The 69,142-nt window shown below is 46.9% G+C and overlaps 5 protein-coding genes across 5 annotated transcripts in view; all 5 read right to left on the bottom strand.

Annotated features, from left to right (window-relative positions):
• Positions 1-671: 671 nt before the first annotated feature.
• On the bottom strand, positions 672-9,406 carry LOC118728379 (keratin, type II cytoskeletal 2 oral). The gene is made up of 9 exons (XM_045588017.1): positions 8,733-9,406; positions 7,441-7,661; positions 6,112-6,172; positions 5,439-5,534; positions 4,703-4,867; positions 4,468-4,593; positions 3,650-3,870; positions 2,170-2,204; positions 672-1,736 (listed from the first exon to the last, which is right to left on the bottom strand). The coding sequence occupies exons 1-9, from the start codon at positions 9,330-9,332 to the stop codon at positions 1,237-1,239; spliced, it is 2,025 nt and encodes a 674-aa protein (XP_045443973.1). The 5' UTR covers positions 9,333-9,406; the 3' UTR covers positions 672-1,236.
• An 11,465-nt stretch (positions 9,407-20,871) lies between these two features.
• Positions 20,872-39,666, bottom strand: KRT3 (keratin 3). Its single transcript, XM_036454882.2, has 11 exons — positions 39,663-39,666; positions 27,159-27,162; positions 26,175-26,784; positions 25,002-25,222; positions 24,384-24,444; positions 23,857-23,952; positions 23,398-23,562; positions 22,838-22,963; positions 22,295-22,515; positions 21,893-21,927; positions 20,872-21,476 (listed from the first exon to the last, which is right to left on the bottom strand). Exons 3-11 carry the CDS (start codon positions 26,772-26,774, stop codon positions 21,178-21,180), a joined length of 1,824 nt encoding a protein of 607 aa, XP_036310775.1. The 5' UTR covers positions 26,775-26,784; positions 27,159-27,162; positions 39,663-39,666; the 3' UTR covers positions 20,872-21,177.
• KRT4 (keratin 4) lies at positions 36,408-42,974 on the bottom strand. The gene is made up of 9 exons (XM_036454863.2): positions 42,392-42,974; positions 40,535-40,749; positions 39,564-39,624; positions 39,155-39,250; positions 38,492-38,656; positions 38,102-38,227; positions 37,459-37,679; positions 37,166-37,200; positions 36,408-37,056 (listed from the first exon to the last, which is right to left on the bottom strand). Exons 1-9 carry the CDS (start codon positions 42,896-42,898, stop codon positions 36,887-36,889), a joined length of 1,596 nt encoding a protein of 531 aa, XP_036310756.1. The 5' UTR covers positions 42,899-42,974; the 3' UTR covers positions 36,408-36,886.
• A 9,796-nt stretch (positions 42,975-52,770) lies between these two features.
• KRT79 (keratin 79) lies at positions 52,771-61,877 on the bottom strand. Its single transcript, XM_036454848.2, has 9 exons — positions 61,265-61,877; positions 59,166-59,386; positions 58,037-58,097; positions 57,819-57,914; positions 55,538-55,702; positions 55,227-55,352; positions 54,421-54,641; positions 53,736-53,770; positions 52,771-53,464 (listed from the first exon to the last, which is right to left on the bottom strand). Exons 1-9 carry the CDS (start codon positions 61,739-61,741, stop codon positions 53,259-53,261), a joined length of 1,608 nt encoding a protein of 535 aa, XP_036310741.1. The 5' UTR covers positions 61,742-61,877; the 3' UTR covers positions 52,771-53,258.
• A 4,701-nt stretch (positions 61,878-66,578) lies between these two features.
• Positions 66,579-69,142, bottom strand: part of KRT78 (keratin 78) — an 8,183-nt gene continuing 5,619 nt past the window's right edge. Inside the window, exons 7-9 of the mRNA XM_036454874.2 lie at positions 67,326-67,546; positions 67,027-67,061; positions 66,579-66,947 (exon numbers count right to left, since the gene is read on the bottom strand). Of these exons, the coding sequence (XP_036310767.1) occupies positions 66,724-66,947; positions 67,027-67,061; positions 67,326-67,546 (480 nt within the window). The 3' untranslated portion in view covers positions 66,579-66,723. The remainder of the gene's footprint in view (positions 66,948-67,026; positions 67,062-67,325; positions 67,547-69,142) is intronic.

Genomic DNA, 69,142 nt, shown 5'->3' on the forward strand with positions numbered 1-69,142 from the left:
CTCCTACTGTCTCTTCCCTGATGAATGAGTTTGGAAGAAAGAACTGGGCATGCATTGCTCTGCCCCTCCATCTCTTAGGGTCTGGCTGTCCACAACAAGTTTATGTTCTGCTCTCTTATCTATCATGAGGGGTCTGACCCCATAGGGAAGACTCACCAAAGTATAAGCCACATTCTCTCATACCTACTTTGTTGATAATAAAGGCAGTATTGTTCATTTGTTCATTCCTTTGTCTTTTTTAATTGCCTTAGAACCTGGTCAGGGAAAGAGGGTGTTATATATTGACCCCTTCAAATTCCAGGAGCTGTATTTACTGAAAGAAAATTTGTTCTGTGTCTGGCTGGCATAGGAGTGGAGCAAAGAAGCCAAAGTTCCAGTGGAATCTGTTCTCTTAATAATCTACAAAATCCTATTCTTCCAAGGCTAGATCATAGGGCCTTCCCAGAGACATAAGGATGGACTAGAAGCTCTCTTTGGGAGTGGGGAGGGGATGTCCCCACTTACACAACATGAATACTCTTGGGCAGACCTATCACAAGAAGCCCAACCAAATGCGTAAAGGAGAAGCCAAGACAATTTGGTGTCCTTTTCAGTGACCACCATCCACACCTGATTTCCCTCCACTCTTGTTTATTCTGTGACTCCTTGAATGAAAGTAAAGCACCAAAATGTGAAATACAGTGCAGTTTATTGAGAAAAGAAATTCGACATAATCATCACCAGAGGACCCACAGCTAAGGGAATTAAGGAGACAGAGGTAAGTCAAGATATGATGCCCAGATGTGGAGAAGGCACCCTGTGAACCAACAGTCCAGAGATCTTGATCATCCACCCTCTAGCCCTCCTCAGAAAAGTCTGAAACATGTCAAGTTCAGACCATTAACCCCCAGGGAGAAAGGGAGAAAGGGAGATGGGCCAGAGTGGGAATAGGCCAGAGTGGGAATAGGCCAGGCTGGGAAGGTCCACACTGGTTTTAGCTCAAGTGTAGCTGTCCAAAGTCAGGGGCAATTACAGGATCACATTTGGGACATCAACATCTCAGACTAGCATCTGGCCTTCCCTGGCCTGGGAGATGTCTTCAGGATGCAGAAGCCAAAAAGAAGTTCAGCCCCTTCTCCAGGGAATTTGGGGAAAAGCAAGGTTAAGGTTTGCATTTGTTGATGCTAACCAGAGAGTGGGAGTGCTGTTGCAGGCTGAGAGGGAAGCAGGTGTGCATGGAGATTTGGCCCTGGAAGATCACTTGGAGCTCTGTTGGCTTGAACTGGGGGTCTGAGAGAAGCGGATATTGGTGCTGCCTCCACCGCCAGACTTGTAGCCACTGCCTCCAGTGGTCTGTATACCACCAGAGCTGGAGCCAATTTCACTCTGGCTCACAGAGCTGCTGCCTCCACTGCTGAGCCTGCTCCCAGCGCTGCCGCTCTGGTAACCTCCGGTGCTGGTGCCACTGCCACTCTGGTAGCCTCTGGTGCTGGTGCCGCTCTGGTAGCCTCTGGTGCTGGTGCCACTGCCACTCTGGTAGCTCTCAGTGCCACTGCTCTGGAACCCCCCGGTGCTGCCGCCACTAGCGCCACCATAGCCACTGCTGTTTCCACCGCTTATTCCTCTGTGGCCACCACTGCTGCCTCTGCTGCTGCTGTTGCCTCTGTAGCCACCACTGCTGCTGCCACTGAACCCTCCAAAGCCTCCATGGCTTCCACCAGAGCTGCCGCTTTTGCTGGTGACATTGCTGACCACCGCTATAGGAGAACAGGCACTCAATTCAAGCTAATGGGCAAGGCATACATCCCAGCTCCACCCTACTTGGCTGTAGGTGAAAGATACCCAACTTCTCTGGGGCCTCAGTTAGTTGAGAAAGGGAGGAAGGGATGGAGGAAGGGACAGAGGGAGGGAGGGAGGGAGAGGCTGGCCCTTTAGTGCCCTTTTCCAAAAGCAAGAGCCAGCAGTATCCACAGAAATTTCTGGCTTTCCAACCTGAGGAACTCCCCAAGACCTCAAGGGTGTGCCAGTTTACACTAAGTTAAGTGTGTGTGGCCATGGCCTGAGACCTGAGGCACCATTTGGTGACCTGGCCTTCTTTAATGGGTCAGGTTCTCTTGCCTGAAGCTCAGGGAGAATGTTTCTAATTCCTCTTTCTACAACCCAGGAGAAAGTTTTTGAAGGGTTACTTACAAATGCTCACAGCACTCTGACACTCTCCAGACATCCTAAAAAAGGAAATAAGGAGAGGTGGATTATTTCTGCAATGAGCCATTAGCCACACTGCTGAGGGTTCATAACTTTGGGAGCCAGGTACTTTCATTTGCCGAACTAGGGGTCAAGTTCACAGGGGTAGAAAGGTTATTCCAAGCTTGTTTCTATGACCAAATCTCCCCAGGAAATGGGGCTGTTTCAGGGGTTGAGATGTCCAGAAACTCCACCAGCTACCCTCCAGGTCTCATCTTCTTTCCCTTAGTTCCCAAGATTATCTGTTCCCACTTGATTAGCTCATTCTCACCTCACCTCCCCTGCTGGACCTTCTTCCCACCTTGCCCTCCTTCTCCACCCAGCCCTGGATTTTTTTATTTCTGACTTTCCTCTTCCAGGAGAGCTTCCTCAATGAGCCTTCCTGTGGTGGTGATGATAATGGTTGTTCAAGGTGAATAAAATGTGAGAGGAGCTGACACAACACATGAATTTAAAAATACCCTGTGCACACTGCTTGTCTCCCTGTGCCCACTGTTTGTCTCCCTGTGCCTTGTTCTTGTTTGTGGAGTAGGCATGTCCATGTATCTGAGTAGACATGGAATATGTCCACACACCTTGCCAATGTGAGCCCCACTGGTGTCGACCACTCCCTCCTCATTGCACAACTCCCAGTACACAGCTCCATCTTCACTCCCACTCCTCTCCATAGGGACTCATAAGAAATCCTTATGTTTTCTTCTCACACTTGCATTTTGCTTTTCTCCAACAGATTGGGAGCTGCCCAGGGACATGAACTGCCTAGAGCATCTAGTCAACAGAAAGATCTCTCAATTCTTAACACACTTTTGGCATTTGATATCTATTCACTAAGCCCTACCTGCTGCTTGATATTGAGTTAGTTTCCAGAGTATGTATATATATCAGCCACCTCCTTATGTGGAATCAGGATCAGGAGTTGGTGCTTGCAGAACTGTCTATTCTGAGCTGTCATATTTTAACCATTAGCCACATAAAAATATTTAAAGTTATTAAAATTAAATCAGATGTGAAAATAAGTTCCTCAGTTGGACTAGCCATATTTCAAGTGCTCAAAAGGTGAATGGCTATTCTATTATACAGCACAGATAGAAAGCATTTTGATCATCTCAGGAAGTTCCACCAGATAGCCGCTATAACTATTTTATAGTCTCTCAAAGCACTTTTTCTTACACATAGCACATAATAAGGATCAACAAAGGATGTAATACAATATTGATGTTCATGGTAAGTTGAAGAGTTGGATGATGTTGATTAACAAAAAAACAAAAACAAAAAACAAAAATGGTGGTTGAATGCTAAATGATGTCATTCAGATTCCTTACCCTTTGTCTGGGTTGTCCTCTCCATATCATCTTTTCTTCTTTCTTCATTATCAAACATCACTCTAAAATTATATCTGGAGAATGCTGACCTCACCACCCCTCACCTGCACTCCTCGCCCTCCAGCAACTTGCGGTAGGTGGCGATCTCCACATCCAGGGCCAGCTTGACATTCATCAACTCCTGGTATTCACGCAACAGATGGGCCATGTCATCCTTGGCCTTCTGTAGGGCAGCCTTTAAGCCTTCAAGCTTAGCACTGGCGTCTTTGAGGGCCATTTCCCCACGCTGCTCAGCTTCAGCAATGGCTGCCTGAAGGTTGGCATGCTGAGCCAGAGGAAAATAGATCAATTATCATAGAATAATGACCAGGAAACAAACACCTGAACTTCCCTGAGAGGAGGTCTCTTTGCCATCTAGCATCCCTTTGTTGGAGCATGCTCAGAAAACAGAAGTCAGTTTTGCAAGTGATTCATTCATCTCTGGCCCATTGAAATTGACTCATGTCTCATCAAGAAAAGAAACACTGATTTGTTGGCAAAGGTCATAGTAGTCTGATGGGTGGCTCTTTTGGTAAGGCTGTTTAAAAACTCCCTTGCCTAAACATTTCATTTTAGTGATACAAATTAGCCATCAAGGTTATGTGACAAATAGTCATGGAGAGCAGATTCTACTGAGAGCTGAGTGTTTAATGCAAGATTTGTAAAACCAGAATGGGAAACCATCTCTTTCTTCTTAGGGACCATCAGGAAGCCCAGCCTTTAGGAGGAACATCTGGAGAAACAGAATGTCCCAGGGTTGGTGCTATTCCACATGTGACACCATGAAAGGGCAGAGAAAGCATGTGGAAGAGGCACAGTTGTTGATTCTCCTTCTCCCCATGGCCCAGAAGATCTCCAGGATATCCAGTAATCCCAGACCCACCTGTTTCTTGACATTTTCAATCTCAGCCCGCAGCCTCTGGATCATTCTGTTGAGCTCCATGATCTCACTCTTGGTGCTCTTCAGGTCATCCCCGTGTCTGCCAGCTGTGGTCTGCAGCTCTCCAAGCTGACAGAGGAGAAACCAACCAACATGTTTTTGCAAAGTGTGGAAGCATTCTTGATGAAGGTTATCAGGACCTAAAACTAGAGTGTGGAAATAGGGGGAGGGCTCCCACCTTGGTCTGGTACAGGGCCTCAGCCTCGGCCTTGCTCCTCTGGGCTATCTCCTCATACTGGGCCTTGACCTCAGCGATGATGCTGTCCAGGTCCAGGCAGCGGTTGTTGTCCATGGACAGGACCACAGATGTGTCACTCACATGACTCTGCATCTGTGACAGCTCCTGTGGAGAAGATGGATTGTCATCTTCACTAACCCTGGCCCCAAGGAATGTTGGAAATGAAAAAGTTCAAGAATTTTGATCAGCAGGGATATCTCAACAATTGGGCCAAGAGTGGGACAGTTAGAATAGTAATAAGCTTGCATTTTAGGCCTGGTTATAGATGAAAGGATGCCAGACAACAATGCTAGAGGAAAAGGAAATACACAAATATAATTAGGTCAGCCTGAAAGTATCAGTCAGCAGAATTCTGTGTGGGTTTCTATGGGACTGCAACAGGGAAGAGTGTTCTGAAGGAGCTAGCTGTGATACTTATATAGGAGTCAGAGAGAAGATGTAGAGCAAAATGGGAAACTAAAGCTGACAGAGAGGAACCTTGGCCCTTTGGGCCAGGTCTATGCAGGCTGGGGAGCTAAGTTAGCATTTCCTGGGTAGGACAGAGCTAAGTTCTGAGCCCTGACACTGCTTTTGTTTGTGTTCTGCCACTTTACTGTCCCCTAAAGTTACACTTGAGAAGCATGTTTGGGAAGATGCAGGCAGGAAGGCTGTGGAGTTTGGCAAACCAAGGATTCACCATCTCATAGAGGGTCCTCAAGAAGTTGAGCTCATCTGTCAGGCTGTCGACCTTGGCCTGCAGCTCCACCTTGTTCATGTAGGCCCCATCCACATCCTGGGGCAGAGGGAAGGAGGTCAGAAAGCAAAAGCAGACCTCTGCTCCCGTACCTCCCACAGCTCTCTCCTAAGTCTTTATCTCTCCTCTTTGTCCCTCACCCACCACTCCTCCTAATTGTGAATTCTCACCCTCCCCCTTTAAAAAGGAAAAGAAACGGTAGTATTCTTCCTTTAAATTGCTTTGACCAGTCAAATCCCAATGCTATAACAAACTATAAACCACATCAGCCAGGCATGGGATAAGGGTAGAAAAACCATCTTCCTAAATTGAAATAAAGGTATTCTTCTCACTATTCCATCTGTATGATAACTGATTTAAACAAGCGACAAGTATTTTTGGATTGTTACTTTTAATAGCATCCAAGTACATATGTGGGCTGAAAACCTTGATTAATTCTATCCAAAAACTGTTCATTATTATTTGGCATTACTAATCAGCTTATTTCCAAAAATGTAAGGAAAAATGTAAGCCTCACATAAGGCGTAGGGTTGCCATTCCCAGAGCTGGCTCTCCTCTCCCCGTGGTGGCAGTACCCAGAAAGGGAGCCTCGGCCTGCCTGCCCCAACTCACTTACCTTCTTGAGTCCCACAAACTCATTCTCTGCCGCAGTGCGTTTATTGATCTCATCTTCATACCTGGAATGGAAAGAGGCACACACTTAGACAGTGACATTTCAGAAGTTAAAAAATAAAAAAGACAAGTATCTCTAACATTTATGTGGAACCTCCTCACTCAGAGATGAGACCAGCTACATGAGGCCCTGGGCTCACACTTGGTTTAATGCTCTGCTGGCACCATCTTTAAATTCTTAATAATATTTTAGCAAGGGCCCTGCATTTTCATTTTGTGCTGAACCCCCAAATTTATATAGCCAATTCAGTCTAGAGGCCTCTCAGAGCTCTGGCCTCTGCCTTGCCCTCCTCCAAGTCTGGGTGACAGGCTGAAGTGTGGACAGGCGGGTTGGAGGGAGATTTCAAGGAGCCAGTACTTGAGGCTCTGACAGGCATCACAAAAAGCACAATGCGCGTGTGAGGCCTAGAGAGGTATTTACTAAGAGCGGGTGTTTCTGTTTCCCTTTTCATTAATTAGTGTTGTTTCTTATAGGAATTAGGGATAACAATGAACTCATGTCTTCTGAATGCATCAAAGTTACCAGCTTTGTGCCTGTGAAAAATCTCTTGCCAAGAGTTTGGCTTTCATGAAGATTAAAGGCTGGAATGATTCCGGGAGGAAAGAGGTTTCTGGGTGACGAGAATATGAGTTGCCACTGGACACCCCGAGCCCAGCACACAGCCTGTCACAGACGGGTACCCACCAAGTCTGTGCAGTTGAATTGGACTTGGGCTTACCCTAAGCAGGTGGGTCCACCCCCATGGTCCTGACCCCCAAGGATATCTATGAGAGGCCCTGTTTGCCTGCAGAAATGGGGGGTGGACTGGACACACTGAAAGTGCCTTCCACAGTGAGCCTGGACTAACTTCCCAGAATCCCTGGGACCTGTGGGGCACTCAGACTTCTGGGACCTGCCCATACCCACTGATTTTGGATGTCTAGAACCAGAGCACAGGAATGTGCATTTTTACAAACTTCCAAGGGGATTCCTATGTACAGTTAAGTGTGTAGTGCTCTCTATCCTAAAGAGCTTCAAACTCTGGGAGGCTCTCCTGCACATCTAGGCTGGTATAGGAAGGGGCCTGCCTTGAGACTGAAAAATATGTCATAATTAACCTCCTAGAAGCCTCAGTCCCCACCTTCTCACCCTCCTATGTTTGGTCATGCTTCCCTCAATTAACTATCCAAGGTGTTGACTGAGGTGCAGTCAGGAACAGTTAAACTCCCAAAGTGGGGCCAGGCCTCCCTGCTAATCCTCCAGAAGAGGAAAGCTCCCAGTTGGGGCCCTCACCTCTTTTTGAAGTCTTCCACCAGGACCTGCATGTTCTTCATCTCTCCCTCCAAGTTTCCCCTCTCCCCCAGAACCAAGTCCAGCTGCCTGCGCAGGAAGCTGATGTAGGATTCGAAGAAAGGCTCCAGGTTGTTGGGACCCGAGCCGGAGCCCGTGGTCTGCTGCTGGAGCAGATTCCATTTGGTTTCCAAGACCTTGTTCTGCTGTTCCAGGAACCGCACCTGCATCCAAAAGGGTAGAAATATGGAGCATGGACCCAGTTTTTTTTTTTTTAGATGCAATAGTTTCTGGGTTTTTGTTGTTGCTTTGATTATTGGGTTTTTTGTTTTAGTTTGTTTTGGGGGTTGTTGTTTTTTTGTTTTTTGTTTTTTGGAATTTGGGAAAGATGAAGATCTAGAAAAGGGAGAGCTAGAATATTAAGTGCTTACTCTCTACCTATTTTCACATATATTGTCTCATTTCATCCTCATAACTTCCTATAAAGGAGATAGCATTATCCCCATTTTGTAGATAAGGAACCTGAGACTCAAAAAGCTTAACTAGGTTGCCCAAAGTGATGTGGCTACTAAGAGACAAAGTTAAGAGTCAAACCAAGCACTTCTCTAGTTTATTGAGATCCTTCAGAATACAACTAAAGGAAGGCAGTATAAATAAAGTTATTTATTATTAAAAACTTATTCACTTCAATACAGGCAGAGAAAACAGTCAGTGAGGTCTAACTTTTCTCAGGTCATTTTAGATTTTTCTTTAGATTTACAGGTAATCTAGGTTTAACTTCCACTCCCAGGTTCATCCTCCAAACCAAGCACACCCTCCCCTGTCCCAGCATGAACCTTTCAATTTAATAGCAGTTAAAGCACAGCATCATGGAGAAGGTAAGTCAGTTGCCAATATTATCTTGAAAGTACCAAGATTTTTACTAGTGCAAGCTTAATTACCAGCCAGTTTAGATTTTCACAATTGCTTTTTAAGAGTAACTGAAAATTAGCTATTATACTGTCATAGTTAATGCCCTGTTCTTAACAAAAACTAAAAGCAAATCTGGACCCTCACCTCATTTTTTCTGGTTCTAGCCCTAAAGTAAATCAGGAGCCAGAATCCTACTGCATTTCATGCCTGGGAAACCCCAAAGAGTAAGAGAGGTAGGCTCACTGAGTGTTGTAGGGACCAAAGAGAACCATGACAAGAAGCCACACCCCTGTCTTTAAGCCAGGCAGATCCCACTGCATCTTTCTAAACCAACACCTTGGGTGGCCCAAACCCTCTATCACATCCCAGGGCTTTTCCCTCACCTTGTCAATAAAGGAGGCAAACTTGTTGTTGAGGGTCTTGATCTGCTCCCGCTCCTGGGCCTTCACCTGCCCAATCTGAGGGTCAATCTCCACATTGAGGGGCTGCAGAAGGCTCTGGTTGATGGTCACTTCCTGGATTCCCCCAGGAAAGCCACCAGGGCCAAAGCCACCAGGCCCACCAAAGCTACCAGCTCCACCAAAACCACCAGCTCCTCCAAAGCCACCAGCCCCTCCAAAGCCACCAGCCCCTCCAAAGCCACCAGCCCCTCCAAAGCCTCCTCCCATTCCTCTGCCACCACCAAAGCCACCTCCATAGCCACTTCCAAAGCCACTGCCACAGCCGCTACGCCCTCCCCCAAAGCCACCAGTCCGGGAACCACCAGCCACACTGATGGAGATGCTCTTGTTGCCACCCAGGTTGTAGAGGCTGTGACTGCCAAAACCACCTGCCCCGCTCTGGACCCCACAGGCTCCTCCACTGGCTCCCCTTGAACGGGCCACACAGCTCATCCTGCTGCTGCCGCTGGAGACCACAGCAGAGCGTCCGGAGAAGCCTTGGCTCATGCCGCTGAAGGATTTCTTGCAGACTTGTTTGTTCATAGTGAGAGCTTGGAGGTGAGCTAACAATCACTTAGCAACAGCAGAGAGGGATGAAGACAGAGAATGAGGACAACAGAGGAGACTGGCCTTTATATACCAAGCAGTTTGGCTTGGAAGAAGGAGAGGCCAGCAATTAGCTGAGAGTCATCTTGGGTTTGGTTGCCTCCCAGGCAATAAGTTATTTCTAAGTTCCCAACACACCTCAAAAATAATCCTCTGGACCAAAATTACTTTGCTTTCTTAGCTTAATCACCCAAACCTGCCTTGGTTGACAAAAGACAGGAGCTCTCCACCCTCCCTTCATGTGATTTCCTCAAGGGTCTTTGGGAACACAAACAGCATCTGGTCCAGCAGGATGAGTTGACAGCAGAGAATCAAGAGCCTTGACACAGGGAGAGGAGGAGACAACCTCTTCCAGGTGGGCTGAGTGCCTTCCTGCAGTGCCAGAATGCCCCTGCCCAGTGACATGTCATCTGTGATCTGTGCCCACCTCTTCAGAGGAACACCCAGAGGAGGGCTTGGGGTTGGGGGAGGGGGGATGAAAAGTACACCACAGGGTGTACTCCAGCCCCATGTCAGCCAAGGGTATCTGTTTAAACCAGCCTGCCATTTGAGCTAAGTGTTGCTCATGGGAAACAAAAGTGGAGAAAAAATGTCTGACTGATGAGAAAAGTAAGAGCCATATATGAAGCAAACAAGTGTGAGGCTTGGAAAGAAGGAGACATGGACAGTGAGGAGTCTCAGACCAAACCCCTCCACCACCATTCTAGATCAATAGCAGATTATTTCTGGACCAGGAAGCAAGAGAAGAGAGTGTGAGCATCCTTTAGTTGACTGATGAAATCAGCTCAAAGACCCTACTCATCTTAAGATGAGAGTGTGTGCTGTATCAAATCTGGTGACCTTAGGATCTCCTGTCCCCTTCACCACCTGGTCTGAGTTATATGCCCCTCCCTGTTCTCCCACCATACCCTGTACTTTTCCCACCATGGCCCTGATTTAATGTATGCTTATCTGTTCATTTGTCAGTATCCATCTAGGCCCTGAGCTCTTGAAGGAGGAAACTAAATCCTACTCATTCTGAACCTCCAGCTTCTCCCATAGGGTAAACATAACACAAACATGTGGTAACTGGCTGATGACCAGTGTCTAAGAAAATAAATATCTAGACCAAGGTCCCACCCCAGTCTTATGGAATGAAAATCTCTTGCGTGTCTATATTTTTAAAAAGCCCTCCAAGTAATCCTTATGACCAGATAAGTTTGGGCACCCCTGGTCTAGACTATGAGTATTCCATCAAGGCTGGGACGTTGGGGGAGGAGAGAGGAGGTAAAGGACCCTTGGTGGTAGAGTGGGTACACTGGCACATTACTGCTCTAACTTACTACAGCTCAACTGTCCCTATCCTCATGCAATCCACTTCCACACTCAACCATGCCACACATGGCTAGAGCAAATTCTCAGGTGATTATCTACATATAGGGACTTCACGAGGTATGACAGGAGTAGAGCAGAATGATTTCATACTCCCCAGAAATAGGTGGTTGGTATACTCCAGAACTCCAATCAGATCAGCAGCAAGCACTGTCTTTTGGGGATGGTTTCTAGACTGTCTGGGGCAGGGTCTGAAGAACCCCAAGTTAAGCAATTTTAAGTACTCTCTAGCTAATTCTCAATTCTTGGCTCTACAGCTTGTCTAGAGTCAGTTCCATCACTCCAGCTCTTTGACCTGGACAAGTTATTTAACTTTTATGTGTCTTGGTTTCCTCAACTATAAAATGGGGATGATAATAGCATGTACTTTGTGGGGTTGTTATGAGTATTAATCTACCAAATCAATGCTCAGTATTTGGAGACATGGGGGAAGGTAATAACATGTCTGGCATCAGCTACTCTCAAAACAATTTTGCCCCCTTGAGAAACTCATGAATGGATGGTAGGGAAAGGAAGCTGAGTGTGAGTGGAGAGTAAGAAAACCAAGCTGGGAAAGTAGAGAGCAAGACCTCTGCTATGATGGATTTGGGTTGGATGACCTTGGACTGTGATTTAACACACAAGTCTGTTCTGACCTGTCAAATCCCTTCCTACTTACTGGTTGGTGATGAACCTCACAGGATAAATGTGAAAGTCCTTTAAATTTTACAAAAAGGTAGACAAGAGTAAGGTAACTGTGGTCTAACAGAAACCCTGTCATCATGAATGTAAAAAGATTTGGGTTCATACCCCTTGTCTACCTCTCGTTCTGTGATGACCTTAGACAAGGGTCTTGACTTCTTTGAGCCACTCTTTTCTTACTTGTAAAATGAGGATTCTACTCCACTTGCAGGATTTTTTTGATATTTAAATAATTTCCAGCAGCAAATGTTTGGATTTTTTAAAAACACTACTCATCCAGACCATCCAAGAAGGGATTCTGGGTTGGGTTCTTCTTTGAGACATTTACTCCACCCATTAATTGAGTACCAATCTCTCTTATTGAGGTCTTTATGCATAATCTTTAAAATTTCTTTAAAAGTATATTAAATGCCCTCCCTGGGGAAAAGATTGAGCCAGGCTCACTCATCTGAAGCCCCAAGTGAGAGCCCAAAGCAAACAAAGACAAACATTTGTGTTTCTGATGCCCCTCCCCTCCCCTGGCTGCAATGCTGAGGCAGCAGTGGCAGCCTCCTGCATGTGGCTCATCTCTGCCACCCCAGCATACGCTGAAGAAGAGGGACAGACAGAGGTGATGAGCAGATCACAAAAGCACGGTTTGGGTTGGGTTCCCCTAATCCATGTCTCCTGAGTTTGCCAAAGCATCACCTTATTTAGCCGGTTGGGATTGTTTTCTTAGCAGTTGACTGAAACTGCTGGAAATATACAGAGTTAGCATCCTTGGCAGCATTTTTCTTACTCACTGCAGGATCTTTTAGAGCAGTGGCGTCTAAATGGTCTGCCTGCTGTCAACAGTCTGAGTTCTGTGTGAAGGTTGCCAAGTGGCTGTGTGGTCTGGGTCCCTACTTCCTCATCTACAAAATAGGGGCAATTGTCACCAAGCAGAGTTATTTCCTCTCACCTAATTGCTCACTGGTATTCACTTCAGTGAGAATACTTAAGAGTGGCTTGTCATGTAAGTGTGAGTGGAGGTATCATGAGTCAGTGGCCATTATCTGTAGGTCAAAGTAAGCAGACATCCCTCTCCATCTGGAGCCAAGGATGAAGGGGTGAGAGTTACATGCTCCTTTATGCATGTGGATTTGCAGATCCAATTTTCTAGGTCATTATTAATCTGTTCTCAAAAAAAAATGAACAATCATATTGGTTATGCTGTCCCTGGACTAAAAATTCTTATTTTTATCATGTTAAAATAAAAACATATCACAACTAAATAACTTTAACAAATGAACTATAAAAATATAGGCTAACTCCCTTTATAACTAAAGATTGTTAAAAAGTAAGCTAAATCCTTCAGTTACTAAGTCTTAGTTGTTAGCAATAACAATTTATTCTAATTCTGATCTTCTCTACAGACTTGGTTAAAATACTCTTCAACTCACCCTTAATCCTTATCTGGTACTAGATTCTCTCCTTGGGCTTGTCTAGAGAAGAATTCTATGCCCTAAGATTGCTGTGATTAGAAGATTCTGTGGTCACATAAATTTGGGTAATGAAAATTCTATAGCTTTCTCTTAGGGTTTTAATAAAGCTAATTTACATATTAAATGCCCTGAGAAGACCTATAAAAAGGAATCATTTACTTTTATTTAATCAGAGCTTCTCAAACAAACTTAACAATAAAACCATTCTATCTTGACCTCTATTAACATGCAGTTGAATATACTCAGAAAAACACTGGTCCAACTACTATGTTCAGAGTGGGAAAGAATGTGCAGACAGGGCAGTCATTGTGAAGGCATAAGGTCAAGAGATTTGCTTCATCCTAACCAGTTTGGCTCAGTGGATAGAGCATCGGCCTGCAGATTCAAGGGTCCCAGGTTTGAGTCCAGTCAAGGGCATGTACCTTGCTTGGGGCACATACCCAGTAGAAAGTTTTCAGAAGGCAGTTGGTCGATGTTTCTCTCTCATCGATGTTTCTAACTCTATCCCTCTCCCTTCTTTTCTATAAAAAAAAGTCAATAAAATATATTTTTTAAAAGAAGAAGACTTGCTTCATCTCTGTTGAGAAAGCATTTGCCCCAAGTGAGAAAGACAGAGGAAGCTGAGAGCAGATTGAGGCCTGCATGTTCGGATGCAGAAAAGAAGGGCTCTAGGATGCTGGAAAATGAAGGTCCCTAAAGACCAATTCTCCTATCAATGTATACATCTCACCAGGCATGGATCTTGATGGGTCTTTCCAAAAGTCATTGACCTTCCCTCAGGAAGCACTATAGGAAGGGGGACTCATCCATTTTTATTAGTATGCTGGATTTTCTGGAACTCAAATGACAATACCTCCTCCTCTTTTCTTGCAGTTTGGAAGAGTGGAAAACACAGAGTCCTTGGAGTAAGGCCAGTGTTCAAAGCTCAGCCTCTCCACTTTTCAGTTACATGGCCTCCAGGAAGAGTTTTTACCCTCGGGTCTCAGTTTTCTGGTCTGTAAATTGGGATTAGCATAACCTCCTCATCAGGCAGCAGAGGACTACAGGAGGTAGTGTTAGAAAGCCCTTACACAGTGCAGTGATCAACACTTAGCAGCCCTTGTGATAATAATGGCAATGTGAGGTACAAAGCTCTACTAGAAGCTGTCAGTTTGGAGACTGCAGGGGAGGAAAGAATTCTAAGGAGTAGTCCTGTTTAAGGCCAATGCAGCATTGAAGTCTGGTTTCTGCATAAAATTGTAAGGAATCACAGCTTCTGAATTGAGAGTTACATAAAAGCCATTCTCTTCTGCCTGGACACACCAGTTTCCCATTCCAGGCTCGTCAGTAATGCAAGCCATCAATAAATCAAATATTTATTGAGCTACTGCATATTTCCCAGAATTATGGGGATTATGATTTAGTGAACATAATTTCCTCCTTCAAATCCTTGCTTCTTTCACCTATCTGTGAAAAATATGTAAAAATGGCTGACATTGAGTGCCTGCCATTTACCAGGCATTGAATTAGGCTGTTTATTAGTATCATTTCTAATTGTTATAGAAACTGTGCAAGGTTGAAACTTTTATTCTCATTTTACAGATATGGACAAGTTTAGTGAGGTTTATTAAGTTGCCCCACATCGATTTTGCTGACTGAGCTGAGGTTTTAATGAGAGTCACCAACTCCAAATCCTGTCATAAACTCATGCATCATTTTTATCTATGTGGGCTTCTGCAAATCAAAGCACATCATCCGAAAATGAAGAGTTCACTTTGACATTTAAAGGGTCCACCCATAGAATATGGTGGACAGATGTGCCTCAAAGCACATCTTTTAACCTGAAAGAGGTTTAAACCTACGAATTCTTCTTTGGCATCAAAGAGAAACACCTGCCATTATCAAATTATTTTCCTGATCAATCTCTCTGACTTCTTCGCTGGAGACCAGAACTCTCAGGGGTTGATGGTGGCCAACCCACCTTCACAGGGTCTCAGCTGGAGAAACCTCTCCTGCTCATATAGGAACTTCAAGTTTGGTTTCTGGCTCTTCAAGATCCCAGTGAGCTGTTAGTACCATGTGCCAGAGCTGGTACAAGAGGGTATCCAGCAGGCAGAGAAGAAGTCAGCCAGCCCTATTCAGCAGCATAACATAGTAGTTACAGTATTTGGATTCAAGACCCAGATCAGCCACTTCCTTTCTGATGCCAGACATGTTAATGGTATCCTGCCTCTTAGCTCCAGTTTCCTCATCTGGAAAATGAGGATAATTACCACCTGTCTCCTATGGTGACTGTGTGGATTAAATGCAATGACATGCAAAATGTCCAGTACATGACTTGCCCCAGTAAGAACCAAAAAAAAAAAAAATGTTAGTGGTTTATGTTAAATGTCAGGGCAGCAATTGCGTGGAAGTCTTTTCTATCCTTTTCAAATATCTCATTAACTCAGTGATATTCAGAACGTCTAGTATGTGCCAAGCAATGTGTTAGACATTGAGAAACACAAAGATGAAGAAGACACATCAGTCACTTCCATTCTAGTATGGAGAGCAGACACTGAGACTATTAGTTACCTGTACTAATAAAAGAATAATAAGCTAATTAGACTGGGAGACCTTCCAGGAGACCTTCTGGATGTTCTTCTGGACAAAGCCATGGTGGCGGGGCCGAGGGTGGAGGTGGTTAGGGGCCAAGAGGGGAGGGCAGTTGTGGGTGATCAGGCCAGGATGGGATGGCAGTTGTGGGTGATTAGGCCAATGGCAGGGGGTGGGAGGGGAAAGGGAGGTATTTGGGGGTGATCAGGCCAGTGTGGTGCCCAGTTGGGGATGAGCAGGCCAACAGAGGGGGCACAGTTGGGGGTGGGCAGGCCATCAGTGGGGGTCAGTTGGGGGTGATCAGGCCAGTGGGAGGCAGTTGGGATGAGCAGGCCATCAGGGGAGCAGTTGGAGGCAAGCAGGTGAGATGGTTGGGGGGGGGGCAGTTGGGAGTGAGCAGGGGGCAGTTGGTTAGGGGCAATCAGGCAGGCAGGTGAGCAGTTAGGAGCCAGTAGTTCTGGACCAGCAGTCAGACATCATCCCCGGAGAAGTCTCAGATTGGAGAGGGTGCAGGCTGGGCTGAGGGACACCCCCTGTCCCGTCCATGAATTTCATGCACTGGGCCACTAGTTTTAATATAATATAGTGAATGATACAAAGAGGTTAACAGGGGCCAATGGGAATACCAACAGACATTCAGTACCATGTGGAAGGTCCAGGAAAGCTTTCAAGAGGCAATGCCTGAGTGATCGTCAATGAGAAATCAGGGCTAATAAAAAATAGAGAGAAACAAAGATGGCGGCATAGGGTAGACACCCGAATGCAGCCTACCACAACAAATTTCAATTTAGAACTGGAAAACAGGGGAAAGATCATCCTGAAGCACCAGACGGCTGGCTGAGAAGAGGTTCTACCATCTGGGAAGGAGAGAGAAGGCACACTGAACCTCAGGAACTGTGAAGGTGTGGAGAACTGTACGCGCGAAAAGGCGGCCACAGACTTCACTGCCAGCTTGCTTGCGGAGCACAGAGAGGGCGGGCCAAGTTCGCTGCTGGCTTACTCCCTGCGCGCGGAGAGGGCAGACAGCTAATGTGCGGCTGGCTTTCTTATGCGGGAGGAAAACAGAACCACCTGATAGACGGCCCCAGACAGGGAGAGGCCAGACTGTCAGGCAGTGGGCAGAGATCTCTTGGAGGTGTGTGAAGCCATTACTGCGGGACTCAGAAACCAGACCCTCATAGGGAGGGGCTGACTAAAACTTGTCTGCACCACCCAAGACTCTGCCCCATCCAAGCGGAGCACAGAAGCCCCTCTAGTGGCTAGCTTTCTCATTCGCTGTGAATAGGACTCTCGTAGGGAGTGGCAGACAGGAATCTAAAGCTTCTCTGCACCTATACCAAAGAGGTGCCCGTGCCTGCAACCAATCTTCGGAATTCACCAAAGCTTGGCTGTGCCACCCTGAGACTCCGCCCCATCCAAGCAGAATACAGAAACCCTCCTAGCTGAGAGACTTTCTGATCCTCATAGCCAATTGGCTTGGAGATCAACGCTTACCAGTGATACCAAAAACATGCAAGGCTTAACAAGACTGCACACACAACCCACAAAGGGCTATACCAAGACTTTCTACCTCAGATAACTGGGAGGCTGACCCACTGAACCATATAGGACACCTTAGCACACAAAGCCACCTTACCAACTCAGGGAAGCTGTGAAAAGGAAACAGATCACAAACAAAAGAAATGGAGGACAAGAAGCGACTTGATATAGAGTTAAAAACCACACTTAAAAGGTTTTTCAAGAGTTTCCTAGAAAAGGCAGATAAATGAGATCTATGAGGATATGAAAAGGGATCAACTAGAAATAAAGAATACATTGTCTGAAATAAAAAATATTATACAGAGTCCTAAAAGCAGAATGGAAGATCACAAGAATCAAGTCAAAGGTTTGGAACACAAAAAGCCAGAGGACACTCCTCCACAGAAGCAAGAAGGCAAGAGAATCCAGAAAATTGAAGATAATGTAAGAAACCTCTGGGACAATTTCAAACGAACCAACATCAGAATTATGGGGGTCCCAGAAGAAGAGAGAGAGCAAGATACTGAAAACATATTGACAGAAAACTTCCCCCACCTGGGAAAGAAATAGACTTACAAGTCCAGGAAGCGCACAGAACCCCAAACAAAAGGAATCCAAAGAGGACCACACCAAGACACATCATAATTAAAATTTCAAGAGCAAAAGACAAAGAGAGAATGTTAAAAGCAGCAAGAGAAAAGCAGGTAGTTACCTATAAAGGAGCACCCATACGATTTTCAACTGATTTCTCAACAGAAACCATGCAGGCCAGACGGGAATGGCAAGAAATATTCAAGGTGATGAACAGCCAAAAATACTCTACCCAGCAAAGCTATCTCTCAGAATCGAAGACCAGATAAAGAGCTTCACAAGTAAAAAAAAGCTAAAGGAGTTCATCACCGCCAAACCAGAATTATATGAATTGCTGAAAGGGGTTCTTTAGGAAGAGGAAGAAGATATAAATAAAAATTATGATCAACAAATACGTAACTATCAACAAGTGAAACTAAAATCCAAGGGAATTTAAAAAATCTGATGAACAATATTAACTGGTGAATATAATATTATAGAATCAGAGGTATGGAAGGGGAGTGAACTGACAATTCTCGGGGAAAAGGGGAGTGGCGGGTGCGGGAAGAGACTGAACAAAAACTGTGCACCTATGGATGAGAACAATGGGGGGTGTGGAAAAGCAGAGGGTGGGGTGGGAACCTGGTGGAGGGGAGCAATAGAGGGGGCGGGGGAAATGAGGAACATTTGTAATAATATGAACAATAAAGATTTACAAAAAAAATAAAATAAAATAAAAACTGAAGGTAGAATAAGTATTCCTGGCCAGGGGAATGGTTTATCAAAGGCAGAGAGGCATCAACCAGCCAGGTTCACACCAGTTTTGCAGACTCAGGTCTTGAAAGTACTACCATAAGGCCACATATTTACCTGCCTTGTTTCCTATGTTTTTGCCCAGAATAAAAGGGCATTTCCATTTTAAAACAAACAAACTTCTAAATATGTATACATCCCTCAAATTCAGAATGTCTCCATCACTGTTGATGCTTGCTCTGGCCAGTACTGTAGTCTGCATCCCAGAAAGAAATAGCCTGAATCTTAAAACACATCTAGGTCTCCTTAACATCAAAGAATGGGTGAACAGGAAGATGCTGTTTTCAGTGTCCTTCCCAAATGGGGGATGGTGATCAAGGGGGGAGTAGGCAGAGAGGAATGAATGGGGTAGAAATAGGGGGATATAAGTTGTGCCCTCTGTGTCATCACAAGAAGATGTATCATTCCACACCCAAGCTCGAGAGATGTGGAACAAAGCAGAGAGAGGCAAAAGGCCAATGGCCCCAAATCCCAAACTACGGCCCAGGCATACTAGTCAGTATTATTCAACAACCTCTATGAGCTTGCCCTGTTGGGGATTGGGGGGAGACATGCTTTATAGGATATGACAAGAATGGATAACATAGCACCAACTTGTGCCCTACTCAAAGAATGAAAAGTTTAGACAAGTATAAGAAAGCAAACCCAAGCCCAGCAACTAAAGAGCACTTGAAAGATTGACATACAAAGAAATTCTGTAAATGCTGAGGTGAAAGGAAGAGAGAGCACTCAGAACTAGGTAAAGTTCCCTGGAGTGTTTCAGCCTGAATTAGAAATGATCAGGGTTGGGCTGAGAATATCCAGCCAAACATGAAATTAATTCCTTCAGTCTCAGGTTCTGGAATCAAGGTCACCAGCCTGACCATTCTTCTGGCCTGATACCTCCTCCTAGAAATAGCCCTCTCCATGGTGCCATTCCTCCTGAGCCAGGCTACCTCTGGCAAGTCTCTCCTTTGAGAAGTTACATAGATTTCCCCCTGTCACTAGAGAGATACTTAAGTAGTGGGGGAAGGGAGGGAGGACTCACTCATAAACCCCCACAGAATGAACAGGGCCAGTGGGCATTGGATAGAGGACATGGAGGAGCAGCAAAAGCGAGTCTGAATGTGTGCCTTGAGATGGTAAGCATTTCTACTTTATCGCCTGTGTGTTCTGTGGGTCCCCAGGCAACCGGCCATGCAAGAAGGGCAGCAACTCAGCCTCAGAAACAGTGTGGGGAGGTGAAAGGAGCTCTTGACTTGGATACATGGGTGTGCCTAAGACTCACACCATCAGATGCTTGAAGAGCCTAAGCAAGCTGCTCCACCTTTCGGATCCTCAGTCTTCTTGTTCACACATGAAGTTTTTTGCTTACTTGTGCCTGAGTTCCTTCCAGCCTTGACCTTCGACTGCACTCCCATGGCTGACTATCACTGCATCAGGGCTTCCTGGTGCAGGGCAGACACCAAGAGTTCCCATAGCTGGGGCACACACCTGGGGGCCCAGAGTGCATGTCGACAGTGCTTGGGTGCAGGATGTTTTTCGAGGGCGGTTAATAGTCGTTTGCCAGGAAGAGGGTTGGGAGGTCTTTGGAAAATGCTGGGTTAAAGATAGCTAACAAGTATTCTTTGCTACAAGACTTCTCAGAACTCTAATATGGGCTCCAACTAGGGAAGATTTAATGGACAGGAAACCTTTTTTACAGAGCTCCCAACAGACGGGGGTTCTGTGGGTCAGACTTTGAGATAGCTGACTCTCCAGTAGGACATGATCTCACTCATCTAGGGGAAATGATGAACACCATAGACTGATGAACAAGAACAGACCCAGAGATAAGGAGCCATGGATCAGACTGTTGGACCTCAAAAGGAGGGTGGGGATAAAAGGGAGAGATCAACCAAAGGACTTATGTGCACACATATGAGCCCAACCAATGGTCAAGGACAATAGGGGGTGGGGGCATGAGGGGAGGGTTGGGGGAATGGAATGGGGATTGAGGACAAATATGTGATACCTTAATCAATAAATAAATTAATAATAATAATAACAATAATAATAATAAAAAGAAATCCTTGCAACCTGAAATTCTAGCACCTCATCCTTTCCTGGGTGCACTTTTGAGGGAAAGTTTTCAGGATGTTGACTAAAATGGGGACAGCACCAAAGAAAGAAATCCACTGTCCCCAAGTCCCTTAGCAATTCAAGGTTCTCTTAGGTTCTTCACAATGAGAGAAAGCAAGGATGGTATGGATGTCTGCATAATACAACCTTCCCCCTTGAACTGTGAAGCCACAGGGCCTCCTGGAGTGTGCACCTGCCCTTTCCCCCTGCTCAAAGAATGAATGAGTCAGATATTGCCCATTTACATCCCATGTAATGGACAGTGGGGACCAACTGCCTTGGTTGGTGCATACAGCCCACCCTGGGATAAGATGGAGAAGTCAGTCCAGGGGGTGAAAAGGCCTCCAGAGAGGACTCAGAGGCCTGAAGTGAAACACAATGCACTTTATTGGTGACAGAACAGATGGGTAGAGGAGCCTGTGTGTTAGACACATCAGAACTGTGGGGACCATTCCACCAAGGGAGGGGACCCCAAGGGCAACAGAAGGTGACAGCTAAGGCCACACCTGGACAATCGTATGCACAGGCTGGAGCCAGAGAGAGCCTGAGATTCCCTTGGCTGCAGTTGGCCAGGGATCTGGATGGAGGAGCAAGAGGCCCCAGTCTTCTAAATCCAAAGAGCAGCTGTCTGTCGTAGGGGAGGAGCTGATGGAGGCTAGAGGTGCTCTAGTGATGGTTCCCATTCTCATTATTTACTTGGAGCGGTGCTGAGAAGACTGGGAGGACTTGACGCTGCCACCCCGGTTGCTGCCAGAGCTGAAACCTCCGCTGACCCCACAGCGACTCCCGGAGCCAGAGCCAAAGCTGCTGCCTCCTCCAAAGCCACTGCTTCCGCCAAATCCACTGGTTCCACCGAATCCACTGCCACCTCCAACGCCACTGCTTCCGCCAAATCCACTGCCTGCTCCCCCGCCTACACGGAAGCCACCGCCAAAACCACCTCCGTAACCACCCGTGGAGGCTGAGGTAGTGTTGCTGCTGCTGACCACAGCTGCAGGGGAGAGGACAGTACAGGGATCAGCGCCCAGAACACTATTATAATTAATGATCTGCTGGGCCCAAAATGATTGATCATTGTAATACACTCTAATGTCATAAGATGTTCAGCCCCATAGCTTTAAAACATCATGCGTTGTCCTGTGGTTCCTTCCACATTCGATCAACTCTTGACTCCCTTAGAGATTAATCATAATTTCTCCTCCTATTAACAGGCTCCCTATTAGTTATTCCCCATGCTGCAGACCTGTTAATAGTGCCTTGGACCCAGAACAGTAACAAAGTCTTATCTGTTTCCCCTTCCACCATCTCCAACTTCCATAGAAATATTTTAATTAGTTGCTACTGCCCTGTATTATTACTAATATTTCAACATCAGCTCCCATTATCAGGGTTACTTTGGCTACTTACAGATGCTGACAGCATTCTGACACTCTCCAGACATCCTGTATGAAAAAGCAAGAGAAAATGTCATCATCGCAAAGCAAATTTCCAATAAGCCCATGAATGAAGGTGTTGAATAACACAACCGGAACTGAATTCGGAAGCCTAGCAGATCTGTCCCCTTTTTCTACCTTTCTATGAGCCACAACAAAGAGACCCTATACACATTGGTTACATATGTGCTTTGACTAACAATGGTGAGAGTGGCCTAGTAATCACAGGTGCTTCTCTGCAAGGCCTGTGGAAGGTGGGGGGTTGGGGTGGTCAGGGCCTCTCTCTACACAGCAGGCTTTCATCCCCATATACTTGTTCACTTATCTAGCCCTCAGCATGTGACTTGGGTCAGTGAAGTTGGAATTGGAGACTCACCTGCACTCCTCGCCTTCTAGCAGCTTGCGGTAGGTGGCAATCTCCACATCCAGGGCCAGCTTGACATTCATCAGCTCCTGGTAGTCACGCAGCAGCCGGGCCATGTCATCCTTGGCCTGCTGTAGGGCAGCCTGCAGCTCTTGAAGCTTGGCATTGGCATCCTTGAGAGCCATTTCCCCACGCTGCTCAGCTTCTGAGATTGCTGCCTGAAGGTTGGCATTCTGGGAAAGGAGGAGGTAGGAGAAGTGATGGGCCCAGTAGGAGTGTCCCAGGCTCTCTGAGTCTTACAATAGATTATCCTAGAGCAAATGTCTTAAAGTCAGGCAACATCATCCCTTCGCTAGCACTTGTATCTTGTCTTCATCCCTGAAGATATTTCTCTTGTGGATTACCAGCCATCTAGACTGGCTTGGTATTTGAACTCACTAGAAGCCGATGCTGCCTGAGATGAACCCATAAGTCCATTTCAGACTGTGAATCCTGATATTCTAGCCCCCACCCCTCACCAGTAATCCCAGGCACTAGCATTTATCACCATCCCACCTGCTTCTTGGCGTTCTCAATCTCAGCCCGCAGCCTCTGGATCATCCTGTTGAGCTCCATGATCTCACTCTTGGTGCTCTTCAGATCATCCCCATGTCTGCCAGCTGTGGTCTGCAGCTCTCCCAACTGGAGAACAGAAGGGAAAATAAGGTGTTCATGCAGTTTTGCCTGATTTGTTTCTCTATTTCTAAACCTACCCAACCTTGAGGTGCTTCGTAAGCATTTGTTAAAATGACATTGAGTCATGTTTCAGCAGGGACAACTCGGAGGCAGCAGAGAAAAGAACATCTGGTTTGTCATGAAAGAAGGTTCTTGTATCCTGCAGTCCTTGAGCAAGCTAGAGTCAGACCCATATGTCATGGCAGGGGACAGTGGAACCACCTCCTCCAGGGGAAGCACTTTCTAAAAGCTAAACAACCAACCATTACAGGGATGTCTTCAGAGAGTAGAACCAAGAGAGGTCTACCCAGGGACACTGGGGACTCATCACCCAGCAGCCCCACAGGCCTCAGATTCCCTGAGACCTTCAATGGATCCTCTGAAAGGTGCTCAGCTCCCACCTTGGTCTGGTACAGGGCCTCAGCCTCAGCCTTGCTCCTCTGGGCGATCTCCTCATACTGGGCCTTGACTTCAGCAATGATGCTGTCCAGGTCCAGGCAGCGGTTATTGTCCATGGACAGAACCACAGAAGTGTCACTGACGTGGCTCTGCATCTGGGACAGCTCCTGCCAACACGAAGAGATATGTTCACTCTCAGGCCTCTACCACAAGCACACAGAGGCTCAGAGAGACTCTTGATTAACAATCCCATTCACTGACTCAGCTCTGAATGTACATCAGTCCTACCATGTCCCCTAGCCCCTCAGAAAACCCTATGTCTGCAGCCCATCCTGCAGAACCCCAACAAGGGACTTATTTCTAAGCTCAGTCTTTTCAGACCTTAATATTAAATTTCTGAGCCTCAAATCTGAAATATCTCACCCACCTTCTCTCTCCCTCTTAGTAATAAATAGCTTTACCATATCATAGAGGGTCCTTAGGAAGTTGATCTCGTCAATTAAGGCATCCACCTTGGCCTGAAGCTCTACCTTGTTCATGTAGGTGGCATCCACATCCTGAGAAAGAAAGAAGCAAGGAGGCCTTATTTTCCCAAGGACCAAACAACAAACCATGATCACAGCATGAAAGAGTTAGGAGGACTAAGGCTGGTGATTTATTGGTCCTTGTCTGAGGCTGGTCTCCACATAACAAAATGATTCACATCTCACTGTGGAGGTTTAAGTTCAACCCTATTAAAAAATAAATAAATAAATAAATAAATAAATAAATAAATAAATAAATAAATAAATAAAAACACTAAAAATAAATGAACTGACTCACTAAGGAATCTTTCCAGACTAAGATGAACCTGGTTTCTTTTTTTCTTTTTTTTCTTCTCCAATTGCCTAAACTTGATGGCTCTGTACCAATGGAGTAAGGAGATTTTCTCCAAAGCAGCCAGAAATCTGCACCTACAAGCCCCAGGAACCTCACACGTAACCCTTACCTTCTTTAGGGTCACAAATTCATTCTCAGCAGCTGTACGCTTATTGATTTCATCCTCATATCTGTAGGAGTTAAAAAGAAATAACTGAGTTTGGGTTTTGAGGTAGTCATAAACACCACTATTCTCTTTCAAACTCTGAAAGCTCATCTCTTCCAGCCCTCTGTTCCTCTCCCAACCCTCTTAGATGAACATATCCTCCTTACTACCTCCCTATTAGTTAATAGAGCCAATCATTCCAATTTTTCCAGACATACTATCCCAGTTTTAGCACTGTAAGTCCCTTGTCCTGGGAAAACCAGGATGGTTGGTCAACACACCATGAGTTGTCCCAGCATCCTCCAGATCCTAGAACCAGGATCTTCCCCAACCTCGCTCCTGAAGAAGTTCTCTCTCAACTCTACACTCATCCTGCTTGCCACAATTTTATTTGTAAAAGACTACCCTTAAAGAAGGAAGGTGAGGAGTGAACCTAATGAACCAAGCTATCCTCTGACAATAAGGAGAGGAAAAGAGATTAAGTGACACCACTGCCCAGCAGACAGGAGGAATGCAGTAAGGGCTGGGACTCTGTAACAGGTTGTCTCATGGCATCTTCCCACTCCTGCTCCTGTCACTCACTTCTTCTTGAAGTCCTCCACCAGGTCCTGCATGTTCCTTAGCTCTGAGTCCAGGCGGCCTCTCTCGCCCAGGATGCTGTCCAGGTAGCTTCGCAGGGAGCTGATATAATTCTCAAAAAGGGGTTCAAGATTATTGGTGCCTGTGATGGAATTGGTGCCCTGCTGTTGGAGCAGGTTCCACTTGGTCTCCAGGACCTTGTTCTGTTGCTCCAGGAACCGTACCTGCAATGCATTGAGGAAAACATCAGGCAAAGGATCAGAGGGACCTTGGCTCAGGTAAGACAGGTGTCTGTATCTGCCCATATCCCAGCACAAAGGCCTAGAAAAGACATGAAGATAGGTTTCTACTGTGGCTGGAGAAGATATGGTCAGACAATTCTATCAGTCAGACGACTAAGGATGCAGCATGGTTTGGAAAATTACAGGAGGAAAGATGGACAGGGAAACTGAAATGAGCTCTGCCTGGACACAGAAGTAAAGATGACCCTTCAGTGTTCCCAGGGATGTCGTGACTATCATAACTTCCAAAAATACACTGCACTCTGCAAAACTGCACTTAAACCTTGCAGAGTCTTTTCCACCTAAGGCTCCAATGACACTCCAGTTTTCAAAGGATGTGAGTCACTGAGAACTGATACTGATTGAAATGCCATACCCATCATGACAGGAGAGCAATAGCTTGTGTGAGCTATCCTAGCCTGGAAGTCACTGACCATCCCTCTCTTTCTAAAAGATTGATTAGGGGTGCGAATTAGGTTCCCAGCTTCTCTGCAGAGACTAAGGTTCCATGTAAACCTCTTTCATCCTTTTTCTTGGGCACCCACCTCCATTGTCTAGCACAGAGACATAGAGGGAACAGGTCTCCTGCAAAGCCTCAGAGGGCAGCCTATGTTTGTAAAGCTCCCAGTTCTGTGTCAGACTTTTCCTTTCCATGAGCAGAGTCAGACAAGTAGGACTTGGGTTTGTCTGGGTCCAAATAGACGACCACTATCTTTTCTACTCATATCTTCATGTGGATAAACTTATTGGCCCTAAACATGTTCACAGACCCTGGAATGCTGCCTAACCTTACCCTCTCAGCCTCACCCTCCCAGAATTTATCTTAAACCCTGTGTCTAAAGGTCAAATTCAAAGTTCTCAGCCTAGAAATGGGGTCCAGTCAGAGCTTCATCACCTTGTCGATAAAGGAGGCAAACTTGTTGTTGAGGGTCTTGATCTGCTCCCGCTCCTGGGCCTTCACCTGCCCAATCTGAGGGTCAATCTCCACATTGAGGGGCTGCAGAAGGCTCTGGTTGACAGTCACTTCCTGGATTCCCCCAGGAAAGCCACCAGGGCCAAAGCCACCAGGCCCACCAAAGCCACCAGCTCCACCAAAACCACCAGCTCCACCAAAGCCACCAGCCCCTCCAAAGCCACCAGCCCCTCCAAAGCCACCAGCCCCTCCAAAGCCTCCTCCCATTCCTCTGCCACCACCAAAGCCACCTCCATAGCCACCTCCAAAGCCACTGCCACAGCCGCTACGCCCTCCCCCAAAGCCACCAGTCCGGGAACCACCAGCCACACTGATGGAGATGCTCTTGTTGCCACCCAGGTTGTAGAGGCTGTGACTGCCAAAGCCACCTGCCCCACTCCGGACCCCACAGGCTCCTCCACTGGCTCCCCCTGAACGGGCCACACAGCTCATCCTGCTGCTGCCGCTGGAGACCACAGCAGAGCGTCCGGAGAAACCCTGGCTCCCGCCGCTGAAAGATTTCTTGCAGACTTGTCTGTTCATGGTGAGATGTCTTGGTGAAAGAAGAGTTCCAAAGTGCAGCAGGGAAGCCTAGAGTCAGAGGAAGAGGGAAGGACACTGAAGACTCTCTGCAGATTAAATCCCTTTATATACATCTAAGAGGTTGCTGGGCTCACATGAACAAGAGATAATTAGTCTCAAATAGTCATGGGTTGGGTTTGCCTCCAAGGCAATAAGTTTGTTCCAGGATGCTAAAACACACCTTGAAAATAATCTGAAATGGTAAAAGTGCTAAGGTGGCAGGCTTATCTGGAAGGCGGTGGTGTCTGGCATTGCCCCATGCTTGGGCCTGGCCACCGCCTAGCTTTGTCTGACAGGATCCAGAGGCACGCTCATCCTCATCAGGTGCCCTTAGCCCTACCAGACTGGACTCAGCTCTGGAAGAGAAGGCGTGAAAGGTGGGTTGGGGAGGTTCTGGAGAAAATATCTTAATAGAAGGGATGATACATTCCACTCCATCATCAGTATATGGCCACTGAGTGCCCATTGTGTGCCCAGCTCTATGCTGGATTTGGGGATGATGTGGTGATCTCTCTGTCTCCCTTCCTGGAAACAAAGCCCAGAACCATCACAAATCTGCCTTCCAGTTCCCCCTCTGTCCCAACCTATAGTTGGGGAGGCAGCAGCATGTGGGTTCACAACTCTTTAGAGAAAAAGGGCAGTTAATGCCTAAGCGCTTTGATGAGTCATTAGCAAAATTCAACATGCAAAAATTTTATTTGTTTATTTGTTCATTTGTTTTGAAGCCTTCCCAGAGAAACTACACACTATTCCACATGTTGGGGTATCCCTAAGGCTTCCTTTCTTGCTCCCCCAACCCCATTTTTGGCGCTTCTCTGGTTTCAGTTCAAGTCCCAAAGAACTGAAAATTCAAACATCAGTTCTAGCATCACTTCAACAAATTTAACAGATTATCTAACTCAAGCCAGCTACTGGAGACTCGGTCATGAATAAGGAATGCAGGGCCTCTGTAGGACCGTTCTCTGGTGGAGTGGCCTCACTGTCTAGATTCACTCACCAGCCTCAGAAGGGCAGACCTGGCAGAGCTGGCAGCACCACCATAGGTCTCCAACTCCAAAAGCCTGAGAATCTGCCAGCGTGGTGTTTTTCAGAGGCTTAGCGACTGGGCTTGGCTTGTACAAGAAAAAAGCCTTCCTGCAGCCGCTTGTCTCTCCAGGACAGGTCTCTTTTCTTTCTGTCTGCTCTGCACAAGGCCCTGCCAAGGGTGTGGCCTGTATGGCCTTGGCAGGAGGCTCAGCAGAATGGGCAGAAAGGAGGAAAGAACGAGGGATTCTTCAATGCTCACAGGGAAGGGCTGGAGATGGCCCAAAGGCAGAGGAAGGGAAGTGCTCTTCAATGGCCTGGTTCTCCCACCTGTCCTTCTCTCCCTCATTTGTTACCCCTAGGCTATAGAACATTCTAGCCCAAGCATGTCAAACTTGCGGTGGTGGGCCACATGCCACATAAACGAGGCATGAGGACCAACGGTGAGTTTGACATGTTTGTTTTCCCAAAATAAGGCCATAAACTTTCCAGGAGTTTATGGTCTTCTTAACATACTGGATCCCTTGTTTTGTAGCAAGGTGCTTTGCCAGTAATAAATGTTCATAGAGGTTAATTGAATGCATCAATCAATTGGTGAACTAATGAATGAATCCCACCTTTATACTGAATTACAACCAAATAAAACTGGTCAAAAGCTAGTCCAAATCCCATTACACGAGGTAGCTCAAGCTCATTGAAACCATCTGAACAGGAGGAATCCAGACCTCTCAAATTTGGAGTTCAGATTTAAGAAACATACATGCAAAATGGATGTCACCACCGCTCCAGTGGGAAAAATGTGATGACACACAGGATCAAGAATCAGTCAATCACAGAATCAACTTGAAGTTGAGTAGGCATTTGAAATCACTTAATCGTTCCCATAATCTTTCCCATGCCTAGTACCGAGGTTCCCTCCCTAGCATGTCTAACTTACAGCCCTGATCTCCCATGGCTGCTGTCCAAGACTTAATGGCATATGAAATTAGCCCAAGGCCACACACAGACACCCTCCTTGACTTTGCTTCCTCAAAGGAACCAGAGTTTAAAGAATGAACCAAACCCAGAGCTAGACCAATCCCTCTCCATTACTAACCATGACCAAGGCTTTTAAAATTCTCTGTACATCAGCATCATTAACCATTAAAGATGGCCAATCATCTCTATCCCTCTGGGTCTCATAGGAACATAACAGGATGAACAAAACCTCTGTCAGGTGTTTAAATAAACATATAAAAATTTAACCTTATTTCTCTCTTAATATTTAAGAGTATGCACTTTAGAGTCAAATAGATCTAGTTTTTCAATTCATTTATTTTTAACTGAGGTATAATTGACATACATTATATTAGTTTTGGGTATACATAGACCCAGTTTTTAAATCTCAGCTTTGTTACTACATGTACATGAGCAAGAGCAAGTTCATTAACTCTCTGTGCTTTTGTTTCCTCATATAAAATTATTAATGGTACCTCTCTCATAGAGTCACTGTCATGCCTAGGCAGTACCTAGCACATTAAGTGTTCAATCAGTGTTCACTATTATTTTTAACTATTTTGGTTTTCAAGTCACACAAAATTTCATCTTTCATACCTGTCAAAACAATTCATTCAATAAAATGATGCTTCCATTTTCAGATAATGCCCCACTTCTGTCATGTAGGCATGACAATGGGTATTATTTCATAGAGAGTGGTCTGTGTAGACCTGAGCAGATATCTGAACGCATGAAGGAGCAAGGCATGCAGACATATGAGCAAAGGGTGTCCTGGAAAAGGAAGCCACAAGTGCAAAGGCCCTGAGACAGAAGCATGAAAAGTGTTTGAGGAGCAGTGTGGGGCCAGGTCAGCTGAAGCAAATGGGAAAGGAGGATAGGCATCAGAGATGAGGTCTGAGGCAGCTGAGAGGCAAATCACACAAGGCTCTGAGATGCTGAATAAGGCTGTGTTTTACTCTGAGAAGTGAAGCCTTTGAAGGGTTTTAGCAAAGGTGAGACAAGAGCTGACTTTTTAATTTTCTTTAATATATTTTATTGATATTTTACAGAGAGGAAGAGAGAGGGATAGATAGATAGAGAGTTAGAAACATCGATGAGAGAGAATCATCGATCAGCTGCCTCTTGCACATCTCCCACTGGGAATGTGCCCGCAACCCAGGTACATGCCCTTGACCAGAATCGAACCCCGGACCTATCAGTTGGCAGGCCGACGTTCTACCCACTGAACCAAACTGGTTTCGGCAAGAGCTGATTTTTTAAAAGTTGAGTCTAGAGACAAAGCTTGTGCACAGCTTCATACAAGAGATGGGATGCAGAAGTGTCCACTCAAGTCCTGTTTTCCCAAAAGGAACGGAGAACAGGGCTCAGTGTCCTAACCTGCATGGTAGAGTCCAATCCACAAAAAAACAAAAACAAAAAACAGGGACCTGGTTTCTTCTCACACAGCAATACTCAGTCACAGTCTTAGTTCCTGGACAGTGCTGTGAGGCCAGGAGGAAACCCCTCTGCATGCTCAGCCAAGTTCAAGTATCCTCACTTGAACTGGTGTTGACCAGAGAGCTGACTACAGGGCCATTGCATTCTGGAAGCCCTAGGGTTTATCCCTCTCTGCTTTGTTATCTTTTACTAAACAGACATTTACAGGGGCTCTCTCCTGCTAGTCTCTTTCCCTCATTCTACACCAGGAGTCTTATTGAACCTTTATGTAAAAACGAGGGGCCCAGTGCAAGAAATCCATGCATGGGTGGGGTCCCTAGGCCTGGCTGACAATGAGGGCCTATCTGGGCCGCCTCGCCTGAGGGAGGGACCAGGAAGGTTGGCTGGCAGTGGGAGGTTAGCTATGGGAATGCACTGACCACCAGGGGGCAGCTCCTGCATTGAGCATCTGCCCCCTGGTGGTCAGTGCACATCAGAGCAACTGGTCAACCAGTCATTCTGGTCCTTCCTTTCATTCCATCAAACAATCTCAGGCTTTTATATAGAGAGATGCCTGATAACCAACTAATTGTCCTGGTTAGGATGGGATGGGGTGGAATGGGGTTGGAAATAGGAGTAAGTTGCTGAAATACTGAGCCCCCACTCAGACTCATGGTAGGACCCCTTCTTTTCTGTAGCTGGGTTCAGGCCTCTCACCATTCTGCCTTGCACACAGCTCCTGGGAGCCCAGGCTAATGTCCACCAGCCTGTGACACACAGGGTCAGGGATTCTTTGCTCCTGCAACAAAGGCCTCAAGAACTTTTCCTGGCTAGTACTGGTAATTAGAATGCTATTTCTTTTAATATTGTGTATTTTTTCTAATTCCCTGTTTTCCTGAGAGGAACATCTCAATAGTAACTTCAATATTATATATTGGATAAATTTTTTTTAATATTTTTTATTGATTTCAGAGAGGGAGGGACAGGGAGAGAGACAGAAACATCAATGATGGGAGAGAATCGTTGAATGACTGCCATCTGCACACGTCCCCACTGGAGATCAAGCCGGCTACCAGGGCCTGTGCCCTGATGATTCTGCCAGAAATCAAACTGTGATCTCCTGGTTCGTGGGTCAATACTCAACCACTGAGCCATGCCAGCCAGGCTTGGATAATTTTTTAAAAGAATGTTTTGATCCTCAGATGTCTGTAGATTTCTTTCCATATGAACTGGGGTTTTTTGTATAGAGTACATTTTTAAAAGTAAAATAGATAGATAGATGATAGATAGATAGATAGATAGATAGATAGATAGATAGATAGATAGATAGAACTAGCTGCTGTGTGGACGTTTGATCACAGGAGTCAGGGGAGAATGTGTGGAGACTACACCACCTTCCTTATCTTCTAGGACAAACACTTGCCTTCCAGTTTCAAGCAACTCACTTCCACTTCCTGCTGTAAGAAGAAACAGCAGCCACAGGGCACTGCAGAAAAGATAAACAAGGAAACAAAACAGAAGGTGAAGCTTGCCCAGAGGAAGCCTTTATTTATTTAAGTTTCCTCTGTGGCCAGGAGCTCACCCCATCGTTGTGCTGAATCCTATCTGTCTGTTGTGCCTCCTCAAGCCAGTGATTGTAGTAGCAGAAAGTTCATCTTTTCCTCATTGCGAGGTTTAATGACAGGGAGTTATTAAATAAGTCACTTGAGACAAAAGGTAAGGGGGGGGAGAATTAGGTGATCATTTGATCTCGGGAAGAGAACGTTAAGAGGAAATATACATTAATTTTACTGTGCAATGGTTTGAAAAGCAAAGATCTCACTCCCTCCACTGGAGAATCTAAGGGATTCCACTTGGACTTAAAGCAGAGGGTGTGGTCATGGTAGAAAATAAGATGACCATGAGATACTGTGTAAGTAATCTAGGGAGATTTAGAGACAGCGATTCACAGCTCCTCGCCCATGGAAGGTAGGCAACAATTATTGAAGGGTTGTATGTCATTCTGAGGGAGATGATTCTTCCAGACCAAAAAAATGGCAATATATCTCCTAGTCCCTGAGAACATCTCTCATAGTAAACAAGAAAGGAACAGAGTAAAGCAGCTGCAAGACTCAGCATTACTGCTCCATAGAAGAGGAGTGAGGTGCAGGGGCAGTTCCCAGATATGAGTCCAAAGCCCATCATGGACCTAAAGGCCACATCCTGAAAGCAGGTGACCCCGAGTCCCCTCTTCATCTCTTTCAGAGCTTGTTCTCTCACACATGCTTTGTCCTCAGCTTATTCAGTCTTGGCACTTGAAGCCCAGCCCCAAATGAATGGTCTTCCAAGTGTGTCCTAGCCCTCTTCAGCCTCCCCTCCCACCACTTCCTGCTCTTTGTCTTGAGGGATGCTAAGTTCCTTTGGGTTCATAGATATACTGTGCTAGGCCATACTTCCCTGCCTTTACTCTGGTATTCATGCTGTCTAGGGCACCCTTCTCCCCTGCACACCTGCATCTCTCACCTCAACTCCAAGTCTATGCCTCTTTCATCTGGATGACTCCCTCTCAGGCTTCAAGATTTATCAGAGGTGTTGCCTCTCCAGAGAACCTTCCTTGAATCCCTAGGCAAAAGTAAATGCTTCTCCCTTGGTGTGACAGAGCTTCAGTATTTATATCTACCATCACTCTCTTTCCTGAAGGTAGGCAAAATCTATATTTAATGTCTGCTTCCCCAGTGCTCCCCATACCCATGCACACATGCTATGTAATAAAGATATAATATGCAAATTAACCCTCACACCCTCACAAGATGGCTACCTATGACCAGGTCAACAGAGGGTTTGTGAGGGACCATCAAATGACTGAATAGCAGGCTGTGTGGGGCAACCAGATTGGCAGGAGGGGCCAGTTGGGAGCAACCAAGCTAGTGGGGGGGGGGCAGTAAGAGGCGACTAGACTGGTGGGAGGGGCAGTTAGGGGTGACCAGGACGGCTGAAGGGGGCAGTTAGGGTTGATCAGGCTGGCACCCAGAGGCAGTGAGGGGTGATCAGGCTAACGGGGGGGGGGGGGGGGGGGGTGACAGTTAGGGGTGACCAAGCAGGCAGGCAGGTAAACAATTAGAAGCCAGTGATCCAGGATTGCGTGGTCCCAGATTGGAGAAGATGCAGGCTAGGCTGAGGGGACCGCACCCCCATGCCCAAATTTTGTGCACCAGGCCTCTAGTATTCACATAGAACTATGTCCTCCTCAAGGGTGAGGACTCCAGTGTGATGCTTGTTGAGCTGAAACTTTTGGTGGATTTGCAGACAAGGGAACTCCCATTCTTACGAAGGAAACACTACAGATACCTCACAGGGAAGGAAGAGTGATCAGAATGAGGCCTGAAGAGGCCTGTGGGTGGCTGAGCAACAGGGTGAGTCAAAAAGGCGGAGCCACTCAGGGAAGCTTCCTAGAAAAAAAGGACTTCCCCTTAGAGGAAATTAGAAGCCTGTTTTCAGTAATATTGAATATAGCCTGGCCGGTGTGGCCCAGTGGTTGAGCGTTGACCTATGAATCAGGAGGTCATGGTTCAATTCCCAGTCAGGGCATATGCCCGGATTGTGGGCTCAATCCCCAGTTTGGAGTGTGCAGGAGGTCCAGGTTTGATCCCCATTGTAGAGTGTGCAGGAGGTAGCTGATCAATGATTCTCTCTCATCATTGATGTTTTTCTCTCTTTCCCTCTCCCTTCCTCTCTGAAATCAATAAAAATATTTTAAAATAATAATAATCATATTGAATGTAAACTATAATTGAAAAATAAAATAGAATCCTGCTCTCTGTCACATCACTTTTCTCCACCTCTAGCACCCAGGCTTACGTGTCCTTAATGCCACCTCCTGCATGAAGCCCCCTTTGTTCTGGGCTGGCCCCCTAGTATCATGCCTTGGAGGGTCACAAAGAGAGAACAACTCCCTCAGTTATTTCCTCAGGTAGCTAGACCCTGACCATCCACCCAAGAAATAAAAATGGACATATTCCAAGGTTTTAGAATCCAAAACCTGGGTCCCAACAGCAAGCTAAACCAAAATCCCACAGTAGGACAACACTAATAAACTCCTCTTTGCTATCACCTTCTGGTTTTACTAACAGCAAGAGAGGGACAATTTACTGAAACTGAGAGGGTGGGACCCAGATCAGAGGGTTTTGGTAAAGGCAGAGGGACCTATGCAAATGTGATCATTGCTTGGGAGCTCAGAGCCTAAGCCAAACCAAGGATGAGGTTTCAGCCATGATTAGAAGTTAAGAGCTTGAAGAGCAGGAGTCAGGGTAGATGAATCAAATAAATTGAGTTAAAGATTTCCCAACTCACATTATGATGTGATAAGTGATTTAACTATACATCTAGGTAAAGCATTGGCGGGAGAGAGGTGGGGAAGGGCCAGGGAATGGGGAGTGGGGGGCAGAGAGCTCCCAAGGGGCAGGTAATGTCTCTATAGTTCCCCTGAACACAAAGAGCTGGCCAGAATTCAATTTAAGGGGTCTTAGGGAAAGGAGGCACCAATTATCTCAAATATGGATTTTCTCCCCAAATAATTCCCTTCAATTAGCCACCCAGCTTCAAATCCATGGCTCATGACCAGGATCCACTGCCTTGGACTGTTCTGGAAATAGAGAACAACATGAATGTTATTTCTCTTTTTTGTAAGATAGGAATCTTCTTCTATAAATAAATAAAAAACACTCACATAGCCACATACCTACAAATATAAAACCTAGACCAGCAGTGGCACCAGGGTGGTTTCTCTCATTCTACGCTTGCTCAGAGGACATGACTAATTCATTAATCTGCCCAACAGCTACCACCACCACCACCCCTGACCTCTCAGTGCGTTCCATCACAACCTGCAACTTCCTGGTGGGTGAACTTGAGAACCTTCTCCCTTTGTTCCAATCCCTGACTCCTCCCCTCATAGGCACCCCAGAAACTCAGAAAAGAGCCAGTTCAGCATTTTTCCAGGAGAGGGGTGCAGTGGTGGGAAGAAGTCAAAGACTTCTTGTTCTGACACTTGGGGTGAACCCCTGAGACAATGGGGAGATTAGGGCAGGGTTTTTGAAGAACCAAGAAGTCCTGCCCAGGGAGTGGCTGCTCCTGGCAAAAGGCTTCAGCCCAGGGAGCCCAGATTAACTCTTTGCTGCTCCACCCCTGCTGCCCTGAGCCTACCTCCAGGTCTGTGTGAAGACCCCTTGAGCAAGGACTGGCCCTGAGCAAACTGTGTGCCTTCTATGTGCACACAATCAGGGACCCTTGGGCACTACGCTGGAGGGATTGGAGTCTGAATGAACACCCCAAAAGTCAAAGGTGTGAGGCACCAATTGGGTAGCCAAGGAAATGAGTGTCAGACTGCACATAGTCTTTCTCTAGTGAAGGGAAGATTATGCTGCTCCAGGTATCCTGGAATTGGTCCAGTATAGAAACAGGGTGTCCACAAAGGCAATGCCCAAACCTTCACCTCTGAGTGCCCTGACCCCCATTCTTCCTTTTACCAACAGGAATCTCCCAGGGTTGGCCCCTCAGGCAGCTTCACCCTCTATTGCTCACTTCCCTGACTCTTGCATCATTACACAGTCGCCTGAGAAGCTGGGGAAGTGGGCATATCACAAAAGCTTGGTGAAGAGGACAAGCTTTCATTCCTCCATCCAACAACCATGACCATGTTGATTCTTAGAACAAGTTTCTGAAAGCCTTGCTGGTCTGGTGAGATTTAGGCCCACACATGGAATTTTGTAACTAGGGAGGCCTTGCTAGGTAGACTCTGGGTATAAATATCCAATTATTCCATATTCAATAGAGACTCCTGATGGCTTTTCTTGGTACCATTCCTACACCCCACACCTCCAAGACTTGGACCCCTTCCCTCCAGGTTCACTGCTGGCTCAGTACTGAGATGGCCTGACCCTCATTCCTTACAATGGTTTATCTTCGTATAATTGTTGATTGTTTTGAGTTTATGTCTCTATTCCAGATGCAGCCTTCAGGCTCCACACACTTCTCCCTCAATAATCTGAGTATTTTTTAAAAAAGACCTGAAAAATTAACTGATGACCTTGATCTACACAGACAGAGCCCTCAAGCCTCAACTTCCTTCACTTTCACCTGAATTCAGACGACTTCTTCCTAATGAAGAACAATTGCTCAGAGTGAATGACAAAAGCATTTTATTGAAAATTCACCCATAGATGGATAGAAGGAAGGAGAAGAGTTAGATGGGACACTGAGTGGTTCTTGTCCTGACCTTGCAGGGTCAGTTGCTGCCAAGTGATAGAGAAGGAGTTGGTCCTGATGTAGAGAGATATCTGGGATCTGGTAGGAGATGGCACTGGGCTGGGAGGGCACGAATATGATCCCAATTATTCTGAAGATGAAGCGTGTAGTTTTGTTCTCCTCTGTCCATGTGGGTGAAGAGTCAGCTGACAACCTTCCCATTACAGGTAAGTCACCAAGTCCACATTGAGAAGAAATTACCAAACTCCAAAAGGGCAGAGTCCACACTCCGGCACTGAGATGACACTGGTGAGATGAGTCCCAGAAAGGTAGCGTGGAGGCGGAGGTGAAGGAAGCACAGAGACACCAAGACTGGGCCCAGCTGGGCTCAGGAAGCTGCAGGCATCTCATCTCCTCTATCGGTGGGATCTCTTGGTCAAGGTGGTGGAAGAGATGATCTTGCTGGAACCACCAAACCCATAGCCACTTCCAGAGCCAGAGCCAAAGCCTCCGCCCAGGCCAAATCCAGAGCAGCTTCCTATTCCTCCACCAATGCCTCCTGCGCTGACAGCACCACCAACCACAGCTGTGGAATAGAAGCAAAGGACATGGTTATTCCAACAGTATGGGCAACCAAGAATTGCAGCTCAAACCAGGGTAAACCAATGGGCTTGGCAGGGACCGAAGGTACTTACAGATGCTCACAGCATTCTGGCATTCTCCAGACATTCTGTGGGAGAGATAAAGAGCAGTGAGTCACAGCAGAGCCTATAGCCACACTTCATTCAATAACCAGGTGTCGAGCACCTTTCCCATTGTTAAGCAGACAAACATAAGGCCTGGCTATGAACCTGTTATCTAATAGTGTACTTGCTTATAATGCACCAGAGCAGCATTGAAGCAGGTGGCCCCACAGAAGTGCCCCGGACCTGCCATGACCCCAGATCTCTCAATTCCCCATGTTCCTGCCCTGCTTTCCTCCCCTCACCTGCACTCCTCGCCCTCCAGCAGCTTGCGGTAGGTGGCGATCTCAATGTCCAGGGCCAGCTTCACACTCATGAGCTCCTGATACTCCCGCAGCATCCGGGTTAGCTCCTCCTTGGCCTTCTTCAGAGCAGTCTCCAGCTCTGTGCGCTTGCTGAAGGCATCTTTCAGGGCCAGCTCCCCACGCTGCTCAGCATCAGCCACGGAGGCCTGCAGAGTCTGACACTGTAGACAAGGGCATGAGACAGACAATCGTCAGTATCCTGCTGTCAAGAAATGTACATCTGTCCCCTCTCCTGCTTGCTGGACTTAACATGTCAGTGTTTGTCTGTCCTTCTCCCCACCTTCCCTGATGCACCTTCTTATACATTTCATCCACTCCACCAGGGCCCACCAATGCTCCCACCAAACTGGTTAAAGAGCAAAACCCAATGAAAAAGAGCCAAGAAAACTAATTTCCTGGGGATGCATGTCATGTTAACTAAGATACTGCTGAAAAGATCTGGGTATGACTTATGTAAAGAACTACAAATCCCCTGCAGACAAGCTCAGGATTTTCTGGCCTGTATGCCTTACCTTCTTATCTCCTGTGGAGACATCTGTTAGGCCCCAACCCTGTACTACAGCTAGAAGGAAGTGACACTTGCCTGCTTTTTGACGTTCTCAATCTCAGACCGCAGCCTCTGGATCATCCTGTTGAGCTCTGCAATCTCACTCTTGGTGTTCTTCAGATTGTCACCATATTGGTCAACTGAGGTCTGGAGCTGCTGGAACTAAGACCCAAGAGACACAGGGAACCAGGGGTTAGAGGTGTCTGAGTAGGGTCTATTCTCAAGTCATCCCAGCAAGAATTGCCACAAGTAGAAGGAATAAAACAAAAATGTCACATTTTTGTTTTATTCAAAACAAATCAGACCTCAAAGAATCAGTTCATTTCTGACTTCTCTTGGATTCAAGCTGATAATCATCTGCTCACAGACATCAAAAGCAAAGCCCCAGAAGCCACTCCAAACTTCTGAGAAAGCTTCAGGACCCACCTTGCTCTGGTACAGGGCCTCAGCCTCAGCCTTGCTCTTCTGAGCGATCTCCTCATATTGGGCCTTGACTTCAGCGATGATGCTGTCCAGGTCCAGGCAGCGGTTGTTGTCCATGGAAAGGACCACGGAAGTGTCACTGACATGGGTCTGCATCTGGGACAGCTCCTACAGGGAAAATGTCTCACATTAAGCCACCTGGAGAGTCTTCCCTTATCTGAGACCAGAAATCTGCTGTCGTCACAGAAATGGCCATGCCACAGGCTCAGATGGAAGCAGAGTTAACATTCCCAATGGGGTGGGGGGGGGGGCAATTTCAATGTATAAATCAAATGGTTGTGGCATTTCAAGATAGGAAAGTAATGTTTGTAGTCCTTACTGCTCCCCAAGGACTATCATAAAGAAAATGGAACAAATGCGTTTCACTAGAGAAATGCTAAATGGCAATAAATTCTATCCCATGCAATCTTTAGATCTAATCACCTCTTCTAAGACATCTGGTTTTGAGAACCTCTCACATCACCCCTTTCTATCCAAGACCTTGTTGAGAACCCACCCCCTTGAAGTAAAGAATTAGAGTCCTTTCAAAGAACTGTGAATTCCAACCAACTGCCTCATAGATGGAGGATTCCCTTCCCTGAATAGAAGGGTCAATGGAGTCCTCACCGCAGCATAGAGGGCCCTCAGGAAGTTGATCTCATCATTAAGGGCATCCATCTTAGCCTCCAACTCCACCTTGGTCATGTAGGCAGCATCCACATCCTACAGAGGAAGAGTGGGGAGAAGAGACGCGCTGCAGTAATTATAATCGGGGGCAGCAGATATTAGGTGACACAGAAAGGCTTCTCAGTACCAGGTGAGGTAGTGAGGAACTAAGCCATTAAACATATTCTGCCCCGAAAGCCTCCTGCAGATATGGATGTTAATTATCTAAACAGGGTTTTTTCCCAGCCTTAATTTCTTAGGACCCTGTTCAGGTAAATCTGGATAGTATCAAATGTGGTGGAGATGAGGCAGAGAAAGACCAACCCCACCAAAGACCACTCCCAAGGGAAAGGTGACCTTTATCCCCTACCTTCTTAAGCACCACAAAGTCATTCTCAGCAGCTGTGCGCTTGTTGATCTCCTCTTCATACCTGGGATGGAGATAGAAAGGAAAAGACAGATGCACCACAGTGAGCTAGTGTTTCTCAGCAACCTGCTACTCCTTTCAAACATCTGTTTGGAAATATCCAGCTAATTGGCTACATTTCCCCATGTTCATACAAATATTCATTCAACCTACATTTATTGAATAATGACCAGGCATGATGTACCAGACTAGACCCCGTTTTATTCAGAGAAGTGAAAACCAAACTTTAAGAAGACTGTTTTCAAGAGATAAGATATGAAGGAGGGGGGAGGGGAAACAGCAATGATTTGCTTGATCTTATTTCCCTAGAAGTCATCTTTGTTTCATGTGATAGTTAACTGAGGGAGAATGTTGGTATCTTCTCAGCTGCATCCCATAATGAGTCAGCATTATAATAAGAGCTACTATGCATTGAATGTTCATTATATGTCCATTGCTACCTGCTTTCTTTTCCTCTTTTAATTTTATTTAATTCTCAACATATAAGGTAGGGCTATTATCCCCATTTAAATATGAAGAAACTAAGGTTCAGAGAGGTTAAGAAGCTTACTCAAGATTATACAGCCAGTGAAAGACTCAGTATTTAATCCAAATCCAGCTGTCTCTACAACCTATAATCTTTTTATCATGGTATTGTATTTTCCATCTGTTTGATTTCTAATCTTCTTTGTATATGGCAAGTCCAGCTCTTTGAATGTATCATTCATTTTATATTTGGGCAATTTAGGATTACTAGGCCTTACCCCATTAAAATGTAACTGTGGCAAAACAGGGGAGCAGACTAGAGGACCTGCTTGACACCTTTGGGATATCTTCAGAGCCTAGGTTTCTAAATGACTGAAGAGGAGCCCAGGAAGCCTGGGACATAGCTGGGCAGACTTGTGAGTTGGCATCCCCCTTTCTTCCCCACGTACTTGGTCTTAAAGTCCTCCACACTGTCCTGCATGGTCTTCAGCTCAGACTGCAGGCGTCCTTTGTCATTGACCAAGGAATCCAGCTGCTTCCTAAGGGCACTGAGGTAGGCCTCAAAGAAGGGATCCAGGTTTTTGGTGGATGTGGTGGTTGTCTGCTGCTGGAGGAGGTTCCACTTGGTTTCCAGGACCTTATTCTGTTGCTCTAAGAATCGCACCTGTGTTTCAAAAAGGTATAGAATGAGGGCCTGAAGATTTGACAGGAGAGTTGGCCATGGCCAACGCCAACCCCTTCAATCCAAGTCAACCAGGGGGCCCAAGAGCCATTCAAGTAGGGCCATCATGTTGCAACTTCAGGAACCACACACTGGGTCAGTGGGGTGGATCCCCACTTGTGAGCTCCTGGCAACCAATGGGCCATGTGGGTTGTGAAGAACAGAGCATAGACAGAGCAGCAGAGCTTGACCATGCAGCAAGAAACAACTTCCTGTACAGGTATCCAGGGGCCCTGGGATGAATTACTAAGAACACTGACCTCTATTAAATAATAAAATAAAGTAAAATAAAGTAAAGTAAAATTAAGAAATACACCCCTAGTCTGAGTGATTGCATTCAAAGTGACTCAGGACCATAGCAAAGGAATGATAAATTCATTGCAGATTTTTTTAAAAATCACTTACTCATAAATGCACTTGGTATGTTCCTGTGAACTTGTGTACAGCTGAGTATACTTAACTAAGATCAAGGCCCTAGACATATTCTGAGTCTCAGCTAGATTCAGTTCTGCAAGACTTCCCAGAACTTTCCCTTTTTCTATGAAAAGATCTAGCCAGATAAATCAAGGTAGCAGCTTAGCATGGCATTTCCACTTTATGTGCTTAGAATTTAAATAAAAACAGGTAATGGCAACTGATCACAATTTGAACCAAAAAGGTTAGATGAAACAAGCACCAAACCTTTGGTCTTGAAATATCTATGTGCCCTAGGATTGCAAAAAAAAAAAAAAAAAAAAAAAAAAAAAAAAGCCTCTTTAAGCTACTATTGGTTTATTCAAACTAGCAAGAAGAGCAAACAATCCCATTCAATCTACTCCAAGATTGTTCATTCTTGCCTCATACAGTTAAACAGACTTAGTCTTTGAAGCATGGAGACCCAGGGCATCCTTGACTGAGGGTGCTACCTGTATCCATTCATTCATTGGTCATTGGATGCCTCAGCTCTCTGAGGCTAATCTGCTTGCTATCATCCATCACACTTGACTATAATTGAGTTTGAGGACTTGAATCCCTAACCTTGTATGGAAAAGGAAGTTGGACTACTAAAAGACCAGGAGAGATCCATCCTCTTCATCTCTTTAAACAGACCCAGATAAGCAATTTTGCCCAGATTCAGGAGGGGAACTAGATTCTGCCACTAAAGTAAGCCTCTTTTTTATTTGACAAACCAGCCTGGTTTCCTTCTGTTACAACAGAAGTGCCAACAGTTAAATTATTACATCAACTATAATAAATTGTTAGCTAATTATTAAATTATTAACTGTGTTATTTTAAAACCAAAATCTGAGAAAAAGCAGGGTAACAATGAACCTGCTTAATCACTGGGGCAACTGGACCCAGAAAAGTTGAATGATTTTCCACGTATCACATGGCACATCTAGAAAACTCCAAATATTGAACTACTTTGACAGCCCACCCAGCAGGAAACAAGAAACTCAGAACACTAACCGCCCGCCCCCTTCAACAGCTGGAAAATGGAGGTCCAGGTAGTTCAGTGGTTTTCCCATGGCAGGCTCAGGTCTGAGATGCTGGGACTCTAGCAACCCTGGTTTCTGCCACCTTATGTGGCCAAGAGGATGCTCACCTTGTCGATGAAGGAGGCAAACTTGTTGTTGAGGGTCTTGATCTGCTCTCGCTCCTCAGTTCGGACCTTCTGGATCTCGGGGTCGATCTCCACATGGAGTGGGGTCAGCAGGCTCTGGTTGATGGTGACCTCCTGAATCCCCCCAGCAGGGCAGACAGGGAAGCCAGAACCACCCCGTCCACCAAATGAGCCCCCAAATCCACCACCAAAGCTGCCAGCACCGAAACCAGCACCAAAGCTGCCAGCCCCAAAACCTCCCCCAACACCAAAACCTCCTCCAGCCCCAAAGCCACCACTTTGCCGGCATCCGGCCATGCTCATGGAGATGCTCTTGTTTCCCCCGAGGTTGTAGAGGCTCCTGCTGCCAAAGCCCCCAGAGGAGCTACGGCCTGCACCCCCAGACATGGAAGCCGAGCTGAAAGCAACCCGCTTGACCCCACCTACGACAGCCGAGCTACCGCTAAAGCCCTGGGATCCGCCTCGGACACCCTGCTGTCTGGAGATCATGGCTGGAGAGAGGAGAGTGAGCTCTGAGTTGTCAGAGAGAAGCAAGAGGGGCCAGGCCAGTGAATGCCGCAGCTCTAGCCTGGGTCTCTTATATGTGCTGGAGCAGAAGGGCTTGGTTGCAGGGGCATAAAGGAAAAATCTGAAACATTTCTGGGCTTGGCCTTTGGCACCAGCCCAACCTTCTCACACTTGCTGAGCATGTCACTAAACACACCTACAGAAGTCAATCGGAGGGCACAGGTAACTGGATTCCAACACACTCCCCTCCAGGAGAACCTGAACGGGTGCCTCAGGGCCTCCTGCATCAGAGGCCTTGCCTGGCCCCACCTTCCAGGTCCCCCACCCACTTCCCTTCCATCTCACCAGCTGCCAGTGGCCTCCCTGTTCCAGACAAGACAACCCCTTGCCTGTTTTCTCAAGCCACAGAATTTGGAACCTGAGGGCCTGGGTTCAAGTACACAACCTGGCTTACCAGCTCTGCAAACCTCTCTCTGCAAGTCACTCTCTGAAACTCATTTGCTTCACCTGTAAATTAGAAATGTTGCTTGGTAAACTGTCAGAAGCTGCACATATTTTTGTTGTTGTTGTTGTTATTATTATTATTATTATTATTATTATTATTCCTCCATGTGCACTTAGCCCCATGTACACATGGCAAGGGGGAAATCTGTTTTATAGCCTATAGCCTTCCGAACCTAGGTTAAGACAGCTCTGTTCTGTTTGCTGTCCAGACATGTGCTTGCCTCCACCAGGACAGAGCCTGTTGTAGTTTCTCATAATTAGTCCCAGTTCAAAAGTGTTTGTAGCTTTTTTGGTGCTGGAGACCCCTTTGGCAGAATGATGAAACATGACCTCCTTCTTAAAGCAGTGTTTCTAAATACAAAAAAAAAACAACTTTTAAGCCCTAACTTAAATTTTTCCCCACTGAGTGCAACAAGCAGCCCTATGTTCAAATCCCACCTGTTGCCACTAACTAGGTGTGCAGTCGTGAGCAGGTCAACTAACCCTCTGAACCACTTCAACCCATCCTCTCATTCATAAAATGGGAAACCTGCCTCGTAGATAATAAGACAACATACTTATAGTGCCTGGCACTTAGTAGGTCAGTAAGCATTCCTTCTTTTCCTGCCTGGGTTTCGCCATTGCCACTCATGAGGAGACATTAGCTAGGTCTGTACCGCTCTCCTCTTCTCAATTCCTCATGACACTGCTAGTCCAAATCTAGGGAGCAGCAGTGATCAGGGCCTGGATATTTCCCCCAGACCTGAGCTGACTTTGACTGAATGAAAGCTGATTACAGCAAAAATGCACAGCTCCTTTCATGCGAAGAGAGAGAGCAGGACCCGAGGGGTGAGAAGAGGTGGGTCAAGGGATCCAGGCTTTGGGGACAGGAGTGCAGGGAAGGCTGGACTGGCTGGGAAATCTCTCCCCTCTGCCAGCCTCTCCTCTTCTCACTCCCACTCTCCCCACCTCTTGCCTCTACCTCTGATTTGCACCCTCTCTCTGGCCCACCTACCCCAGCCTTTGCCCAGGTGGCCTCTGAGTGAATGAAGAGTGGGCGGAAGAGCTGTGGCAGTGAAGACAGGAAGCAGGGCCCCATCCGAGGTCTGTGGGAGAAAGCCCAAGGGATGGTCCATCCACCTGTAGTAAGTGAGCATTCTAGAGCCAGGACCATCTCCTATAAGGGATGGGGTTGAACATTCCTCATCCCTTTAATGAGTATTTAGTGAGTGTCAACATTGTGCCAGGCACTGTGTGGGATACTTTATGAACAGGTGACTATTTAATCTTTCTCAAGCACTATGTCGTCAATATTTTTAGCCCTGTCTTCAAATTATGGCCTGGAAGCCCAAGGCAGGTAAAGGAGCCCCAGGGTCACACAAGAGCATGTGTGGAGCCAGGACTTGGACCCACATTAGTCTGGTCCCAAAATCTCTGCATTCCCTGGCCTCTCTCCCATACCATCCTGATGATATGAAGTCAGTTTGTCTGATGTATGCAGCAGCCAATCCAGAATTGAGCAATGAACAAACCTAATTGAACAGATTGATCAGGCCAAGGGCCTCTAAGGGCCCAGCATCAAAGAGTCTACTGATTTCTACCCTGACTGATGGTAAAGAAGGTAGAGCCACTTCAGGTCTCTGGGGCTGCTGCTGCAGGAGCAGAGGAGACCTGGTGCTACCCCTTGGAGCTGAGTCTGATTGTCTGGTTTCCTGCTCTAAGAAGAGGTAGGAAGGTCATCAGAATCATAGCCTGAGAGAGGGCCCAGGGGCTCAGACCCCTCGCTACCTCATCTGGATCTTTGCTCTTCTGTCTCACGGCTCTATTCTCCTGGCTGTCCCTGGAGGATTGTCAAGGACATTTATAAGCTAACAGGGGTGGGGAACCATCTTTCTGCCAAAAGTCATGTGAGTATTTATAACATCATTCACAGGCCATACAAAATTATCAACTTAAAAATTAGCCTGCTGTATTTGGTCAAATGTTTAATTAACTCACCCCTAATATCTTGGAAGGGCCAGACCAAATGATTTTTTAGGCCTTTTACGGTTTTCTTGGGCCAGACATTCCCCACTCCTGGCTAAGAGGAAGAGTTGCGTCTGCAAAGATAAGGCCTTAAGACATGTCGCTTGTGTCGCTTAGTCTGTGGCAGTGACACTCCATCATTAGGAGAAATGATGTGTGTTGTACCTAGAGTTGTATCTACTCATGTCTAGTGCCCCAAACAAAAAGCAGCAGTCAGGAAGGGATTTGGGGGGAAATAATATATAATATACAACCAATCTTATTTTGTGTTTGTGGGGAACCCAAACCATGAGCAAAGATTGAGGTATTTCCCATGAAGATAACTCTAAATTGAGTTATACATCATCTCTTAAATAAAAAGTAAGATGAGGAAAAAGCCACAGTGGTTTTCAGGTAAAAGGAACTCTTATTTATTTTTTTTTTAATAATTCTTTATTGTTGAAAGTGTTACATATGACTCTTTTTCCCCTCATTGACTCCCTCCAGCCCACCCCGATCCCCGCCCCATTGTCTGTGTCCATGGGTCATACATACTGGTATATGCATACAGAGTCCTTGGTTGATTACCTCCCACCCACCCACTCTCTCCCACCTTCCCTCCAAGATTCCACACTCTGTTCCATGTTTCCACAGTTTTTTTTCCAAGTATTCATCAGTTTATTTTGTTACTTAGATTCCACATATGAGTGAGATCATGTGATACTTGTCTTTCCCTGACTTGCTTATTTCACTTAGCTTGATATTCTCCAGGTCACTCTATGCTGTCTCAAAAGGTAAGAGATTCTTCTTTTTTACTGCTGCATAGTAGTCCATGGTATAAATGTACTACGGCTTTTTTCTTGCTTTTTTCTTTTTTTTTATTTCTTTATTGATTAAGGTATCACATATTTGTCCTCAAACCCCCATTCCAATCCCCCACCCCTCCCTACTCATGCCCCAAACCCCTCTATTGTCCTTGACCACTGGTTAGGCTCATATGTATGCATGTAAGTCCTTTGGTTGATCTCTCCTTTTTATCCCCACCTTCTCTTTGAGGTCCAACAGTCTGGCCCATGGCTCCTTTATCCATTTATCTACTTGTGGGCATTTAGGCTGTTTCCATAGCTTAGCTATTATAAATTGTGCTGCTATGAACATAGGGGTGCATACATTCTTTCTGATTTGTGCTTTGGGTTTCTTAGGATATATTCCTAGCAGTGGCATCAGTGGATCAAATGGCAGTTCCATATTTAATTTTTTGAGGAAACTCCATACTGTTTTCCATAATGACATAATGACGATACCAGTCTGTGTTCTAGGGTTCCCTTTTCTCTACATTCTCACCAGTACTTTTCATTTGTTGATTTGTTGATGGTAGCCATTCTGACAAGTGTGAGGTGATAACCTCACTGTCATTTTAATTTGCAACTCTGATGATCACTGACTTTGAGCATTTTTTCATGTGTCTCTTGGCCATATGAATGTCCTCTTTGGAGAAGTGTCTATTTAGGTCCTTTGCCCATTTTTTTTTATTGGATTGTCATTCTTCTGTTAAGTTACATAAATTCCTTACATGTTTTGGGGGTTAACCCTTTATTAGATGTGTCATTGCCAAATATGTTCTCCTGTACAGTAGGCTCCCATTTCATTTTTTGATGGTTTCTTTTGCTGTGCAGAAGCTTTTTGTTTTAATGTAAGGATTCCCATTTAAAACTGCCACTGTGTACTGGACACTGGGTGCTTTTCTTATTACACTTCCATTCCTCACAACCATGCAAAAGAGGTGTTGCTGTGCTCAGTTTAGGGCTACGGACATTGAGACTCAGAAAGGTTGCATATTGTGCCTGAGAACACACAGCTAGGAAGTGGTGGCAGTCGGAGGCCAATCCTGTCTAACTTCAAGCTTGTAACCTTGACCTCTACACCACAATGCTTATATCGGTGACTGTCTCTCACAGAGACTTTGGGGAGGGAGATTATATTGCAACTTATACAGACCCATCACTTATGGCCCATCAGGGCAGCAGCTGGGTCTTGGGCAGCACACTGCATTTTCCACAGAGGTATCTCTGCTCCTTCTGTCCTTGCTCTTGTCACGTGATTGATTGTTTGGTTTATGTGGACCTGATCTTACAAGTATTCAATAAGGTATGACACTGTCTGGAGGGGCCATTCTGTGTCCTCCAATTAACTTAATCCAAATTAACTTAATTACAAATCTTATAATAAACCCAAACCAAACAGGAAGGAAGTTCTAGTCTAGAGCTATATTCTGTAGCATTATTATTAAATCAGAATTGCCAAAGTTCCCTAAGTCCTAAAACTATAGCATGAGAAACCTAAGTTAGATCAAAGGAAGAGCTTCTTATAGAAGGAGCATTTACCCTAGAGTGAGAGAGGTAAAGAGAGTTTACTTCCCTGAGAACGGGAGAGATGCCTCCTGCTACCTGGGCCAGAGGCAAGGCGTTGGGCTACATGACTCTACCTGGCAGCAACGGCTGAAAGCTGGTCCCCACCCCACCCCCACCGTGTCTGCTATTGTCCTCCATGACCCTTCCTCATCTGGCAACTAATCCAAACCCTGTCAAGAGGGATGAGCAGCTGACAGGGGTGTGGAGCAGGGGCAGGCGGGTATGTTTGCTCACGACTCTCGGTGAGGGAGGCAAGCCTCGCTTTCAGCCCTGGGATTATGGGAATCCTGAAGTCTTTCACTCTCAGCCCCAAACCTGATGTGTGGTGTTGCAAAGCACCCCACCCACCCTGGCCAGGCCTGGGCCCTCACCGGTTTGGTCACCATCACCTGGCCTTGGCCTTGGCAGCCCCACTGTGTCTGAGTCACTCTGTGTGGAGCCACAGCCAACTTGGGGATCAGATACCACAGCGAAGACCTAGTCAGCATTTTGGGAAGAAACCAGTGAGGATAATGGGAGGGTGGGGACTCCTTAGCATCAGGAAATGGGGGTAAGGGGGGGGAGGGGGGAGTCTATGCACAGGGTCCATCCCCCTTCCCAGGGGTAGAGAGCTGCCTCTCCTGTCATCCACAATGAGCATGTGCAAGCAGGGGCTACTCAACATGTTTTGCAGCAAAGTCATTCTTGCCCTCAAAAATGCCTAGTCCCACTTGTAAGACAGATACACGGACAGATGCTCTACTTGGTGCACAGGAGGGCTCTGTGAGCCATCTACAACCCCTGAAAGCACCCTTCTTTACTAAGTTGAGGGACAGTTCCTTCTATACCTAGTTTGTTGCAAGTTTTTATCATGAACAGATGTTGAATTTTGTCAATTTCTTTTCTGTGTCTATTGAGATTATAATGTTCTTTTTCTTTCATTTTTATTAATATGATGTATCATATTTACTGATTTGTGTTTATTGAATCAACCTGCATCTCAGAAAGAAATCCCACTTGAGCTTGGTGTATGGTCCTTTTAACATGTTGCTGAATTTGGTTTGCTAGTATTTTCTTGAGAATTTTTGCCTCAATATTCATCAGAATACTGACCTGTAGTTTTTCTTTTTGGGAGATTTTTTATTACTGATTCAATCTCCTTTGTAATAATAGGTCTGTTCAGATTTTCTATTTCTTCCTGATTCAGTCTTGGTAGGTTGTGTGTTTCTAGGAATTTATCCATTTCTTCTAGGTTGTCCAGTTTGTTGTCACACACTATTCATAGTAGCCTCTTATGCTCTTTTGTGCTTCTGTGGTATCAGTGGTAATGTCTCCTCTTTTCCTTATAATATTGTTGATTTGGGCCTCTTTCTTTTTTTTTCTTTTTTTTTTCTTTTTTGTTAAGTCTATCTAAATATTGTCATTTTTATTCTTTTCAAAGAACCAACTCTTAGTTTTGTTAACCTTTTCTATTGCTTTTCTATTCTCTATTTAACTTATTTTTGTTCTAATCTTTATTATTTATTTCCTTCTGCTAAATTTTTACTTAGTTTATTCTTTTTGTAGTCCCTTGTGGTGTAAAGTTAGGTTGTTTATTTGCAATCTTTCTATTTTCTTGATGCACGTGTTTATAACTAGGAACTTTCCTCTTAGAATTGCTTTTTTGCATCTCATAGGTTTTGATGTGTGTGTTTCCATTTCATTTGTCTCAAGAAACTCCAGTTTTCCCCTTAATTTCTTTTCTGGTGCATTGGTTGTTCAAGAGAGTGCTATTTAGTTTTCATGCATTCATGAACTTTCCAATTTCCCTTCTATTATTGATTTCTAATTTTGAACTATTATGGTCAGCATACATATGCAGTATGATTTCAATCTTCTTAAATTTGCTAAAACTTGTTTTGTGGCCTAACATATGATCTATCCTAGAAAATGTTTCATGTACCATTGAGAAGAATGTGTATTCTGCTGTTGACAGAAAAATGTGAATTTTTATTGATGACTAGAAGAAAAAACTTCTAAGAGAAAGATGATGACTCCAAGATGATGAGCTGGGAAACCAGAATCCAGGGAGAAGGAAAGCAAAGAGAAGCAATTCTTGTTTAGTTCTTCATAAGCCAGGGGCTTTACACATGTTCTCATCACACCTGCTTTTACAAAGGAGGAAACTGGCACTGAGAGAGGTTAAGTAACTAACACAAGGTCACACTGCTAGTAAGTGGCAGAGTTGGGATTTAAACCCAAATCTATATAGTTCTGAAGCTCAAGATCTCTCCACTAAACAATCATGCTACCTACCCCCTCAGAGTTGGCGAAGGACTCAATAGCATCAGGGGAGGGGCTGGGTGATAGGTTGCTGCTCAGTACCTGGGTCCTGCCTTGAGCAACTTACATATTCCCTCCAGCCTTCTTCTTTTAAAAAAAAAATAATAAATCTTTATTGTTAAGATTATTACAGGTGTTCCTCTCTCCCCCGCTCCTCCTCCATAGCTTCCCTCCACCTGATTCCCAAGTCCACCCTATCCCTTATCCCTGCCACTGTCTTCATCCATAGGTGTAAGATTTTTGTCCAATCTCTTCCCACATCCCTTAGGCTTCCTTCCCCCCTGAGAATTGTTAGTTCAATCCCTTTCTATGTCCCTGATTCTATTATAATCACCAGTCCATTGTCTTCTTCAGATTTTTTATTCACTTGATTTTTAGATTCACTTGTTGGTAGGTATGTATTTTATGTCTTTTTGTTGTTCATAATTTTTACCTTTAGCTTTTTCTTCTTCCTCCTCTTCTTAAAGAATACCCTTCAGCATTTCCTGTAATCCTGGTTTGATGGTGATGAACCCCTTTAACTTTTTCTTGTCTATGAAGCTCTTTATCTGACCTTCAATTCTGAATGATAGCTTTGCTGGTTAGAGTAATCTTGGTTGTAGGTTCTTGCTGTTCATCATTTTGAATATTTCTTGCCACTCCCTTCTGGACTGCATAGTTTCTGTTGAGAAATCAGCTGACAATTCTATGGGTACTCCCTTGTAGGTAACTAGCTGTTTTTCTCTTGCTGCTTGTAAGATTCTTTCTTTGTCTTTTGCCCTTGGCACTTTAATTATGATGTGTCTTGATGTCATCCTCTTTGGATTCCTCTTGTTTGGGGTTCTGTGCGCTTCCTGAACTTGTAAGTATTTCTTTTACCATGGAAGGGAAAATTTTCTGTCATTATTTCTTTCAATAGGTCTTCAATATCCTGCTTGCTCTCTCCTTGCACCCCAAAAATCCAGATGTTGGTACGTACACTTTAAGCTATCCTGTAGCCCCTTACACTATCCTCACACTTTTGGATTATTCTTTCTTTCTGCCCCTCTAGTTGGGTGATTTTTTCTTCCTTATATTCCAGATCTTTGGTTTGATTCTTGAGGTACATTGATCTATAGTCAAGTTTCTGTATATTCTTTATTTCAGACATTGTGTGCTTAATTTCTGACTGGTCCTCTTCCTTTTTTTTTTTTTTTTTTTTTTTTTGTATTCTCATTAAGGTCCTTGAAGGTCTCACAAAGCTTCTCGGAGGTCTCATAAAGTTTCTCAAAGGTTTTTAGAAGATTCTTGAGTAGTCTTATAAATGTGATTCTGAACTCTGTGTCATCCAGTAGTTTACTTTCCTCCATCTCTCCCATTCATGACATGTTTCTAGGTTTCCTCATTTTGGCTGCCTCCCTGTGTTTATGGAGTGGCTTTGTGTGATAAGTGACCTATAGGGGCCAGTAGTTCAGCTTCCCCAATCACCTGAGGTGGTCGCTTTTGGTATATCCCTTTGTGGGCTGAGTGCAAAGTCTTGGTGTAATTAAGCCTTGATTGCTGTTGATACACTGGGAGGAATTGACCTCCAGGCCAATTGTCTGTGAGGATCTGCTGTGTCTATAAAGGAAGAACTGCTGCGCTGGAGACACGCTTTGTTTCAGTAAGGCTTTGGTGCTCACTAAGTTCGTCTCCCGAATATGTCATTTATGGGTGTGAGTGGTTGAAATTGACTATTTGGAACACTGGCTACTAGGAACATCTCCAATGGGATGCAGTTCAGCTACTATCTGAGGCCACCCTGTAGGAGCTACTGCAAGAACTACAGTTTTCTCCTGTTTGCCAGGGACTTGGTGGTTTTGTTGCTGAAGCTGCAGTTTATATCATTAAGCTGCCACAATACAGGCCATTTATATGCAAAAGCAGCTGTGTGGTACCTGGGCAGGTCTGTAGAATGTGTGGGCGGGGCATCAGGGTGGGGCCTCAAGGCGGGGCAGAGCTTCAGGGTGGGGCGGGGTCTCAGGACATCACTAGGTTGGGATGTGGCTAACAGCGATGGCTGCGGACAGCCTTCCCTGCCCTTCCATGTTTCCAAGTCCCCGCTTCCCTGCTATCCAGTGCAGTAAAAAATGATTGCTGCACGCACCTCTGCAAGATAGTCACCCTACTTTCGGACCTGATGGCCCATAGACCAGCTTCTCCCCGTAGGCATCTGGGTCCCCCACGTGAACTCAGAAACTGGATTTCAAAGTGATCGGGAGCTTGTTTCCCTTCAGGTTGAAAAAAAAGCCACGAGCCCAGTGGCCCTCCCCCAGCCCAATTCATGTGCCTCTGTACTTAGGCTCCTCAGCTTTTCAGCGCTTGCACTCCTTTCTCTTTCAGCCAGCCTTCCTGTGGTTTTGGGTGATAGATGTCCTTTATATTAGTTTTAATTTTTAAATTGTTGTGCAAGGCGGCAGACCAGTTGTTTACCTATACCGCCATCTTGGTTTCTTCTACCCCTCCAGCCTTCTATGAGCTCTACAAGGGAGAGAGAATGAGCCAAAGCCAAGAGTGCTGATAGCATTGCGCTTGTGCGCTTTCAGATGACTGGAGAATAGTGAGCATGTGGTTATTGCTGCCTCAATCATTGTAGAGTTAATCAATTGACAATTTCAACTCCCCAGACAGGACAGACTAGAGCCACAGACAATAAGCTAGCTGAAGTTGCCATTTATTGAGATACATCACAGGCACAGACAGTGAAGGGGGCTGTGGGTAGATTCATGGAGTGAGTGGGTTTGGTGGGAGACTGGGGAGGTTGAAGGGTATTTGGGGACCACTCCTGGCTTCCCTTCCTCCTCCCCTAGCCTTTCCTAAGCTCAGACCAGATGTTCAGAGGTGTGAAAATCAAGATGGCCTGGGAAATTCAGTCTCCTCTCAGTGGTCAAATGGTAACCCCAAATCACCCAAAAACATCACTCAAGCTGGTGGCCTTAACCTCGCCTTCTATCCCATCCAGAACAAAGGAGAAACCTGGGTAGAGTTGAGCCCTTCCCAAAATGCAGATCACATGCATAGTGTGACATGCAAATACACTGAATCTGTGGTCTTTGGGCTGTTCCTAAGGAGGCAGGTGGGGAGAGCAGAGGTAGGTAAGTGGTGTGGGGAAAAGACTACAGGGCCCAGCTTGCAAGGTTCAGCAGCTAATACCTCCGGCTGGATGTCTTGACTGTGGTGGTCTTCCTCAGGATGGAGGTGCCCCCAGAAACGGGACCTCCCTTGACGGTGCCGTAGCCTATATTGGTGCTGAAACCACCCTTGCTGGCACCTCCACTCCCGCCCAGAGAGATGCCACCCCCAAAGCCGGCTGCACCACCTCCGCACACAGTGGTAGAGTTGCCAGTCATCGCTGCAAAGCAAAAGATTTGGATGAGAAAGAGCAACCATGCTGAGAGAGGGCCAGGGACTTTCAGAAATCAGTGAGGGGCAGGAACAAAATTAGGCAGTGAAGCCATAAGAAATGGATGGAGAGCTGGGGCAGGAAGTTCATTTTCTGGGGACCCATTAAACCTGTCTCCAGTGGCTCAAATGGAGGGGATGTGTGCTTTTGGCCAAGGACAGATTGAGTGGACTGAGCAGAGGACAGGGGCCGGCCTGGGGCAGGGCAGCAAAATACTCACAAATGCTGACAGCACTGGGACATTCTCCAGACATCCTGGGGGAAACAGAAATGCCAGGAAAAGGGTCAGCAGTTCTGGAAGCCTGAGCAAAAGCCCTCTCCTCCCTCTATCTGCCTTTTCAGTGATTCGATTCAGGTGGACAACTCTCAGAAACCAAGACCAGGAGATATGAGAAGAGTGTGCATGTGGTCATCTGGACCTGGGACCCTTCTGCAGGTGCTAAAGCCAGTATAGCAGAGAAGAGCCCAACAGACCATGCCACCACCTTCTCAAACCTCCCCATGGAGGCCAGGGTCAGCATCCCTGCTCTGAGGGAGGAAAGACAAAGCCCAAACAGAACTGCCTAGTTTCTGGCTAAAGTGACTGACTCTACATCTCAGGCCTTCCCCAAAGACAGAGAAAATGGATCTTTTTCAAAGCTTCCACTGATGATAGAATCTAGTGTTGGAAGAAGAGGTCTCACTCCTCTTAGCCTACCAACCACCATAAGGATTACTGAGGGGATGTGCAGCAGAGGCAGCAAATACAAGTGGAGTGTCTCCCTCAGGTGATGAGTTGGGAGCTCCCTAGTTCCTCCCTTATCTATGGGCCCCAGCAGAGCCAACTACACAGTCCCCTCAACCCCTCCCCTCCCCAACAAGGCAGGGCTGGGAAGCCCTCAGAATCAGGCAGGAGGGATCACCACCTGCTCTCCTCGCTCTCCAGCAGCTTGCGGTAGGTGGCGATCTCCACGTCCAGGGCAAGCTTGACGTTCATGAGGGCCTGGTAGTCACGCAGCAGCCGAGCCAGGTCTTCCTTGGCCTGATGCAGAGCCGAATCCAGGTCCCCAAGCTTCTTCTGAGCATCCTTTAATGCCAAACCCCCACGCTGCTCTGCGTCTGCGATGGCAGTCTGCAGTTGCTGGCACTGCCCAGGGAATGAGAGGTGTTGAGGATTTTCTTCAAGGTTATCATACCCATCTCTCTGCCCTTAAGCCAGGCATCCTCATCCCCCACCTGCTCCCACCACAACCAACTGGAAAAGAAGAAAATTAAAAGTATTCATCTGAAAGAGGAGATGCTATTACACAAATAGGATCATGTAAGACCAGTGCCCCAAAAGAGATAAAATAAATAATACAACCAGATGCTTCACTCTGATCTAGGTATGAGCCCAAACTTTTCAGCCATACCCTAGATGGACTCAGCAGTTATGATCTGGACCCTTGAATCCTGGGTTTCTCTGATCTCCTGGAGATGGGGTCAATCTCCTTAAAGGAGTTCATCCCACCTCCTCTACCACTAATATGCTATGACCTTGGATAATCCCTTTCTGCCTCTGGGCTTCAGTTTCCTCTCTCATATAATGAGTGTGTTGATCTTGATGGTTCTGCATTTGTGCCCCGTCCATGAGGAGAAGAGCAGATCTCACATCTCAGAATGACAGTAAGAAGGCCACTCCACCTCCACCAATACCTGAGCCAGGCCCTCAGACCCCCAACCAGAGGTTTACCTGCTTCTTGGCTGCATCTGCCTCACTCTGCAGCCTCTGGACAGTGCGGGTGAGTTCAGCAATTTCATTCTTGGTGTCCCGCAGATTGTCCCCATGCTTCCCAGCCGTCACCTGCAACTCCTCATACTAAAAGACAAAGAAGTGGCAGTGAGCTGTCAGATAGCTCCAGACCCACATGGGTAACCACTGGCCCACCCTCATAGCTGGAGGTGTCTGACCACAGACCTACAAGGAGCCCAGTGGCCCAGGCCTCTCCCAGTGGAGGAAGGTCCAATCCCAGCTCACATATTTAAGCCAGCCATTCTCCTCACCTGGGTCTGGTACCAGGCCTCAGCCTCAGCCCTGCTCCTCTGGGCAATCAGCTCATACTGGGCCTTCACCTCAGCAATGATGCTGTCCAGGTCAAGTTTACGGTTATTGTCCATGGAGAGGATGACATTGGTGTCAGAAACATTGGTCTGCACTTGGCTCAGTTCCTGCCGAAACAAAATTAGCTGCCACCAGGCCCTCAGGAAATAGCCAAAGGATGAAAGACAGGGATCCAAGTGGCATCAGGCCAGGCTACAACTGCAAGAATGGCCTCAGTCTCTCCAACTGTGAAATGGAGCTCTAATTTTAGTAAACAACATTTATCTTTGTGGATTTGTAGGTTCCCATGAGTGAATGGAGGCGGTCTTGTCAGAACCATGGGACAAAAAGTTCAGGCTTTCCAAAGAAATGGAGCCAATGCAAGTAGAGGGGAAAGAGCCTTATGGATCAAAAGGCATGTGCCTTCTTAGACACCAGGGAGCCTGAAGGAAAGAGTGGGTAGAGAGTAAGATGAGGCTAAAGTGATGGCACTGGAGCAGGGCCTGGAACCCAAGGGATGTTCCCAGACCAGAGGGAGGTCATAAGGCTCCTTCCCTGCCCCGTAAGACATTGGTGGTTGCCAGAAATTGGTGGTTGGATCTCCAGATTTCCCTAAAATCTGGCTGTGGAAAACAGACTATAAAATCCATTACCAAGTGCCACAGTGGCAATCACAGTTGATTTGCCCACGAGGCAAAAAGAAAATGATTTCTCTGGCCTTCATTCTTACCCAACCCCCACCCTCAAAAGAAGGTGCAGACAGACAATGAGGAACTTTGACAGAAAGTGACACCAGCTTGGTCCCCAGTTCACCTTCCCTGTCCACCTCTTCACCTTATTCTCCAACACACTCAATGCCCTTCCTAGTGGGAAGGCACCACTGAAGATCTAGTCCTGAGACTAGGACTCTGTCTCACAATGACCTGCAACAATAAGACCAGGATTCTCACTCGGTCTTCCTTAATTTGATCATCAATAATTTGTACTGAAATATCATCAAACAACTAAATTGAAAGTTTATCAAGCCTGCAGATAACCTAAAGCTGATGCATCACTAATATATCCAATTGGGCATCTCCAATACATGGAGAGGAAAATCCAGTTTCAATGTGCCCACAATGACCTGCAACAATGGGATAAAACCTCAATAACATTTCACAAGAAAAAGGGGGAATCATTAGCTCTTGCATTCAGTTTAAAAAATTCAGCTTCCCAAATACAGGAAGCTGGAGGACAGTGGTTGCCTGTCTCCCCTGAAAGCATTGATGTGGAAAAAATCCAGGAAGATTTTAAGGGAGCAAACATGGTGAGATGGTTTTTTAAAGAACACATAAGTTAGTACAATATTAGGTTGCATAAATAGAAGTCTGTGTCTGTAGCCTCCCTCCCTCTGTTTTCTGAATTTTGGATTCAGAACCTTCTTTCCTAAATTTCTGCACATACCACAGATTTCAATTCCCTAATCATCCTGACCTCTAAAGGGTTGTCATATGAAAAAATGTCACAGGGAAGGTAATTAGATATGTGCAGCCATGAGCAGAATCGGGGTTTATCAAGAGCAGAAGCCATGAGAAGACAATTCAAGTCAGCTTTCTAACAAAGTTGTTCTGAAATGGAAATGCCTGGCCCAAAATAAATATATATAGAAGTGGAGTCTACATGATCCCATCAGGGAAATTAGAGAAAGTGCTTTAAAATGAGTGGAAGGCTTACCTTGAGGTCCCTACATTCTAGAATGAACTCATGTTAAGTTCAACCCTCTCACCCAAGTCTTCAAATTCCCTTTGTTTCCTGGAACCACACCACCCACACCTCATCTCCTGCTCCAATCTGGAATGTCAGTCCCCATCTCAGCTCTGCCAATCTCTGCTCCTCCATCCCTTGCTCTACTACAAATTGGGCAAGAAAGGGGACATAGTATAACACAGTAGCAAGAGTCAGAGTTTGAAGTTAGAGAACTAGATTTTAATTCCAGCACTGCCTCTAACTAGCTATGTGACCATAAGCAAGTTGCTCTGAACCTCAGTGTCCCTGACTATACAATGGAGACAATAGTACCTACAGAGTTGTTGAGCGCTTAGCCCAGTACCTGGCCCATTTAAGCACTTAATAAATGGAAGCTAGTATTAGTCAAAGGTCCAGGTTTATCTTCTATCAACTAAATGGCACTGGTGAATTCAGATCAGTCCTCTGGAGGGATCCCCCGTGCTGTATGTAACGATTCCTGTCCACTGGCCAGCTCACCATTTCATAGAGAGTATTCAGGAAATCGAGCTCCTCGGTCAAGGTGCCCACTTTGCCGTGTAGATCCATCCGGCCCATGTATGCAGCATCCACATCCTAGGGATGAGGGAGAGAACAGGGTAGATGGCTCAGTCCCCAGGCTCAGTCCTCTCTCCGCATCAGCCAGCAGTCTGGCAGCCAAGGGACCACCCTCCCCCACTCCCTGTCACCCTGCTCACCTTCTTGAGCACCACAAACTCGTTCTCGGCAGCAGTGCGCTTGTTGATTTCATCTTCATACCTGTTACACAGACAAGATTCAGTCCAGGCTTACCCATGATGTACCTTTTAAGATACTGGACCCTCTTGGCTTTAAGGAAGCCTTGATGGGTCCCCTACTGGCCAAGAACACCTTTGGGAAGCAGTTCTTCAGCCAACCGGTGAAGAAACGGGATGCAGACTTTATTCCTCCTTGTGTCTGTTGAGGAAATGGCACAGAATTTGTGCGATACTACCCCAGTTAAGAGAAGTCATATCTTTGTATCAGAGCCCTTAGGAGGCTTTATAGGAACAGGTGGTGATGTGTCAACAGGATGGCATTTCAAACAACTAACTTCTCTCCAAATGCTTTTGCTGAGACTTTAAGGTTTCCAACAACTCAGGTCAAATTGTTGGAAAATTTATGAAAAAGTAGGCCTTAAAATTATAAATATACATATTGACCATTCATAAGATGTGAGCCTTGTCCACGTTGGTGGTATAGTGGTGAGCATAGCTGCCTTCCATAACATGTGAGCCTTATTTAGATCTCAATTCAAACAAACTGTACTTTTAAATACTATTACTGTAATGGGACAATTAGAAAATCAAAATTAACTGACTATTTGATGAAATTGAGGAATTACTGTTTTAAAAGTTTTAGGTGTGATTATGGCATTGTGTTTATGTTTGCTAACTCCAGCCATGAAGATGAACTATATGAACATATCCAGTAAAAAAAAAAAATTGTGAATTAAATTATATGATGGCTGGAATTTGCTTAAGACAATAAGGGAGGAAAGAAAGTAAGTAGGGATATAGATGAAGCAAGATTGGCTGTTGATAATTATTAAAGCAGGGTATTGAGAACATATAAGTTCATTACACTATGCTCCCCACCTTATAATAAAGACTTTTCAAAATTATTGACAAGTGTGACAATTCTCCAGGAGACTATGGGTCCGGTGTCTGAGCACCGAGGGAAGCAGCTCTGTCTGTGTATCTCCCACGTAGGCCCCAGGATCCTGCAGATGAGATGGTTCTCTCTGTGGAGATTTCCATATGCCCCCGCCCCTCCCCACATCATCCCAGCCTTCCCAACCCTCCTTACTTGTTCTTGAAGTCCTCGACGAGATCCTGCACGTTCCTGAACTCCAAGTCCAGCCTGCCCCGCTCGTTCAGGAGGTTGTCCAGTTGCCTGCGCAGGCTGCCCAGGTAGGTCTCAAACAGGGGCTCCAGGTTGTTCCTGGTGATGCCCTTGTTCTGGCCCTGCTCCTGTAGCAGTGCCCACTTGGTCTCCAACACCTTATTCTGCTGCTCCAGGAATCGCACCTGAGCCAGAGCAAGAAGAGTGGTGGGCTGGCACCATCCCCTTTCCCCAGGAGGGACTGAGGATGAGGCTCCTCACCACCATCTGTCCACAACCAAGACATCACAGGGGCAGTGCAGGCCCACACCTTGCTGGAGGGAGGAGTTCCTGAGGGAGCAGTCTTTGCTGGAAAAGATGGTCCTGATGACAAGGGCTCTAAAGAGTTAATAAGCATGCAAGCCCCAGCTCAGACATTTATTACTTAGAGACAGTCAAGTCACTCTTCTCTGGGTTTCCCTTCCTCATTTGTCCTGGATAAATTGGATTAGATCAATGTTTTTTTAACCCAATTCTACATCAAAATCAACTGTTAAAAATATGAGTGTGCTCTAGCTGGTTTGGCTCAGTGGATAGAGTGTCAGCCTGCCGACTGAAGGGTTCTGGGTTCAATTCCAGTCAAGGGCACATGCCCAGGTTGTGGGCTTGGTCCCCAGTGCAAGAGGCAGCCAACCGATGATTCTCACTCATCACTGATGTTTCTATCTCTCTCTCCCTCTCCCTTCCTCTCTGAAATCAATAAAAAATATTTTTAAATATAAATGCATATATATGTGTGTATATACATATAGACAACTATATATGTATATATTTATGATTATATATACACACACATTAAAAATGAGAAAAAGCTAATGTGACAAAAACATTTTAATTGATAAATCTGGCTGAGAGTATAAAAGAAAATGTTGTACTCTTCCTGCAACTTTTCTGTAAATGAGACTTTAAAAAAAAAAATTTAAATAGCAGTGCCCAGTCCTATCTCTAAAGACTCAGAAGGGGGCTCATGGCAAGGGTTTAACAGGCCCCAGGGGGGTTCTCTGCAGAGCTAGGGTTCTCAGACACCAGACACAAACAACCTCTTGGCCCCCAGCTCTCAGACCATGATTCTGAGAGCCTGAAAGGGGTTTCTGCTTCGTTAGCCTCTGGGATAGTCCTATAGAAGAGCCAAAAGTCACTAGGGCAGAAGGTGAGGAAGGTGGGTGGAATGGCTTGCTTCACTCTCTGATCTCCAGTCTCTCCAGGTCCCACGCCCACAGCACCACAGGCCCACAGTCATGTGGCCTGGGAGCACCATGCGGCAGGTGCACCTGCCATAAGCAGTAGGAGCCCTTTTAGTGCCAACCTCTGCCTCCAGGTACCTGTATGATCCTGGGAAAATTACATGACCTCTCTAAACCTGTTTTCTTTTCTTAAAAATGGACACAATGTTACCTTCTGTGGTTCCTCATGGGACACTGAGGGTCTCACATGAGAAAGGAACATGAATGTCCTTTGGTAACCCACAAATTGCTGAACCCAGGTACAGTCATCCACCAGGATTTTTCCCATCATGGTCCTGGAGGCTCGGGCTGGAGATGGACACGACCAGCAAAACAGACCTGGAAATGCCAGCGAACAGGACAAGAGCCTCCCAGTCCACCTGGATGCCAGGGAGGGAATCAGGACACTTCTAACCTGGGACAGATCAAACTCCATGCCCCCAGTCATGGAGTTTGGAGAAACAAAAGGGGGCTTTCCCCTAGGACAACCTTTCCTGCGGTCACAGTTAATACTCTGACACAACAACCTTAGCTCACAAAGGCTGCAGCCATCAGGGTGGGCTTGGCCGATAGGCCGCATGAGTAGACCCGATATTCACTTGAACAATTACAGTAAAAGCCTGAGGATTGTCTCCAGCCATCCAGGTCTGGACATCCCAGGCTCAGGCTAGGACTCCAAAAGTCATCCCAACGACCCCACCCAAAGGCACATGAGCTACAGCGGCCTCCATCCAGCCCACCTTTCTGAGAGGCCCTGGCCCTCCTGCAGAACCCTCCCTGCCTCCTTTCCCCTTGGCCCACCTTGTCGATGAAGGAGGCAAACTTGTTGTTGAGGGTCTTGATCTGCTCCCGCTCCTGGGTGCGCACCCGCTGGATCTCCGGGTCAATCTCCACGTTGAGTGGGGTCAGCAGGCTCTGGTTGACAGTGACCTCCTGGATGCCACCAGGAGGACAGACGGGCCCGAATGTCTGCCTTCCAGCCCCCAGGCTCATGAAGGCCCCACCGCCATGGCCAAAGCCGCCTAGGGCCCGCCCTGAGGAGGCCCCTCCAGCCATACTGACGGAGATGCTCTTGCTGCCCCCCAAGTTATAGAGGCTCCGGCTGCCAAAGCCGCCTGTGCTCGGGCCACAGCGGGCCCCACCACCACTGCCACTGCTCCGGGACATGGTGACAGAGCTGAAGCTGGTGTGGGCCCTGGGCCCACCCCCTCCACTGGCAGAGTTGGAGCTGAAGCCCTCTTTGGTGGTGTACGTCCGCCGAGCCATTGAGGACCTCATGGCTGTCAGAGGGGCTAGAGCACAGGCTGAGAGCTGGGAGGGAGTGTGGTGAGCTGCTGGGCCACTGATGCGCTTTTTATCTTTTCCCAGCTGGGCCGGCTCCTCACCTCCACAGATGCTCCTGCCCCATTGCCCCAGGAGGAGAGGGAGGGGCCCCGTGGGCTGGGGCGGGAGAGTTCCTTCTCCCCCAGCCGGAAGGAGGGGCTGCTTCCAGTTATCACCGGTGCCCCAGAGCTGAGGTTGAGCAGAGACTGTCTGGGGCAGGATGCCACCCCCTGGGGCTCCCCTGCCTTGGAACAGGATGATAGGGGCTCCCACAGCCACCTCCACCGTGCGGTGGCTGGTTTGGTCTCCTCCCACCCAGCCCTGGTGGCCGCTATCAATGGGGCTCTGTTCTGTGGGGTTTATCCCAGGCTCCTGTTGTAAGCCAAGGCCCCAGGGCCCAGGCTGAGCAGGTGGTGAATGAAGGTGCATTGGGCAATGGGTTGTGGAGAGAGCGCCCAGCCCTGCTGCAGTCCCACCTCCCAGCCCACGGCCTCATTGCCCCCTGGCAGGTCTGGGTGGGGGGCACAGGTGATGGAATGAGCGTGGGACAATCTGTTTCCTTATCATACACCACAGGCTGGGTGCTGCATGGAGATTCTGTGCTGGGCAAAGTGGTTGGGAGGGCAGGAAGATTCCTGCCCAACCACAATGCCTGCGCACTTCAGGAAATAGAAAGGCCTGGCTCCACAGTCAGTGCCCAGAAAGCTGGGAAGGTGATGGGGGCAAAGTGAAACAGTGGACTATCATCTGAGACCCCCCGACCCTCTGCTTTACATCAGAGCCTCCCAGAAGGGTACAGCCACTCTGCAGGGAGCTGGAGCAGGTGGAGGACACATCCCATCTGGCTGGACATAGGTACAGATCCAAGAAGTCTGTATTCAGCAAAAGCCCCACAAGGTCCATGGAGCACTCCAGCATTCCCATCTTCCCAGTCCAGAAGGAGCCCCATGCTTAATTCAGAGGGAGCCAGGGGGAGGGAGGTCCTTAAATCCCTTCACACAGTCCCCTCCTCGTTTCACCAACTCAGGCTACTGGGACCAACAGCCACAGGGAAGCTTGGAAAAGCTAGTCAAATGCTAGGCAGAGTACTGAGGGGCTGACTTTAGAGACTGTCTCTTCTCACCTACTTAGGGGTGAGTGGGATGGGCCCAGAAAGGAGAGAGACTTGCCTGAGGGAAGGAGAAAGATTGCACTGGCTGGGCTCCTCACACAGCTGCCAGGGCTAGAGCTGGGACTCTCACCAGTCTGTGTTCCCAGGATCCCAGAGGACATGGGACCACCCCCAAGGGAGGCAGGAGGAGAGCAGGCCATGTCTCCCAGCGTCAGGAAGTTGAATATTCTCCCATGAACAGTAAGACATGGGCCATTGACAGATCCAGTCCCTTAATTTTCCTCCCTGCTTGGAGCTAGGGTAACAGGCATATGGGGAAGGAATTGGGAAGGGGGAGATGAATCCCCACTGAGCTGGGTGTCCTCTGGCAACTCTTGACTTCTCTGGGCCTCCTTGCCTCTGAGCAGGGCTGTGAGCAGGGCCAGCCAGGGAAGTCCTTTCCAAAAGCACCTGCCTGTGATTGCAGAACCCGGCTGTCATTTCCCTAACCTTTGTCTCCTGCCCCTGAGGCTGTTATCACTTTCTCAGCCTCCCTTATCTCTCCCTAATGGGGGTGTGGGAGGCAAAGACAGTTGTGAGTGGGGCCTCCCTCCCTGGGGAAAGGAGTGATGTCAGCTGTCTGAGTCAGGAGCAGCCCTGATGGTGGGAGTAGAGTGGGCTGCAAACACACATTCCACCCTGCACAGCCACACATATTTACCTGGTGCTCTGTGCCAGGCTTTGTGTTGGGAGCTGATGACAGACACACAGGCAACCCAGGGCCTGCTCTCGCAGTTACTTCCTGCGTAGCCTACCTCCTACCCAGCAGGACATCTCACCAGTCCCATCCCAGACAGTGTGGGAGCCACTGTGCCTCCTCCTATCCTGCCCCTCCGCTTTCGTGCAGGCCATCCAAGCTCATACCTTCTCCGTGGCCCAAGGAGCAGTTTCCTCCCCCTGCTGCCACTCACTCTGAGAGCATCCATCACCTGTCTAGGGACCCTCCCTGTGACAAGACAAGAGGCAATGGAATGAATGAAGTGGGACAACTGGGCACCCAACATGGGTCAGGCTGGGTGCTGAGCAATGGAAAAGATACAGGGGTGAAGAAAATACAGTCTCCACCCTTGAGGAGCCCCCTACAAAGGTAGAACTTTCTGTGGTTATATAGGCAATCCTTAATTGAGCACACACCTTAGGGCAGACAGGAGCCTATACGCTTTCCATGTAATAACACCTTTCGTCTCCATCCTGAGTATGCTCCCTTTGCCTCTTTCCAGATCCACTCACCTGCCCTAAATCCACTCACCAATCTCCCTGACCCTGGTAGGCTGCTCTCTTGTTCTCTGGCTTCCAGCTGGATTGGCCAAAGGGAGACTCCATGGGGAGGTCTGGGAGGGAGAGAGGACCAGTATTTCCTCCCCCTCCCTCCCTGTTTCTGCACCAGATGTCTCCTTCCACGTGATCTCTCCACAGTTCCCCAACTCTATCACCTAGTTGCTGCTTCTCCCTCCTGTGTCTCCAGCTCTCCACAGGATATCCACCTGGCCCTGATTTTCCCAGGACCATCTCGCATTAGCACCGACAGTCCCACGTCCCAGAAAACCTCTCGGCCTGGAAAACCAGATGGTAGCTTCCCCAGCTCTGGGGTAGCAATGGCTTCCCAGTGCTGCCAGCCTCTGACCTCTGCATCCTATGCTTTTTCCCATAGCCACACCCACACCTCTGTAAATAATCCTTTCATTAAAGCCTATTTAACTGAACTATTTTGGGTGAATTTGTTTGCTCTTGGGATCCTGAATGTTACCATCCCCACACTGCCCTGTTAGTATTATTAATGTCTTGTCACAGATGAGGAAACTGAAGGGAGAGGTTAAGTAACTTGGTCAAAGTTCCACCACTAGTAAATGGCAGAGCTGGGATCCAAGCTCCAGAGCCTCACGCTCACCCACTCATATCTCCCTCACAGAGGGCTGACAAGCCTCTTTCTTGGATACTTTTGATGGAGAGACCCATGGATCTGAAAAAAACAGCTGACCTCTCTCTATTAGTCTGGGACCTCTGGCAGGCTGGAGTTGACCCAGGTGGAGAGGGAGAAGATGGGAGGACAGTGCAAGAGCCAACACAACTGCTGAGGTAGCACCTGGCCCTGATGTCCATTCTCCTGGCTTCCTGCAAAAGAGGGAAGGAGGAGAAGCTTCCAGTCTCATGCTCAGACAGGCCCATGGGTGGGATAGAGCCAAGAGGTAAGAGGGATGGGCCATAGTTCCAGTCCCAAGTCCCCATAAGAGCCCCAGCACAAGCTGAGCTGCTGAGCCAGGAGAAAAGCCTGACCAGAGGTCCCAGGCTAATGGAGAAGCTGAGTCCTAGACCAGAACAGATAGAAACAGAGCCCAGGATAGCAGCCAGGCTGTGCTGGGAACAGGAAGAATCTGGTGGATTCAGACACAGGGAGTCGGGAAGGTTTACAGGAAGAGAAAAGTCTGGTTCAAACTTGGGCAAAAGGAGAAACAATGATGAAGGGGACTGTCTTGAGTCAGAAATGGAGCCTATTCTGGAGGCTTAATGAGGGAACAAGCTACAAGAGATGCTAAAACATCAGTGGAAATGGAGGGTACACCAGGGAGTATACTGAGGGGCTGGAAGGAAGCCTCTGATAAGCTGATTGGGATAAGAAGTGAGATGATCATAGGATATAACCTAAACAAGCCTAAATATTTCACAGATTGCCTTCTGTGGAGAATGGGCTGGGCAATGGCACACCTTCTTTTTTGCTGGTTGCACAAGCCTGGAGGCCTAGCTGAATTGCTGGAAGGAGTGACAGAGATGATGCACGTTGCCACAGGGGACCTTTGACCCTGCCCTTCAGCCTCTCCTCAAAATGCCCTTGGATCACATACTGAAGGCTGTGGCTCAGCATCACTGCTGAATTATTAACCTGACTGGGGCACCCCTGTCCAGGAGGAAGGCAGGATTAAAGCTCAGAGAAGAAAGGTGAGGGTGAGGTGACAAGACCCAGCCTGGCCACCTTAGATAGAGCTGGAGCCAGGGCATCAGGAGGAAGGGATTAGAAGAAGGGACAAGACACAAAAAGGCCTGACCACCCAGGATGGTGTCTGGATTAGCCACAGGAGGCTGGCCTCTGGCCCTGGAGCCAAGGGCTCTGAGAAGGAAAACCTGGTTCTCATGGGTGGGAGGGGTTATGCTGGACACATGAGAAGCAGATATCTTCAGACCCACTAGGAGTGAGGATGGTTTGGTCTTGCTTGCCAGAGTAGCCCCAGTCTTGGAACTGTGGCTCAAGTGTGGTTTGTACCCAATACAATTTGTGGGAGGGAATGGAACGGTAAAGAAAGGAAGGAAAACTCATCCCCAGAGAGAACTGGGGCTGCTTCATTTCACAGAAAAACTAGAGAACTGGAGGCTCAGAGGCAGATGAGTAGCACAAGGTCAGGTGCCTCTTGGTGAAGCCTCTAGGGTCTGATCAGTGGCCCTCAGACCTTTCCCCTCCCCTCAAAGGACAATACTTGGATAGGATGCAGACTGGCCAAGCCAAACCCAGAGTTTTCCTAGCTCAGCTTGGAGACCATGGAAGAGAGAAGAGAATGAGGCTCGGTAGCTGGAGGATGGAGCAGTATGCACTGGGCAGATACCAGACAAATTAGACAAATCACTAGGCAGGACCAGGCCAGCACTCAGAAAAGCAGGTATACATGACTTTATTAATTTTTGCAGCATCCCCTATGGGCAGTGGACACACAATTGGCCATGCAGGGATGGGATGACGGGGTGGGGGTAGGGCTGAGAATGTTCAGGAAGGCAGGAAAGCAAGAGGCTGGCACTGCACTCAGTATGTGATGGATGTCTTGAGACTTGATTCGACAGTCTTCTTCAGGATGGTGCGACAGCTGGAGCCAGAGCCAGAGCTGGACACAGAGCAGGACCCCATCACAGGGCCCTGTCCAGAGCCCAGGATGATGTTGGAGCCTCCAGTCACAACGCTGGAGCAGCCGGACCCACCTCCAAGTCCACACGTTCCTCCAGACAGGATGGCACTGCCTCCCCCCATGGCTGCAAGAAATATACCAGTGTCATAGAGGGTCCTTGGCTCCCCATGGAAATCCCTCCCCAAAAGTCCCCTGATACTCACAGATGGTGACCTGGCTGGTCCATTCCCCAGACATTCTGGGGGAGAAAGAACAAGAGAGAAAACGTTGAGAAAGGCGCAAGAATGCCTCTTAGAGCAGCTCACCTACTTTCTCAGCAGGTAAAGTCCACAGTCCCCCATTTAAAACCCCTCCCAGAAGAACGGGTTGCCCTCAATGACTTAGAATGTGAGGAAATCTCTTAGGATTCCCCTCGCCAGGAAAGCTCTGTGTTGGCATTCCATTCTCCACCACCACCTTTCCTCACAAGAAACATATCCCCAGGTCCTCTGACGGGCCCTACCTGCACTCCTCACTCTCCAGCAGCCTGCGGTAGGTGGCAATCTCCACGTCCAGGGCCAGTTTGGTGCTCATCAGCTCCTGGTACTCCTTCAGGAGCCGGGCCATGTTCTGCTTGGCAGTCCTCAGAGCGGCCTCCAGCTCGGCCACCTTGGCCTGAGCATCCTTGATGGCCAGCTCCCCACGCTGCTCTGCCTGTGTGATGGCGGCCTCCAGGTCGGCATTCTGGGAGGGATGTAGACATGAGGGAGAAAATGGCTGTGAGCACAACACAGCCTCCCAAAGCACTTGCTACAGGTAAAAATAAGGTTTTTTTTACAGATGTAATTAGTTAAGGATTGCAAGATGATAACATATTGCATTTCAAGTGAGTCCTGAACCTAGCGACTGGTGTTCCTAGAAAAAGATAAGAGGGCACTGGTGTTCCTAGAAAAAGAGAGAAGGCACCACTTGAAGACGAAGGCTGAGACTGGAGTGATGCGACTACAAAACCAGAAATGCCAAGGAATTGCTGGAGCCACCAACAACCAGGTAGAGGACAGGAAGGTTCCAGCTGGCTCCTTTAGAGGGAGCCTGGCCCTGCCGACTCTGATTTCAGACATCTAACCTCCAGACTGAGAGTATACGTTTCTGCCGTTTCAAGCTACTAACCGTGTGGTACATTGTTACAGCAGCCACAAGAAACTAACCCACCATTTGCCACCTCAAGTGATCTCTCCTGCTTCTTCCCTCCGTTAAGCCTCTTTCTGTCCTCTTCCATTCACTACCTACAGCCCCATTTCAAATATTTTGTCCTGTTTTCAGAGTTTATCAAACTATGTACCCCCGTTTTTAGTTTGAAAAATAGAGTCTCCGTACTTATCTCTCCAATCCCACAGAAAACTCTTAGATGAAGACCCCTGCCTAATTGGCCATCCAGCTGATTGGCCTTCATGTTTGATTTGGAGTGAAGGCATTCCCTAAATGTTCTCATTATTCTTTCCCAGGCAAGCACCCTGTGGATGGGGAGCATCACCTCCATTCTACAGGTGAGGAAATTGAGGCTCAGAAAGGTGAATGTCAGGGTCACGACCCCACCTAAAGCTGAAGTCCAGTCCACCGCTCTAACTAACCCGCAGGGCTCTGCCTGGGGCCTGGCACAGGGGAGCCCAATTCATTGTGTGCATGAAGAGGAGGAGTAACGGGAGTGGGGGAGTCATATCCCCAAGAAGGGGTCAGCCTTTTGTGGGAGGAGCTCTGGTTCCCAGACAGTTTGGGACATAGTTCCCCCCTAAGTTCTGGCAGCTGGACTTTGAGACTCCCCGTATTCGTGTCACCTGGGCGAACTTAGATTAGGAAGCAGGTTTCTGGGCTCCACCCATAGAGACCCTGATTCCCTCTGTCTGGCAGAAGACCCAGGGAACTATTTTAACAGGAAACCCAGGGAATCCAACCTTAAGGGCAAAGTACAATGGCAGCAAATTAAGTAACAGGTCCTGTCACACTCCAGAGAAGTGCAGGTAAGGATGGTTGGAGTCCGAGTCTGGGCCTGACTGGAGTGGTCTGCACTCTAAGGATTTGCCCCTGAGGGCCCTGCTGGCAATGGATGGGTCATGTGCACCTTGGGAGTCAAGCCGAAGTTCTTAGAGGGAACTTGACTTGGTGGTCTCAGCTTTCAATGCTCTGTTGACCCCAAAACCAATTATTCAGATTTGGGGAAAGTAAGTACAAAGACACTTGAAAACTTAAGAACTGGAAATCCTTCACATCTAGCAATGAATTCTCCAGGAGGAATGGAAAACCACCTTCCTGACCTTGCCTCCCTCTCTCTCCATCCTTCTC

This window comes from Pipistrellus kuhlii, unplaced genomic scaffold (assembly GCF_014108245.1).
Source record: "Pipistrellus kuhlii isolate mPipKuh1 unplaced genomic scaffold, mPipKuh1.p scaffold_m20_p_3, whole genome shotgun sequence".
NCBI classification, from domain to species: Eukaryota; Metazoa; Chordata; class Mammalia; order Chiroptera; family Vespertilionidae; genus Pipistrellus; species Pipistrellus kuhlii.

What these genes read in the sequence shown, in the direction of transcription:
- LOC118728379 (XM_045588017.1), bottom strand. Translation starts at nt 9,332, where the DNA reads ATGAACAAACAAGTCTGCAAGAAATCCTTCAGCGGCATGAGCCAAGGC. An exon ending in GTGGAAGACTTCAAAAAGAG is followed by an intron (nt 6,173 to 7,440) that starts GTGAGGGCCCCA and finishes TTTCCATTCCAG; the next exon opens with GTATGAAGATGAGATCAATA. An exon ending in TGAGGACCCTCTATGAGATG is followed by an intron (nt 4,868 to 5,438) that starts GTGAATCCTTGG and finishes TCTTCTCCACAG; the next exon opens with GAGCTGTCACAGATGCAGAG.
- KRT3 (XM_036454882.2), bottom strand. Translation starts at nt 26,774, where the DNA reads ATGAACAGACAAGTCTGCAAGAAATCTTTCAGCGGCGGGAGCCAGGGT. An exon ending in TTGCCTCCTTTATCGACAAG is followed by an intron (nt 25,223 to 26,174) that starts GTGATGAAGCTC and finishes AATGCATTGCAG; the next exon opens with GTACGGTTCCTGGAGCAACA. An exon ending in CTAGAAGGCGAGGAGTGCAG is followed by an intron (nt 21,928 to 22,294) that starts GTGAGTCTCCAA and finishes TTTTTCATACAG; the next exon opens with GATGTCTGGAGAGTGTCAGA.
- KRT4 (XM_036454863.2), bottom strand. Translation starts at nt 42,898, where the DNA reads ATGATCTCCAGACAGCAGGGTGTCCGAGGCGGATCCCAGGGCTTTAGC. An exon ending in TGAGGGCCCTCTATGCTGCG is followed by an intron (nt 38,657 to 39,154) that starts GTGAGGACTCCA and finishes TTTTCCCTGTAG; the next exon opens with GAGCTGTCCCAGATGCAGAC. An exon ending in CCAGAATGCTGTGAGCATCT is followed by an intron (nt 37,057 to 37,165) that starts GTAAGTACCTTC and finishes TCTATTCCACAG; the next exon opens with CTGTGGTTGGTGGTGCTGTC.
- KRT79 (XM_036454848.2), bottom strand. Translation starts at nt 61,741, where the DNA reads ATGAGGTCCTCAATGGCTCGGCGGACGTACACCACCAAAGAGGGCTTC. An exon ending in CAGATGCAGCCAAGAAGCAG is followed by an intron (nt 54,642 to 55,226) that starts GTAAACCTCTGG and finishes TTCCCTGGGCAG; the next exon opens with TGCCAGCAACTGCAGACTGC. An exon ending in TCCCAGTGCTGTCAGCATTT is followed by an intron (nt 53,465 to 53,735) that starts GTGAGTATTTTG and finishes TTTGCTTTGCAG; the next exon opens with CGATGACTGGCAACTCTACC.